This window comes from Castanea sativa, chromosome 3, assembly GCF_040712315.1.
Source record: "Castanea sativa cultivar Marrone di Chiusa Pesio chromosome 3, ASM4071231v1".
Classification (NCBI taxonomy): Eukaryota; Viridiplantae; Streptophyta; class Magnoliopsida; order Fagales; family Fagaceae; genus Castanea; species Castanea sativa.
In genome coordinates this window covers 20,700,355-20,767,414 of record NC_134015.1, presented here as the reverse complement: position 1 = coordinate 20,767,414, position 67,060 = coordinate 20,700,355, and the positions used below count along the sequence as shown (strand labels likewise).

Below are 67,060 nucleotides of genomic sequence, written 5' to 3'. Positions count from 1 at the left end.
TTAAAATAGTGTGGACAAACACCTTGTCTTGGCGTATATGCCTCACGATCCCAAAGGAGGGTGTTTTGTTTCATGGTACTACAAGTTTAAACACTATAAAATGGAGATGAAATGTGGCTACACATGACTCTAGATAATGGTATACACTAGACTAAGTGTAATGTTAACCTTCAAAATGAGCTATGTCATTATTACTTAGAGGCTAAAAGGTAATACAACATATTGTTAGTGTTTGATAAGAGTTATCATGATGACACTGATAATGAGAATAGTTCTCAACTAATTAATGTGTTTATAATAAATTTGCTACCAAGGAATTATAGACATGGATTGGGTTGTCGTTGCATATATTATTTTATGGTTTTATTAAAGTTCCATATTATATGCTTATATGCTAAATTGATAATGTCCAATTTACTTATTATATTCATGTTTATTATTTTCAAATTTAAATCATGGCATCATTTAGCCCACTTGTTGCTATTCATAATCAAAACAAACTGACTGGATCTAACTATGCTGATTGGAAAAGAAATTTTGACATTGTTCTTACAGCTGAAGAGCACAAATATGTGCTTACTCAACCATGTCCAAGTTTTTCTTCATTAGATGCTCCTCTTGAGGAAAAATAACGATATGATTGTTGGCAAAAATCTAATGAGATGGCTAAGTGCTATATCCTAGCATCTATTTCAAATGTTCTACAACATCAAATGTAGGATGTAAAACTTACTTCGGACATAATGCTAAGTCTGAAGGAGATGTTTGGTGAGCAAGGCCGTTCTGCAAGGCAAGAAACTATGAGGCAGATTTATAATACCAAAATGGCTGAAGGTACTTCAGTGAGGGAGCATTGTCTTAGGATGATCTCTAATCTGAACACATTGGAGGTTTTAGGTTCCGATATTGATGGAGAATCCCAAGTGGATATGATACTCCAGTCATTACCTGAATCATTCAAGGAATTCAGACTCAATTATAATATGAACAAAACGATTTATTCATTGTCTGAATTAATGAATGAGTTGGTAGCGGTGAAAGACATCCTTGGTACTTCTAGTGTTGCAGCCAATGTTGGTGAAGCTTCTACTTCTCAACTTAAGTCGAAAGGCAAGGGTAAGTAGAAGAAGAAGAAGAAGAAGAAGAAGAAGAAGAAGAAGAAGGGCTTCATTAAGCAAGATGATAAACAAATTGCCTTAGGAGTTGCCAACAAAGGGAAGAAAACTAAAGGAAAGTGTTTCCATTATGGTGAGAAAGGACATTAGAAGAGGAATTGTCCAATATTCAAGGCTGCCAAGAATAAGGGTATGAAAAGTTCATTTCTTCTTAAATTATGTTTGGTACAGAATCCCACAGATTCCTGGTGTGTGGATTCAGGTTGTACTAATCATATTTGTAATTATTTGCAGGGGTTCTAGGAGACCAGAAAGTTGAATGAGGGAGAACTATTTCTTACTTTGGTTGATGGGAGTAGGATTCCGGTTGTAGTCATTGGAGTGTTTAATTTATATTTTAAGTCTAGAGTTTTAATATTGGAAGACTATTTGTATGTACCTAATGTTCGTAGGAATTTAATTTCTACAACTTACTTAGGTAAACATGGATATTGTGTTATCCTTAAAGACAATGTTGTAATAAAAAAGGATAAAATGTTTATCTGTTCTGGCAATATTGTGGATGGTCTTTATATTTTAACTCCTGACAAGCATGGATTATACAATTCTAAATTAGATAGTAACTCTCATGTAAAATCATTAAAGAGAAAGTTTCCTTCTACTAGTGATGCATATCTATGACATTTGTGCATGGGTCATATTAATTCAAATAGGATTCAAAGACTAATCAAAGATGGACTTTTACAGCCCATGGACTTTGATGGATTTCCAGTTTGCGAATTTTGTTTGGAAGGTAAAATGACCAAACGACCTTTTAATGCAAAAGGTAGAAGAGCCCAAGAGTTGCTTGAATTAGTTCATACAGATGTATGTGGTCCTATGTCAACTTAAGCAAAAGGAGGTTATGAGTACTTCATCACTTTTACGGATAATTACTCAAGATATGGTTATGTGTACCTAATGAGACGGAAGTCTGAAGCCTTTGAAAAGTTCAAAGAGTTTAGGGCTGAAGTTGAAAATCAATTGGGTAAATGCATAAAGGCCATTCGATTTGATCAAGGTGACGAATACCTTCTTAGAGATTTTAAGGATTACCTAATTTAAAATGGGATTGTCTCTCAATTGACTGCACCTGGAACTCCCCAACAAAATGATGTAGCGGAAAGAAGGAATAAGACTCTTTTGGAAATGGTTAGGTCCATGATGAGTTATTCAACTTTACCAATTTCCTTTTGGGGATATGCACTAAAACTGCTATGCATATTTTGAATTTAGTTCCATCAAAATCTGCTTCCAACACACCTAAGAAATTGTGGAGTGGGCGTAAGCCTATTATGAAATATCTTAACATTTGGGGATGTCCAGCACGTGTTGAAAGGAAAGTTTGATAAGTTGGAAGCTAAAACAGAAGTATGCATGTTTTTAGGATATTCAAAAAAAACCAAGGGTTATTTATTCTATAATCATAAGGATAACAAAGTATTTGTTAACACCCATACCAAATTTTTAGAAGATGATTATGTGAATAATTTTAATCCTAGAAGTAAAGTTGTATTGGCTGAATTAGATGAACTTGTAATTGAAAAACCAATGGATGAAACTAGGAATGGTGTGGCTGTATTAGATACAACACAAGACATTACTCATGAGATGACTAGTACACAGGTGCCTCGTCATAGTGGGAGAATTGTTTGGTCTCCTATAAGATTTATAGGTTTGGGAGAAATTATGAAGTTATCTCAGAAGAGGCTGAATCGGATCCTTACACTTATGATGAAGTAATGAATGATATAGATGCACATCATTGGGTCCAAGCTATGAAATCTGAATTGGATTCTATGTATTCCAATCATGTATGGGATCTTGTAAAGGTGCTTAACGGCATTAAACTTGTTGGCTGCAAATGGGTTTGCAAGAGGAAGAGAGGGATAGATGGAAATGTTGAAACCTTTAAAGCAATACTAGTGGCGAAAGGGTATACACAAAAAGAAGGTATTGACTATGATGAAATCTTTTCGCCAGTAACCATACTTAAATCTATCAGAATTCTCTTATCCATTGCAACTCATTATGATTATGAGATTTGGAAAAAGGATATCAAGACTGCATTTCTTAATGGCAATCTTGAAGAAGAAATCTATATGATGCAACTGGAAGGTTTCATAGCAAAGAACCAAGAGCATATGGTATGCAAGTTGAAAATGTCCATTTATGGACTTAAGCAAGCATCTAAGTCATGGAACATCAGATTTGATCAAGTAATTAAATCATTTGGTTTTGAACAAAATCTTGATGAACCACGTGTGTACAAAAGACATCGAAACAAAGTAGTAATGTTCCTAGTGCTTTATGTTGATGATATTCTACTAATTGGAAATGATGTAGGGGTAATGTCATCGGTAAAGGTTTGGTTGTCAAGCCAATTTGAAACGAAAGACTTGGGTGAAGCTAATTTTATTCTAGGGATCAAGCTTTGGCGAGATTGCAAGAATAAGATGTTAGGTTTATCACAAGCTGGATATATAGATAAGGTTCTAGAACGGTTTAACATGCAAAACTCCAAGAAAAGATTACTTCCTTTTAGACATTGAGTTCCTCTGTCTGATGACCAAAGGCTTAAGACTTAAGAGGAAGAAAATACGATGAGACAAGTTTCTTATGCTTCTGCAGTAGGAAGTCTCATGTATGCCATGTTTTGTACTAGACCAGATATCTGTTATTCAGTTGGCATGGTCAGCTGATATCAATCAAATTCAGGACCAAAACATTGGCAAGTTGTAAAGCATATTCTCAAGTATCTACGGAGAACGAGAGATTATATGCTTGTTTTCCATAGTGAGGATTTGATTCCCATTGGTTATATAAATTCAGATTTTCAGTCAGATCTTGATTTCAGAAAGTCCACTTCAGGATATGTTTTCACCTTGGGAGGAGGAGCCATAAGTTGGAGGAGTGTTAAACAATCTTGTATTGCGGACTCCACCATGGAAGCTGAATATATTGCTGCTTGTGAGGCGACAAAGGAAATTGTTTGGCTCAAGTGATTCCTTTCTGATCTTGGTATTGTAAGAATGGAACAAGTTCCTATCTCATTGTTTTGCGACAATAGTGGAGCAGTTGCACAATCTAAAGATCCAAGAAATCACAAGAAAGGAAAGCACATTGAGAGAAAGTACCACATCATTCGAGACATTGTTGCTCATGGAGATGTTGTTGTAGCAAAGATTGAAAGTACAAATAATCTAGCAGATCCCTTTACCAAAGTCTTGCCTCAAAGGACTTTCGAGTCATATTTGGAGGGAATGAGAGTTAGATTAGTGCACAATAGTCTTTAGGGCAAGTGTGAGATTGTTAGGATATGTGCTCTTAAATCCTATTGTATGATGCTATGTATGACGCTATGTATGACATTATGTATGACTTAATGTTGTATTTAATAAAGTTGTTTTATTATTATCTAAAATAATAGTAACATGAATATTGAGACATTATCATATAGTCCATGAGATGCATAGTATATGATTTATGTGATTTAGTCACAGAAGATATAAGTCACAAGTTCTTTGTAAATTCAGATTTTATAGTTCGTAATCAGTGATAAAATTGGGCATTTTATCTGCGAAAACTATAATGTATCAACTAAGATGATTTGTCTTGATCATGGAAGTTGAGACTTTTAGTTGATATGTTTTAAGAGTTAAGACATATTGAACTGGACCGCTGTGAGATTTATTATTCTCTCAACGACTGTCAAATGAATAATAAATCTCACGACTTCTATTTGCATAAACTCTTAATCCTGAGAGAATAATGAATCTGATTATGAGGTGTATGTTGTTTTGATATATCAAGAGTGAGATCTAAAGTAACAGTTAAAACCTCAGTATGTTGGGCAACCATATTTAGTGTTGATGAAACATATATTCTCAAGATGAAATTCATAATCTCTTAATGGAGATATAAAATATTCCATTGAGATAAGTTTAATGGATTTGGTTATTCAGAGTGTTAGGCCTAACCACTTTAGTAAAGACTTACTAAAGAATATATTTATGAAATTGGATTTCATAAATATATGATAAATAACTTAAAGGATTAAACTGGGTACTCAAATATTAAGATGTAGTAATTTTCAAAGTGGCAATCTATATTCATGACTTTTTATTACTACAAATATTTTATGAAGGGGTTGTATGTATAATTAAGTCTTGAGATATAATTTATTAATAAGGCTTAGAGTGTAATTATATTTATATAGTGACATTAAATATAATTAATGGTAACTTTAGACTTGTCAAGAGTTGATAAAAAAGCCCAGGGCCCATTGGAGCTAGTGTCTTATTGGTCCCTTTTGGTCCCACTCCAAGCCACACACTAAAGCCCAATTGGAAAGGCCCAATAGGTCAGCCCAATTAAATAATCAGTTAGTTATAAAGGGAGAAACATACAAAATTTTTTATTAGAAAAATAATAAGAAAGAGACATCATTATGAAAAGGTGTGTATGTGTGAGTGAAGCCACTCGATTATTCTTTCTTGGAAACTGATTGAGAGACCACATTTCTTGGGCGTAAAGTGGAATTGGAGTGAAGATTAAAAGTATTCCCAAGTGCTTCTAATATTTTTTTTTTTGAATTTCTCCACACCAAGGTACGCTATCTTGTTCTTAAATTCTAAAATTTGCATAGTGCATGTTATCAATCATGAATAAAATAGATCCATGTTTGTTGCTTCCTCTGTGTGTTTTGTATAAGATACAAAGCCAGTTTTTTCAACAAAGTGTTGGTAACCAAAAAAAGAAAAAAAAAAAGTTTTTTACCAATATCCAAAAACATATCTGACGGATTTTGCTTGAGAGGTCGCACAGTAAGAATGAAGAGAAGCCAGCAACAAAATGGTCATAAGCAAGAGCTTGAGCACCACCACACACAAAGCCAAGCGTCGGTGACCCCCAAAAAATAGTTCTTAACATGATGAATGAATGTGTGTGGTTGGTCCTATTTTTCAAATTGTGAAAAGTTGTGAAAAGACGATATGGCATGCTATTGTTAGGGTGTAAAACTCTCATTCTTACTAGATTGGAACACTTTTTTTTAATGCAAAATTTTTACTACGCATAATTAACTCAAAAAGAAAGAAAAAAAAAATTGGAAGTAAATGAAATTCTATATGACTTGTCTAAATTGACTTTTCCCGAATAATTCTGAATCCTCAAAAAAGATTGGTATAAAGTGGAGATATCGCAAGTAAAGCGATATTTCCACTTTGAGGGTTAAAGCTGAAAACTTCTTAATGAGGTATCAACTTTTTCAAGTCATAAATTGTTATCATCAATCCAAATGATTTCATTAGAAAGTTGACTTCAAGGGCTCTACAACGACGCTAGAATCCCCCAAAATAGAGGCTGCAGGAAGAGCTTTTAACGAGTTATTCAAAGTTGAGGGAAAATTAGTCAAAAAGCTCAAAGCTGGCCTTTTGTGCAGGAAAAACACAATGTTGATCACACGCATCACTTTGCTTTTGTACTCAAGTTTAGGCATTACTAGGACTCTTTTCGTTTGGAGGTGGTGTTAAGAAAGCATTGTTTTGCACTTAATTAGTGTTAGCGGTTTGTGATTGCCCTTAATTAGAGTTTCGGTAGAGGCGATAAAAGAGTTTCATTCAAGCAATTGATCCAATTCAATCCAAGGTGGAAATTCATTAATGTGGTCTCAAATGGGTATATTTGAGGCATTAGTTTTGTGAAAGTTTCGACAGTGACACTTTTTCTCTGTTGTTGCTTATGGATATATCGCGTATGTTTAAGGTCACTCAAATCACGTGAGTCTTCTATCGCCCTTTGAGATTGTTTTATTCTAGTCTTTAAAATTTATGTCAAGCAAGAGATATCAATTATTCAAGAAGAATTTCTCCATTGATTACTTATAAAACAACATATTTGAAGTACATCAAACCCCACGTTCCATGACACACCTAAACAAACTTTTGCCAATTGATTAATGATAGTGAAGAAATAAATTATTTCCTATAGGAAAACAGTGACTCTCAGTTAATGGAGTCATTTTTTATCCAAGGCCATGATAGTGCTGAGGTTCATGGGGCTCATGTAGTCAGTAGAGCCGGTCAGGATCTGCTGAACAATAATTCTGTTCGCCTTTTCAGATGGATGGAATGGATCCCAAAATGCATACAAGTCTCGGTTGGGGCACAAGTTGGAGAGTGCTGTGCATAGTCCAATGCCATTGTAAGGTCCTTGTCCACAACAAGCCATCTTTGATGTACTAAACCCTGCCCAACCACAACATGCTCATGTTATGTCTTATTTTTTTACCAACAAATAATCCTACAATATCCATTGTATAGAAAATGTTCTTTGAGATAAGGAAAATATTCTATCATTTGTGTATGGTTGGGATTATTATTGATTTTATTGTTGTGAAATTTTATTGTGTCCCTAACATTATTGTTTGTGGTTATAATTAAGACATTGCAAATAAATAGTTAGACATTGAACCCAACATACCATATGCTTGAGGGTTAGTAATGAAGTCAGTGTGCGTTTGTTGTGTATTAGCAGCAATGAACACATCTCTGCCAATTTTGTTATTCAGATCTCTTATCATTTGAACGAGTTGTGGGTTGTACAAGGCAGCGGCTCTTTGGAGTTCAGCTGAGCATCCACCATTTGTATTTCGCATGGCCAACTCTGCTGGAACACAACCCAGTGGTCCGGTACCTGTCACAAGAACCCTTCGTGCTCCAAGCTCATAGAGCTTCTGCAATGAGATCAAAAACATTGAAGAAAGCATTAATCATTTGACAAGTGAATTTGCTTTTTTTTTTGGGGCGAATGAAAATGTATTTGGTATTTACTAGTAACCAGTGCATTTTTTTTTTCATACTTAGATTTTCTCTCAAAAATGTCATTCCAATTAAAGTTTATTGTAAAAAAATTTAAGAAATTTTCATTATTTATTTTAAATTATTTTAATAATTTATTATATATATTTTTGTTTTGAAAAGAACTCAATCTCTGGTCGTTTGCTACATATATAATGTAGAATAATTTTTGTTATTTCATACTTAGGGTCTGTTTGAGATCTGTTTATTCTGTTGAAATGAAAATTTTTTGTTGAAAATACTGTAAATAAAGGTAAAAGTTAACTGAAATAGTATAATGAGAGCCATAAATAGTACCAAAAAGTACAGTAAGACCCATAAATAGTACCAAAAATAAGCTGAATAGTAAAATAAATTAGCAAAATTTATCATGCCAAACGGACACTCACTATCTATTTTATTATTCAATTTTAATTAAAATGTTATTTGACATATGATTTTTTTTATTAATATACTAACTGCTAAGGTATGTCAACACTGATTTTCTCTCAAAAATGTATCACCCCAATGTCAAATTGATCATGCACGAAAGAGAAACAGAAAAACAAAAGCACACTGCTTTTGGCCTGAGCAACCAAACGTCTCTACTTGGAGATGTTTTTTGTCTATCTTTAATTTTATTGGTTAATTTTTCGTGACTAGCTAGCGGTGCATTGCATGTAGAGCCAAACAAAAGCACAGCAAAGTTAATGGTAAATTACCTGTAAAAGTTTTTTGTACTCTGAGATGAGATACTTGACATAATCCGGCAGTTGGTATTGGCGAGACCTTGCAGAATAGGGCACCAAGTAGTAGTTGTTTACAAAATCATTGCCACCAACAGTGATGAGGACAAGCGCTTCTTTCACTAGTCTCTTAGCTTGGTCACTTCCAATAAGATTACTTACTCTTTGCTGGTATTCTTGAAAGTATTGCAATTGTTTGTACATTCTTATTATGTTTAGCTGCAAAAAAATACAATTATATATAGGCCATTTCTTAGATTAGCCTTTGCATTTTGATAGTGCTTTCAAGTTTTTGAAAGAAAAAAACTAATTGTATGGGAGAGGCATATGATACAATTAATGTACGTATTAGAATTTCAGTATTTGTCATGAACCATGACATATGGAGTAGTTTTATAAAATAGTGAGAAATTAAAATAAAAGGCATTATCCAAACGAATTATTAAAAGATTAAATATGTGGTTGCAAACTAGAAAAATTAATGGTATTAAAGAAACTTCGCATAGTCTAGTATGGTTGACAATACTTTTATTGTATACTAATTATATCAAATTACGTTAGTGATCATAAAAAGGAAAAAAAAATGTGTTCCTAAACTTGTTGGTTAAACTTAAGATGGCCATTGATCACTTACAAACTGAACTCCAGTGTCATTGAGGATTCCAATGCCTGCTGAAGCAAAGTTGGCACCAACAAGGAGCTTTTGTCCTGTGAGCGCAGGACTCAAGTATGGCAATGTGGGCTCAGAACCGAGCTGCTCACCTAAAAGAGCAAACAATTCACTAAATACATATTTATATACATATTGATAGTCATGCACGTACAAAGTAGACTAGAGAGTAACTTCAAACAACGATTTGATAATTATTAAAGCAATAATGCAGATTGAAACCCAACTGATAAGGTCAGGGATGTTAAGGCCATTGGAGAAACGCCCTGTAGGACGATGAGTTGGATAATCAATGCCATAAGGTGGTGAATCGGCACGGGCAGTTGTAGCCAGGTAGTTGTTGTTGCCATTGTCAACAAGTGAATCGCCAAAGACGAAGAAAGCCCTGGCATCTGCTGTGTGAACAATGTTTCCTATTGCTAATGCAAGACCCAAAATCATCCAAGAAATGAAAGTGGATGAGGCTTCCATTGTTGGGTTTGAGTAACTGTTTAGAACTGCCTTTTGTTTTGGACTCAGAACTCCCTGTAGTTGGTGTAAGACTGGGGATGATCTAGGGTGTTTTATAGCTTGTGGAGTCTAGCAACATTGTATGGATTGGACCACCAAAGATAAAAGCAGGGAGGACAGTGATAATTGTGTTAGCTAGGGGAACAGTTTCTACCAGCTTTGAAATTAATCAATGCCATAAAATATAGATATGCTGAAGATAGCTTTTGGTTCAAAATCTTTAATTCTTGCATGATTTCACTTACAATCTAATCTAAAATAGCAATGTATGTTCGGTTGCTGAAAAATTCGAACCATGAGAGTTGTATATTCTTGAAAGTTTAAACTTACAATAATTATAATTCTCAAGAATTGACAATTGCGATGTTCATATATACTTAGAATTTGAATTTGTATTGTATTTTAAACAAAACTATATCTATAGAATATAAATTTTGGTGTTTAAGATAATCCTATACAATTTGGCCATAAGTAACTAAATAATTGATAACTTTGATAGTTATCGATAAATTTTATAATAACCAATACCTTGAAAATAATAAATATATTTTGTTTTTCTATCTAGCATTTCAAAAAAAAAAAAGATAAAAAAGAATTTAATTTTCTAAAATTAACTTATATAGTTATTTTAAGGGAAAGAAGTGAAAATTTTATTTTGAGTGTCGCATTAATAATTCTCACAAAAGTAAGATAGCTGAGAATTGATATTTCTTATCTAAAATGTGATAATTAAAGTCCCGTAATTTTTGAGAATTGAGATGTTTATAAGAATTTTAATTCTTAAAAAACTCAAAAACTCATGAATAAAAAACTACATTTTCTAGGACTTCTAAGAATTAACAATTGTTAGGGTCAATAGATTGATTTTTGGCAAAATATGAACAAATCCTTGAGTCTTGTTAAGCCTGTAATGTGTTTTATTTTTATTTTTTTTAAAGTCCAAGTCAAAGACCAATTAAAGACATCAAGCTCAACACGTCCTTGATCAATTGAGACAAGATCAACTGCATGCAAGCTCGATAGTAGTCGATTATTAAAGAATTGCAGATTAGTTTTTCTTATGATGCAATTTGTATTATGGTTTGTGTTATGTTAGTTGTAGAAGTGGGTTTTCTATCCCTAATTAAATAAAAGCACAACCATCATTAACGATGTTGTCGCTGCCATAGTGCAAATCAAATCTTAAGCCACAGAGATCTAGTAATTAAGTAACAATACTAGGATCGGGTATATTGTTCTATTGCATGTGTCTTTTATTTTTATGCCACTTACTCTTTGCAATATGGTTGTATGCATAATTAACTGAATTGGAACTCAACAGTATAATTGATTAATTAATCAATTTTGCATAATTTGAGTTAAAATCAATCAAATAGCGACTAAATTTCCTAGCACTAATTTTTGAATGGAAATTTAATTTAGAGTACACCAGCCATTAATTAGCCCTAAAACGAGAACGCCGAAATATCCTTTAGTCTTTCAACATCGATCAGAATGAACCAAAATCGATGCATGTGAGAAGGTTCAATAAGGACCGTTTCACATCAACGTATCAAATTCTAAACGTGAGCCGTGATCTTTAATGGGAAAAGAAAATTCCTGAACCAAAACTCAGTACGACTTAAGGTTACTGTGTCTTTCAAAAAACAAGAATCACCATTTCTTCTCTTTTTGTTGATTGTGATATTAATTATATTGTATAAATTAGTTGGGAATTTTGGTCTAATTTAAGAGAATTTCATTTCAAAACGATTTTTTTTTTCCGTGTAACATTGTGAAAGTAGGGTTTATAGTGTCAAGTCATTTTAAATATTAAATAATATAACACTAAATTCAGATATCTAGGTTTTATATTAATATTTAGTTTAAACCATTTTAGTCTAATTAAAGATTTTAATGAAATGTTGTCTACTGATAGTGACTAAATATTTCATTGATATGATGTAGGCCCCACAATTAATAGAAAGCCTTGAATCCTTTGATATCAACTAGAAACCCCATATGTCAACTTTTAGGTTAGCTTTCAATTAAAACATAGTCATGAAAGGAAGAAGGTACGAGGCCATTTTTCTTTTGTGCCATGTGATATACATAAATGGGATAGGCTTGTGGATGAAGCTGCACTCAATAGTTTACTCTCACCGCTCAAACCCATGACAATTTGGAACAATGAATTATTGGCCCTTTTAAAGAAATTTTTTTATTTTTTTTTTATTTTAAGAATTTGTATCAATTCATGCAAAAATTTTCATTTATTTTATTATAAAAATTTTTATTTTTACACAACCACATCAGGTTATCTATTTTACATTATATTCAATAGAATATTTATTTTTTATTTAATTTTTTACTATTGTTTATGTCCCTTTTTTTTTTCATTGGTTTTCCTTAATTTGTGTGAGAGAGAAAAAGATGAATGAAAAAAAAATATTGATATGCACATAAAACAGTAGTCATATATATTTATGTAATTGGTGTAGCTAGAGATAAAATGATATATTTTACAATTTTTTATAAACTAATGTGGGAAATTTTTAAAATTAAATGTGCAAAATTTACCTCTTAAATTATTATGTACTGGCTTCCAATTAGCTCAATTGGTAAAAAAATTTATGGTTGAATAAGAGATTTGGGGTTCAATCATCGTTTATACTAAAAACTGATTGGTGTTTGGACCCTTAGTCTAATTATAAAGAGCTATCATTAAGAACAGACGCCATAAGTTGAAAATTCTCTATATAAAAAAATTATTATGCACTGTTTCCCTACAAAAAAAAAAAATTATTATGCATTGACTGATTGATCGACTCTATAGGTAATTTGCTTGTTTGGCAGAATAAATGCTCAGTACTATTAGCCGGTGAGAAGGAATGAATGCTATATACCTAAGTTTGCGGTGTGACTTGAAGCAGTGCCAAAACTAATAGCATATATCTTTGCTAATTTCCTACTATATATTAGACTGTATTTATTAGGTTTCTATTTTTAGGTCGGCATTGGATTTGGTTTTATTTTTCTATTTTTAATTTGGAATTGGATTTGGATTTGGTTTTCTTTGTTCTATTTTACGTCGTTGTTTTTGGCCGTGTATAATATAAGTAGAGAAAAAGTTACGATGGATACCTATTCTGGTAAATGAAATTATGGAAAGAGAAAACAAATGTATTTATTGAATTTCCTACTTATCTTAAATGGGTGCCAGGTGGGTTAAGTCGACTTGTAAAATTTAAATAATACATAAAATTTTAAATTCATTTTACACATTCTAAAGTTTACTAATGATATTATCACCATAAAAGAACAAAAATACTAAATGTCGTGGACCACGTCAAATGTGTGATAGTAGCATGTAAAAATTGATATGAGATGATGAGATCCAAGAGTGAGATTGAGAAGCATACACAAAGATAATGACATCAGAAATGTTGAGGTGTAGTTTTAAGGTTTTTTTTTTTTCTTTCAAATTTAATAATGGTAAGGCATACTAAACTATTAGGTTATCGTATGAAAGAAACCACACTCTGTGAATGTGATGTGAATTGTCAATTGTGAATTGACGCATTTGGCCAATTTTCTTGATTTTATTTATATGAAAAACTCCCTTACCCAATTGACCCGTGGGTTGACTTGACCTAACCTAGAAATTAATCAGGTTAGGTTGGTTTGTTTTTACTCGAGTAAAAAAAATCTCGGGTGTGTTGGGTATTTTTCTTCAGGTTTGGGTCAGATAAACAAGTCTAAGTCCAATTTTGCCAAATCTAAGTATATTACTTACACTTAAATTTTTGGGTGTAATTTAGTGTACAATTGTTCTCTTTTCTTTTTTATTTGTTTTTGAACTCTACAACATCTTCGTTTTACATACATATTATGCATATGAGCAAATGATAAAGGCGTATTTTACATACATAATACATGCATATGAGCAAATAATATCTATAAAGGCATTGATTGCACACTCTTGTTAATGTACATAATCTGTACACATTACCTATTTCATATGTTAAATGTGGATATTGTTTGTTAAATTGAGGACGTTTGTATATACAGAGGGTACATTAATAACTAGTGGGGAAGAATATTTTCCCCATATACGTGAGATGTGAGATGGAGGTGTTACACATAAGATGACGAAATTATTGTCCAAAAGTAAGGACAAACGAAACTTGGTTCTTGATTTAACAAGTTGGTATGTTCAGAATCTTCAGATAGTTGTCAGTAACAGATTGTATAAATATGTAAAGCTTAACGTAGCAGGAGAAACGGTTCAGCAAGCAAATTAAACCCCCACTAAATAGATGAGTATTGTACTTTCTGGCAATCTTCTGGTTCCTTGTTTCTCTTTTTCACTGGTAGGTATCTTTTAAATGTAACAATATTATGCAAACTTGAATTTTCAGGCTCTTCAATTTACGACTGGGCTTGACAATAATGAATTTTACAACCCTATCTTAATTACTTATATCACAGAAAGTACAAGGGGTATGGGTTCTTTCTGGTTGGCAAGTAAATGCTCACATGAAACTTGCTAAGTAAAACTGGTTTGCCAATAAAATGTGTGGCTTAAAAGTGCAACAATTCATCATTTTCATTTTGTATAGGTTCTTCTAATGCTCATGGCTTGTACAGTTCCAACCGCATTTTGTAAAGAACATCAAATGCCATTAAATCTACTGCCACATGCACTGTCCAAATGTTTAAACACCTATACAAATGGGAAACTTAATTACCAGAGTTTATCAAGAATTTTGTTTGTGAAGGTGAAAAATGACTAATTTTCACAAATGTAGACCCAGCTGTGAGAAATTGTTGAATTAATAATTTATTCCAATACTTACCCATATCCGTGGGCTCCAGTGCTTCTTCTTTTTCCCCTCATGCGTCAGCCAAGCATGTATCTTCCTACTCCCAATATACCAATTTTCACAACTTGATTACCAAAGTGACAAGTTTTATGTAATCATTATTTTATTTTATGAAATAAAATTATTTTTACATGTAATCATTACTAACATTTTTATTTTTTATTTTTTATGTATCGTTACAATATATTATATCAACAGCTATGAAAAAAAGTTCACATTATTTTTTGAAAGTTTGAGGCGGTAAATTTATCTATCTTTAATAGTCTCTCCAAATCCTAAGTTACATAATGAATACAAACCTTTGACTAAAAAACAATATGAAAACAAAAACAAAAAAAAAATCACCTACGTACAGATTTTCAACTATCTCAAATGTAATGTTGTTAATGTGACATGAGAGAAGTTTGTTAATTTTATGTGTTTGTTATGTCACATAGGACCAGTTTGGATGGAATGGAAATAGCGTGATTTGGCCGTAAATTAACCCTCCATCCAAACTAGCCAATAGGTCATTACAGAAGTTGAAGCCTTGCAACCTTTACTTGGTTGGGAATACATCTTCTTACCACTTCTAATCATACATTGAGGTAACACGCACATGCACATTCTAATTTTTTTGATATATGGTATTTTTGGTAATTTATTTGTTAAATATGAGACAAAAAACACGGTTTTTGATAGCTTTTATGCTAAATATTTTACAAAAAGATAAAAATTAGCATTTTTTTAAAAAAAAAAATTTTATTTATATAGATACACATATTTTTTTGAAAAGCATATGCAAAGAAGAAAACATAAAAAAGCTTTTTGTGAAATGCAAATTTCATCATATCGTGGCTTCTCTAATTTTCTTCACTCCGTCCAATCTAGTAAAGCATCAAATCCAATTTCATAAACTTCATCAATTTGAATTCTAATTTTCCTCCAAATATAAGTACAAAAAATATAACCCAACATTTTTATCTAGCATGAGATTAGCACAACTTTGATTATTACTGGAACCCAATATTAAACTTTTCATTGGTTTTAATTACTGAACCACACTATGTTACACGAGAGATGGGCCTAAAATGAATTAATTATTTGGTCAATGGGTTAATTAAGATTTGTAATTGTGACGTTCTGTTTTTCTTTTCTTCTTTTGTAGAATTATTAAACTAGTGAACTATTGAATCAATTATTAGACATTAAACTTAAAAATAATGTATTATCCAAATATTTTTTTTTACCTGAAGTGTCTTTGTTGGTATTTGTATAGAAAGAATGATTATAAACATGTTATAAAATATGTTCATGTTTCTTTCTTTTTATTATGTGAGAATTAATGTGAATCATAAGGGATTGGCCTGACCTATATGAGTAAGATTCTTAAGAATAGTAATCCATTATAGACCTCCATACCCAATCCAGCTGAATCATACCCAATTTCTTACCTGACTTGTTCACCATGAAGAATTTGCAAGGGGTTTTCTTAAAGACATAAAAACATTAATTTTGTAACTTACGCAAATTAATTTTGAAAATTGGTATGTACTATCTCTCTCTCTACAACAAGAGTAGGCCTATTTGTGGTGGTAAAACAATGGCTTGGGGGTAGGTTCCACTTGATGAAACTTGCCATGAAAAAGACGTCAACATGAAGCGCAAGATGTTGTTTGTATCGATTGGGAATTAATTCCTGTTGCCAAAGCAGATGGAGAGGAATATTTTCTTATTATTCAATACATCACACGTACTCTTAGAACTTAGAAGTGGAAAGGGATTGACTTTTATGTTTTGTATTGTTTGTATCGACTGAAAACTAAATCTTATTTCAAAAGCAAATTAAATTACTTAACATACGATACATCACGTTCTTTCAAGTGGAAAGGGACTGGCTTTAATTATGTTTTAAAACAGAAAAGACACAATTATGAATTTTCAAAACAAGTTTTCATAGCATTAACCAGCCCTTAATCGATAATAATAGCAGCATTAATGATCCAAATGCTAGTTCTTATCTTTGTTTTCCAATGGGCCTCAGTGTTTGGTACATCCGACTCCTGTCTTCTCATCAAACTCATCATTAAAACTAAGTAAACTACCTTTCCTACCAATTTTAATACCTATCAACGTAGTGTCTCTTCATTATGATCGTGACCACTGATTTTAGAACAAGCGACAACATTTTTAATACCGACAGCTAATGTAGGTTCTAAAACTCTATCATTAAAAAAAAATTAAAAAGCTGTAACTACTTGTTTTCTTTTTTGACTTTCTTCTTCTTGTGACAACACATGTTTAGGCATTTAATCTTTTATAAGCAATAAAAGAAAGGAATATATTAAGTTATAAACTAAAATCTTTGTCTTTAAATAAACTTTGTTCAAAATTTTAGTTTTGTTCCTGAATTAAGTATTGTTTAGAACATTTTAATATTAATTAATTAAAATGAATTTATATTACTATATAAACTAAGACTTAGGTATAGTACTTAGGTGCTGTTCCTTAAGTTCCTCTCTTAAGATTCTGCCATGAGGCATTTTTCTCATGAATAGAAATGTATTTTTTAAGTTAACTAGTCATATGACAGAATCTTAAAAAGGGAACCTAAGGAACAGCACCTAAGATACTATATATAAGTTTTGTCATACTATATAAATGTAAAGATGTGAGAGTTAATATGAAAGATGAGAAGTTGGTGAAAATATTTAATCCCATATTAAAAATGAGAGAGCCTATTTTATTCTTTTTAATTGTAGCGATTAACTGGCTAATATGAATTGATTCAGATATTTAACTAGATATGTGTGTAAGGGAGAGGTGAAGGGAAGAAGTGTAAAAATAGAAATGAATCTTCCCCTTCGAATTAATAATATTCAGAAGTATTATTTAGTTTCACTTTGTGTTATTTCTATTATTATTTTTTAATACAAGATAGAATTCTACTCTAACCCAATTTAAGGGTATATGTGTGTGAAGCTCCCTTCTGGAGACTTGAACCCTGGCTCTTGCCTCCCACACCCTACAAACACTTATACTTGTGGAGTGACCATTATTATTGTATTTGCACCAACAAGTATTAATTATGTTAGTTTAAAGAGCATTGGGTATTTTTTTTCTATTCAAATTAATAATATTCAGAAATATTATTCAGTTTTGCTTTATATTATTTCCATTATTATTGTGTTTGCACCAACAAATATTAATTATATTAGTTTAAATTTTGTTCCTGAATAATTTAACCTCACTACTTCTCTTTTAAAAATGAACTGATTGTTGTAAAATTGAGTGATTTTTTTCTATAACTAACTTTAATCCTTACTGATATATATGAGTTCAAAAGTTCAAAAGAAAGCAGAAATTGCACAACATCTGTTTGGTTTAGCAATGATATCATTAATCATTGTTCATGGCAAGTTTCATCAATTGGAACCTACCCCCAAGCCATTGTTATACCACCTCCTACTCCATTATTAGCTAGCACATTACGAGCAAACCTAGGAGAGAGAGAGAGAGAGAGAGAGAGAGAGAGAGAGAGAGAGAGAGAGAGAGAGATTCTGAGTGAAAATTGATTTTGGAATCAATGTTGTTATTAAACAGATTGCAAATCTGGTTAATGCTTATTCATCAACCAATTATACAAACTAACTTTTGAAGATCACGCTACATTGGAATGAAATTCCATGACACGTACAACACAACTTGAATTGTAATACTACATCATAATAAATTACTAACTTATAAAACATATTTTGTATTCCAATGCAAGCAAGACAATTTATTAGGTCATGGTCATAGAGTCCAAGGCCAAGGCGGTGCTGAGATTCATGGGGTACATCATCTCGTTAGAGCCACTCAAGATTTGTTGAACTACTATCTTGCTCGCCTTTTCAGATGGATGGAATGGATCCCAAAATGCATATTGGTCTCTGTTTGGGCACAAGTTTGATGCTACTGTGCAAAGTCCCAGACCATTATTGGGTCCTTGCCCACAACATGCTATCTTGGATGTGATAAATCCTGTTCAGGAATAACAATGCTGGTTAATTTCATTTTCAACAAGGACAAGTCTTTTTCAGAAGTTTAAATCAATATTGTTGAAAATTTATACCAATAATAATAATAATAATAAAAGTTGAATAAAGAAAAAGTGAGGGACCAGACCAGGCTGTTTTCATATCTCTTTCTAAGACGAATTAAAACCATCCAAATCTAACACAAACTAAACTATTGAATGGGGTCTCACAGACATACCCATAAAGGGGTATACGTTGTTCCAAAATAAAATAATCGGGTAGGTTGTTCCATTAAGATACCAATTCAATAGGGTAGTTTCAATAAATTCAAATCAATCACTTTTTATTAAATTTTTGTTTTTGTGTGAATAATCCAACTACCACGTTGTGTATTAGATTCCACACTTGCATGTCACAAAAAAACACATTAGTGAATCAGTCAACTCACTAAAAGATTAGGCATGTTACCCCCAACTTTCTTTACCTTTCAAATTAATTGCTTTCCAAAAAAATAATCATAAAGATTGAAATAATGTAAAGTAATTTGACCGGTATTCTTAAGACATTTGTTAATTAATTATTTTAAAAAAATTTTAATACTATTCTCATAAAAATATAAAGAGTTGTCAAAAATGTCAATTGCAATCTTCATTTTTCATAAAAAATTTCTAAAAATATTTCCTAAACTGATGTTTTTAAGACACTCCGTTAACATTTCCTAAATGAAAAGACATACCATATGCTTGAGGATTACTGATAAAATCATTGTGCATCAACATAGTATTGGCAGCAATAAAAATATCGGAACCAATCTTGCTGTTGAGACCTCGAATCATCTGAACAAGTTGTGGGTTGTACAAGGCGGCAGCTCTTTGCAGATCAGCTGAGCATCCACCATTGGTGCTTCGCATGGCAAGCTCTGCTGGAACACAACCTAGTGGTCCAGTTCCTGTCACAAGGACCCTACGTGCTCCAAGATCATATAATTTCTGAAATCACATTAACTTGTGATATTAGCTTAAAAAAAAGTGACACAACTCATATGGCACGTGTAGTAGATAAATTCTGGACCACAAGGCAGGTTGCTTTTTGACTCAAAATTTAAGCCATTTAGCTTGATAAGAAATCTAATGATTAACATTAAGTCTAACGGTACAATAAATTTTGCATCTGTTGCGGTGATGTGAATGGTGATTTAAGTGAAAATAATGTTATACTAATCACAATTTACTGCCTTAATAATTTGTAATTTTTTTTTTATCTTTGTGACAGTTTAAAATAATTAATTGCATCGATTAGAAGCAAATAATTAGCAACTTTATCAAGATATGATAGGTTATTTCTCTCAACAAAAGATTAAGCATGTTACCCTTTTTAAGTACACATGTGGCCTATACATATATATTGGTATTGCACGTAGCACATTGTGTGCAATTGTGCATGTAAAACCAGAAAAGTTAGCTAGCCAAGGCAATAAATAGGATTTACCTGTAGAAGTTTTTCGAACTCAGAAATGAGGTACTTAACATAATCCGGGAGATTGTATTGGCGAGATCTGGCAGAGAAAGGCACCAAGTAGTAGTTGTTAACAAAGTCATTGCCACCAACAGTGATGAGGACGAGTGCTTCACTAACACGTCGCTTTGCCTGCTCAGCTCCAATTTGAGCAGCTAGTCGTTGCTGATATTGTTTAAAGTATTCAAATTGTTGGAACATTCTGATAATGTTCACCTGCAAGAGGTAACATATATTAATTTAAGCCTTGCATGATTCGGATTAAATTTAACAAATCTAAAACTGTATCCAAGGTCGTGGCATTTAAAATGTGGCAATTTGTAAAAAATAAAATTTTAACCGTGAAATGGGTCTCGCAAATATAAATTGAGACAGATGTTAGACTTACGAACTGGACTCCGGTGTCATTGAGAATTCCGATTCCAGCAGAAGCAAAGTTTGCACCAACAAGTAGTTTTTGTCCAGTGAGCTGTGGGCTCAAGTATGGTAACAATAGGTCCGTGCCAAGTTGCTGACCTGAATGTACATTTTTTTGTGTTAATCAATCGTACAAGACTCATAAACAGTTACAAATTAATGAATAGAAGGTTGGAATTTTAGCATGAAAAATAATGAGAAAAAGGAATGTAACCCAACAGATAATATCTGGAATGTTGTAGCCATTAGAGAATCGGCCAGTAGGTCGATGGGTGGGAGGGAAATCAATGCCATAAGGAGGAGAGTCTGCTCGGGCAGTGGTTGCCAAGTAGTTGTTGTTGCCATTATCAACCAGTGAATCTCCAAAAACGAAGAAAGCCCGAGCAGCCTCGGTTTGAGTACTAAGAGTTCCCAATGCCATGACCATGAAAATGATCCATGAACAAAAAACCAATGAGCTAGCCATGGAATTGAAAGTAGAAGAGGAAAAACAAAGGAAATGATATATGAGAAAGACTAAAGTAGCTCTATTTGTGTCCACTGCACAGTACACAATCAACTGTGGGGTTGGTATGTGAAATCAAGAATAGGGATAAGCTTTATATAGGTAGGGGTTCTTGTTGTTTGGAGAAAATTAAGGCCCAATAATCACAAAAGCAAGGTAGTACAGGTAGTTGTGCATGGCAATGCAGTGAGGTCATCCCTGATCACAGTTGTCAAATCCAAAAATATGTCCTTAATAATCTTGTCGGTTTTTATTATTATGATTTTTTAATCCAAGCTTAATTTATACCTGCCTTTCCAAATCAATCATTGCGTAACTGAGTAAGAATAGCATTGAACATTGCTAGTGTATATTGTGTGTAACGACATTGCTTCATAGCTAGAGATAGCATGGTTGTGTTTATACGTTGAGCACTTTCGATAGGTCAAATTCAGTCAAAGACTCAAAGCTACGTATCCAACACGAAATGAACCTAAATTGTGTTATTATTTCGGATACCAATAATATGCATGATAGGTCTAGGAAATGGTGACTCAACCAAACATTGATCATAACAAGAGTAATTAACACCGGATTAAGACGGTCCTAATCAGTGCACCTTAAAACTTTCTAGGTGTTCATAACTCATCCCTAGTAACACCTTAAAAGAGTAATGGAGCCAAGATTTCAATACAGGGGGAAAAGATCAAAAGACAATAATAATAATAATTAAAAAATAATAATCAATATTACTAATAAAATTATAAATAATGATAATTGTAAGAGCGCAAATTGGATCCTAAGCCCAAAAGGTAATACAATTATGGCACAACGAGCCCAACACAATGAATTTGTAGAGAGTGGGTTGGAAACTAGACTTTAATAATTTGGAAAACAACTATAATGGATCTAGAGGACAAGATAAACCAAGATAAACAGGTTTAATGCTAAATAACTTTTCCTTGGCAAAGTCCGAGAAAGAGTAGCTCTTGTATATATCTTTCTTAAACTTGGTTACAATTTCAATTCTTGTTGCAACAGTGTTTCCTCCATAAATTCTTAGATGAACCTGCCCCTTTCTCTGGAGGATTTCTTACATTATATAGCCCCTTTTGGCTGATTTTGGCCCTCCATTTGTTGATCATATAGGCCACTACTCTAGTGCTTGTCCCATTAGACACCTTCCTAAATATTCTACGAGTGCTTGTCCCATCAGACACCTTCCTAAATCTTCTGTGAGTTGTAGCAACCAAGACAACACTGTTCAAGGGTCTTCTCCACATAAATGCGGCCAGAGGGTATGGTGGGGTGCAATAAATGTAGTGGCAGCTACCATCCCTTCAGATACGCCAGGTTTACCTCCCTCTCTGAAGCTCTTCCTTTACAGTGCGACCTCCTTTGGCAATGTGCCATCAACGTGGCCAAGGCTCGCCTCCCTGGCCTTACCGTCTGAGGGTATGGTCTTCTCGGAACTACATCGGCCTCCTCGGCATCGGGTATGACACGTGACATTATTACATTATTAAATTTATATATTTCATAATAGCCCCTCAAAACTCCACTTTTTCTCTCTTGTCTGAGGAGAAAAGTGGGGTTTTGATCCTGAGTGATTGACTCCACAAGCTTCTTTGATTTTCCCACGTGAGAGCATCATCTCGCATGTCCTGTAACCATTCCTGACGTTTCGAAGTTCGAAACGTCTCATTAAATGCTCCATGCCGCGCCTTGTCCCCCACGTCCTACGGTGAGATGGAGATCTTACGGCTAGTATTTTTCCTCAAAATTTGGGTGGAGTAACTCCTGCCCAATTCTACTTCCTATATAAGGTGCTTGGGGGACTCATTTCTCCTATTTTTCAAATCTTCAATCTTTCAAGAAGCTCTTGAGGTGACTCCAATCATTATTTTCGTAAGTTCCTTGTTTATCCTAACCTTACTCTTAAGTTCTTTTCTCCTCGACCTTCTTTTTTCTATTTCTTCCTTCAAAAAAGTTCTTTCTCTTTACCTTAGCCTATTTAGATGGGTAGGTTTGCTCACTTGGTAGATATCCCCGCAGGTATGGAGGGGTTTAGGGCCTTGTATCATATCCCTCGGGGTGTTTCTTTGAGGTATTGCCCTTTAGGTGGGTGGCAAACCCTCAGAAGAGAGGGGGATGTCGTTATTCCCGTGATCGTCTTCATGGAAGGGGGAATAAGGCTTCCTATGGGTAGAGTGACCAAGGACTATTTGACCGCCTATAGGATTTTCCCTCATCATTGCGCACCCAACTTGTTTAGGGTCTTAGGTAGCGTAAACGCTCTTAACGAGCTGTTGGAGTTGGGCCTCACCTGGCATGACGTTGTTTGGATGTACGAGTGCTATCTGCTAGCAGACTCGGGCTATTATCTTAAGTTTAGGTCTTTTGACGTTAGACTCATCTCGTGTCTCCCTAAGTCCAACAAAGGCATGAAAGATGACTTTCTAATCGTCTCGGGTGAAGGGCATGACAGTTTTCACTGCCTAACCTAGGAGGGACACTAGGTTGGGTATCCTAGGTTTAGGTCTTTTAACACGGGAATTAGTTTTGTAGTTTGCTTCTTTCTTCATTCCTTTAGTAGTTTGTTTCCCTCTGACTGATGACTCACCTTTCTAACTATGGTTTTGCTTCTCAATTTTTTTTTTTTTTTTGTAGATGAAAGATACGCGGCTCCCAATCTCAACTTTTTTAACGTTCCAGATTTCAACAGGGTGTTGAGATCCGAGGTGTTTGTGAGCAAGGATAGAGAACTGAGAGCTGTCCATCTCATCCTTGACTTCAAGCCCCTGTCCAATAAGTTTCAGGATGTAGGCAACACGATCAGAGCGGGTGATCCTCAGCTGGCTTGGATTGACGTCTCGGTGCCTAGATATCTAGCTCGAGAAGTTACCGTGCAGGTCTAGCTGCCTTCCCATCGTTCTCCGCGTGAAGAAGTGGTTTTGAGAGAAGAAACAGCTTCCTTGTGCCTATCAGTCGAGGAGGAGATAGACCAGTTTTGACTTGAGGAAGAAGAGAGGGAGGAGCAGGGAGAGCCTGTGATTCAGGTCTCAGACTCGGAAGACGAAGGCGTTCAATCCTCTGATTCGTCGTTGCGTGCATAACCAGCAGTTTGGAAGAAGAAGAAGAAGAAGAAGAAGAAAAAGAAGAAGAAATGCCATTGGAGAGGAAGAAGGGGTCAGGCCTCCGTTAACTCCTCGCGGGAAGGTCCAAGGGGTCGGCGCCTAAGGATGTCTCGGGCTCTGCGCTTCCTCCTCCTCTTTTTTCTCTTTCAGTCAACCCCTTCGTGCTTGCCAATCTGAAGAAGAGGAAGAAGGACAAGGAGGTGGCCGAGGAGGGGGAGTTGGTCCCCTACAATGAGGGAGTTCCTCCAAAGATACCCAAGATGGCCAAGGGCAAGGGAAGGGCTTTCTTAGTCGAGGGTAAGAAGGCTGAGCACATAGCTGAGGTGCTCCCTCTGAACCCAATGTGGAACCCTTGGCTGGAGCTGGACGGGGCAGCGATACCATGAAGCTCCACCATCAGGGAGTTCTAGAGAGGGAACGCCCATTACCTTGCCAATGCCCTAGAGCATCCCCTTTTATTGCCGAAGGATATGGCTGCTTTGAAAAATGTGAAGCAACAAGATCTGTTTCTATCCCTGAAGAGGGACTTAGCCGTGGTAAGTTTTTCGACCCGCCTTACTAACTTCATGAGAGGGTATCTTTTTCTTCTTTGATAGGGTATTCCTTTGTCATTTTTATGCAGGCAATCCAGGACGTTTTCATGGACTAAGAGTGGGTGGAAGACGCCCGATCCAAGGCTAGGCTCGCGGACAATCTTCGCGCAAAGACCAGCAAGGCTCTGGCCATTGCCGAGCAAACGAATAAGGAACTTGCACAAAGGTAGCCGTTGAGGACAAGGGGAGGAAGAGAGCTGAGGCTGGCCTTAACAACGCTCAGACGTAGGTTGAGGAGTAGCGTAAGAAGCTCCACTACACTGAGATAAAGCTGGCCACGGCCAACCAGCAGGTCGCAGATTTGTAAGCAGTGCTGGAGAAGGCTAAGGAGGTGGCTCGGGCGGCTCAAGTAGTTGCAAATACTTTGGAGCAGAAGTTCTATGATCTTGGAGTGCAAGAGACCGAGGCCTGCCTGATTGATGAGTTGGCTGGAGTTTGTAGGGACTACTGCCTTGAGGTGTGGACCGAGGCATTGAACTTGGCTGGAGTTCCTGCTACCTCGGAGTGGAGAAGGGCTGAAAATGTGTATTGTCCACAAGACCGTCGAGAAGCTCCTAAAGCGGCCTCAAGCCATAAGATGGATACTGCCCCTACTACAACAGCACTAGTGCAGCCTCCCAGCACCCAGGCCCTTCTTCTCCGCCGCCCCTGAGACCTCCAAAGGGCTTGTCAAGGCTGGTGACCTAGGCCAAAGGGTGGAGGTGGCTAAGGGTAAGGAGACTACCCAAGGTAGAACTCAACTAGAGGACAAGGACAAAGGTAAGGAAGCTAAAACTCTTTCAGAGACCAAGGGCCCGAAGAAGAAGGCCACCTCAGGCAAGGCTGCTGATCCTCCTATCTCTCAGCCAGCCAGCAAACAAGATCCTCTTCCTCCAACCCAGATTTAGCTTAGGATTTTTTTTTCTTCCTTTGTATCTTTCTTTTTGTTGCAGCAGTTTGCCATGTTTTATGATGTACCTTTCCTTTTGATTAATGAAAAGACATTAAATTTTGCTTTATGACAAGTGAACTTTCATTTTCCCTGCAATATTTATCTCTGATTGGATGTAATAACAGTTCTATCTATTGTTGAGAGGTTAGATTGATGATGCTTCTAAGGGTGGAAACCCATACTTTAACATAAATTTAACAGTGATGAATTGTTGTTAATTCAAGTAAATCAAGCCCATGTAAATAGTGAGAAAAATAACAATGTGTTGATACTAAAAATTGTTTAATCAATAGGATTGTTTAAGTCCTTAAAGACAAACGAAACACTTAGTAGAAAAGGGGTGTTTAAGGTCTCTCATTTTAAGAGTACTTATGAATGTACCTTCAGAATCCTTTAATCAAAACCCAAGGTGAGTCATTGTTTTCTCATAATGGTGTATATGTCGAGGTCTCATCCTTGGTGAAATTGTGAGGTGTTATTTTACTTAAGGCATGTGGTCTAAGGGACCAAGCATGGCCAAGGTTTTGCTTAACTCTTAGAAAATTTATTAAGGCGTTAATTTACCCAAGGTATGTGGTCTGAGGAACCAGGTATGACTAAGATTCTGTTTAACATCAAACCAGTAATCAAGAATATTAATTTACCCAAGGTATGTGGTTCGAAGAACTAGACATGAACAAAGTTCTGTTTAATATTCAACAAAGTAACCAAGAATATTAATTTACCCAATGTATGTGGTCCAAGGAACCAGGCATGACCAAAGTTCTGTTTAATATTCAAACAAGTAATCAAGAAAATTAATTTACCCAATGTATATGGTCCGAGGAACCAGCCATAACCAATGTTCTGTTTAATATTCAAACAAGTAATCAAGAATATTAATTTACCCAAGGTACGTGGTCTAAGGAACCAAGCATGACCAAGGTTCTGTTTAATATTCAAACAAGTAATCAAGAATAGTAATTTACCCAAGGTACGTGGTCCAATAAACCAGACATGACTAAGGTTCTGTGTAATATTCAAATATGTGGTCCGAGGAATCAGGCATGACCAAGGTTCTATGTAATATTCAAATATGTGGTCCGAGGAACCAGGCATGACCAAGGTTCTATTTAATATTCAAACAAGTAACCAAGAATATTAATTTACCCAAGGTATATGGTTCGAGGGACCAGACATGACCAAGGTTTTGTTTAATATTCAAACAAGTAACCTAAATATTAATTTACCCAAGGTATGTGGTCTGAGGGACCAGGTATGACCAAGATTCTGTTTAATATTCAAACAAGTAACTAAGAATATTAATTTACCCAAGGTATGTGGTCCAAGGGACTAGACATGACCAATGTTTGTGGTCCGAGGGACCAGACATGATCAATGTTCTGTTTAATATTCAAACAAATAATCAAGAATATTAATTTACCCAAGGTATGTGGTCTGAGAGACCAAACATGATCAAGATTCTGTTTAATATTCAAAAAAGTAATAAAGATAATACATAACGTCACATGTAAAAACATGACAGAATTGCCTTTCATTAATAATAATACCTTTGCTGGTTATTTATATTCCAGGGGCGTGGCACAACATTTTCGTCTAGATCTTCTAGGAAGTATGCACCTATACTAGCTACCGAGATGATACGGTATGACCCTTCCCAATTGGACCCTAACTTTCCCTATGCCCGGTTTTTTGCAGTTCTCATAACCTTCCTTAACACCAAGTCCCTAGGGGCTAACGATCTTAACTTCACGCTTAAGTCATACCCCTGTTTGAGTTTCTGTTGATAATATGTCAATTGAACCATGACATTTTCTCTTCATTCTTCAATCAAATCCAGGCTCTTTTCTAGTAGGTTTTCATTGCTGTTTGGAGCGAATAAGCTTGTCCTCAGCGTTGGAAATCCAGTCTCTAGAGGAATCACAGTATCGGCCTCATAAGTCATTGAAAATGAAATTTCCCCGATAGACATACGAAGGGTAGTCCGATATGTCCAAAGAACATGTGGCAACTCGCCCACCCATTTACCCTTTGCATCATCCAACCTCTTTTTGAGTCCATTTACTATAACTTTATTGACAGCTTTTGCCTATCCATTCCCTTGTGGATAAGCCGGAGTTGAGTACCTATTCTTGATACCTAATTCACAACAGTACCTTTTGAAAGCTTTGCTATCAAACTGAAGTTCATTGTCAAAGATGAGGGAATAAGGAATCCCAAATCAAGTGACAATATTCTTCCACACAAACCACTTGGCATCCATGTCCCTAATATTTGTCAGTGGCTCTGCTTCAACCCATTTGGTGAAGTAGTCAGTGTCGACCAAAAGCCATCTCCTATTTCCTGCTGCTTTAGGGAAGGGCCTTACAATATCCAAGCCCCATTGAGCAAAAGGCCAAGGGCTAAATAGAGGGTTAAGCACACCTTTATCTAATGAATGTTTGGAGCAAATCTCTGGCATTGGTCACACTTCTTCATGTTTGGCCACTAATATCCCTGAGTGAGGACCTTATGAGACAATGATTTGCCTTCCATATGACTTCCACAAATCCCCTTATGTAGCTCTTCTAGGAGTGGTTCTACTCCTTTAGGATGGATGCATAGCAAATATGGTCCAGAGAAAGAGTGCTTGTACAACTTTTGATCCTCGAACAACCAAAACCAAGGAGCTTTTCTCCGCATTTTATAAGCCTCCCTTTTCTCCTCGGGCAAGATGTCATCCTTAAGGAATAGCACAATAGGATCAATCCAACTAGGCCCTGCCCTAACTTGATGAATATAAGCCTTCTCCCTCTTCATCTTAGTGGGCTTACACAAATTCTCGACCAAGATAACCCAAGGTAAGCTCTGCACCGAGGAGGTTGCGAGAGTGGAAAAAGAATCTTTATGCGTGATTCTGCTTCTAGTCATTTTCTGTAAGGTGAAAGACTTGAACCTTGATTGTAGGTGCCTAACTTGACTAAAATATCCTTGCATCCTCAAATCTCTAGCTTCCAATTCTCCATTTACCTGGCCAACAACCAACCTTGAATCTAAAAATACCTCTACTGTTCTTCCTCCCATTTTTTGAACTATATCCATCACAACCAGCAAAGCCTCATACTTGGCCTCATTGTTCGAGGCTGAGAAGCCCAATCTCAAGGATTTCTCAATAGTGATCTTCTCAGGAGATACCACAACTAGCCCCACTCTAGATCCTCTTTGATTAGCTATTCCATCAACGTATACCCTCTAGGTTAGAGGTTCTTGCAAGGACACCATCCCAATTGATTTTCCATTCATGTTATGCTTTTCTCCCTCTTCTTCCAATGGAGATTCAGCAAGGACCTGGCTTTTAATAAAGGTACGAGGCATATACTTGATATCAAAAGCCCCTAGGATTGTACCCCATTTGGTAATCCTTCCGTGTAATTAGCTCTCCGAAATAGGAATTGAAGAAGAAGTTGGGTTAAAATCACAACTGTGTGAGCTTGGAAGTAATGAGGGAACTTACATGTAGCATGCACCACTACCAAAATGACATTCTCTAGTGGTAGATAACGAACCTCTACTTCATGCAATAACTTGCTCACATAATAAACTGGTCTCTACACTCTATTGTCAACTCGTATCAGTACTAAGCTCACTGTATGGGAGGCTACAACAACGCAAGCAAACATAACTTCCTCTTCTTCGGGCCTGGACATGATAGGTGGGCCGAGAAAGGTATTCCTTTAGCTATTGGAAGGCCAAGGCACACTCCTTGGTCCACTTAAATCCCTTCCACTTATGCAACAACTAGAAGAAAGGCCTACACCAATCTGCTGACCGAGAGATAAGTCGGTTTAAAGCAGTAGTCATCCCTGTCAACTTCTGGACCTCTTTGGGATTCCAAGGAGGTTGCGAATTGTTAATTGCCTTAATCTGATTAGGGTTGACTTTAATTCCACGATGAGTGACCATGTAACCCAGAAATTTACCCAAGCCAACGCCAAAAGAACACTTGGAAGCATTGAGGCGCAGTTTGTGCTTCCTTAGTATTTCAAACGTGTTCCCGAGGTCACCCACGTGCTCAGATACTACCTTACTTTTTACCACCATATCATCTATATAAACCTCAAAGCTAACAGTATTTAATGGTACCCTTGAAAGGCATCTAAAAAGCTCATTCGAGGATGGTTTACAGTTGCATCCACTAACTGGTCTATTTGAGGCATGGGGAAGGGGTCCTTTGGGTAGGCCTTATTTAAATCCGTGAAGTCCACACATACTCGCCACTTCTCATTTTTCTTCTTCGCCACCACTGTATTGGCCAACCACTCAGGGTAAAACACCTCTTTAATGTCCCCGACCTGCTTAAGCTTGATCACTTTCTCCCTGACAACAACAGAATTCTCCTTAGATGAATGTCGAGGTGGTTGCTTTTTGGGGATGGCAGATGAATTGACATTTAAGTGATGGCTATCCACCCCAGGAGCTTTATAAGCACTCCACGCAAACACATCAATGTTTCTCTTAAGAAATACTACTAGCTCCTCAGAAATACTACTAGCTCCTCCTTCTCTTGAGGAGGCAACTAAACTCCAACCTAGAAGAACTTACCCTTATCATCACCAATAACAACTTTTTCTAACTCCTCACACCTTGCCTCTCCTACCACCACATCTGCAGACTACACTGGTACCATTGATTGATATAAACCCTGCTCAACAGTAGCCGACGACTCACCTCTAGCCTGATGTCTGATTACAGCCGCTAAGCATTGTTTGGCCATAGACTGGCTTCCTACCAGATCCTCGACCCGATCCCCTGACAAATACTTCACCTTCAAATGCAGGGTAGGAGACACGACCCCCATGGCGTGGAGCCAAGGTCTTGCCACAATAGCAATATAGGGGGAGTATGCATCTATGCATCTACCAAGATAAAGTTTACTTCCACGACTTTTGACCCTATCTGAACATGTAGCCTAATTTGTCCCTTTGGAAAGACAACCTTCCCATCGAACCCTATCAAAGGGGAGTCATTGAAAAATCTCAAAGCTAGTCAGGCCTCTAATCTACCCCTCTTCAAATCAGGGAGCAAGTCCTCTATAGATGGCCAAGCTATAGACATCACCTTGGATGGCTGAGAACCAGTCCTTCCTAGAGCAGTAAGAATGACACTAATCGTACCTAAATGTGGTCTTGTAGAAGCATCTCTTTATGCTTTAGACCCTGCTTGACTACCTTGCCGACTGGGTTGATACATGAATTGCTTTAACTTTCCACTTCGGATCAGTTGCTCTAGGTGACTCCACAAAGTCCTACAATCTTCTATGGTGTGTCCTCACTCCTAGTGGCATTGGCAATGTAGGCTTTAGTTGCGCTTCGTGGGGTCTCCTCCCATCTTATTTGGCCATTTAAAGTATGACTCATTCTTAATTTTTTCTAGGATTTGATGTACTAGCTCTTGGAACACCGTGTTAACCACTTGAGTAGCATTAGATCCAGATTGCCCAGCAAGATCTCTCTGAGGATGGTTATTGTTGTATCTGTCCTAAAAGTGGTCTTGTAGAAGCATCTCTCTGTGCTCCTGACCCTGCCTAACTACCCTGCCCGCTAGGTTGATCCAAGAATTGCTTTAACTTTCCACTTTAGACCAGTTGGTCCAGGTTACTCCACAAAGTCTTGCAATCTTCAGTGGTGTGTCCTCGCTCCCGGTGGTATTGGCAATGAAGGCTCTGGTTGTGCTTCGTAGGGTCTCCTCCCATCTTATTTGGCCATTTAAAGTAAGGCCTATTCTTAATTTTTTCCAGGATTTGATGTACTGGCTCTTGGAACGCCGTCTTAACCACTTGAGTACCATTATATCCTGATTGCCCAACAAGATCTCTCCGAGGACGGTTATTGTTGTATTTGTCCTAAAGGTGGTCTTGTAGAAGCATCTCTTTGTGCTCTCGACCTTGCTTGACTACCTTGCCCGCTGGGTTGATACATGAATTGCTTTAACTTTCTACTTCGGACCAGATGCTCCAGATGACTCCATAAAGTCCTGCAATCTTTTGCGGTGGGTCCTCGCTCCCGGTGGTATTGGTAATGAAGGCTCTGGTTGCGCTTCGTGGGGTCTCCTCCCATTTTATTTGGTCATTTAAACTATTGTTCATTCTTAATTTTTCTAGGATTTGATGTACTGGCTCTCAGAACACCGTGTTAACCACTTGAGTAGCATTAGATCTATATTACCCAACAAGATCTCTCCAAGGACAGTTATTATTGTATATGTCCGACCTAAAATCCCTTCCATCCTGAGGGACCACCTTAGCCTTCCCTTTCCCTTGTTGTTGGCCCTTCTCGACCCACTTATACTCGTCAATACAGTCCATGAGCTGACGCACACTCCTAACAGGTAACCCGGTTAATGACTTTCTTAAATCATGCTCGACAAGTAGGCCGACCTTGAAAGTCCTTATAGTCACATCATCAAAGTTCCCATCTATCACATTAAACATTTCCCAGTATCTCTCAAAATGCATCTTTAGGGTTTCCCCTTCTCGCATAGTTATAGACAATAGGGAGTCTAAAGGTCGATGAACTTTACTACAAGTTACAAGACGAGAACCAAAGGCCCTTGTAAGCTCCTTAAAGGAGTTAATAGGACCTTCCTTCAGACCATCGAACCATCTCATTGCCATAGGCCCCAAACTGGATGGGAACACCTTGCACATCAAGGTCTCATTCTTCGAGTGAACAGTCATTCTCTGGCTGAAGTGGCTAACATGCTCCACAGGGTCCGTTCTGCCATTATACATGGTGAATGTTGGTTGAGTAAATCGCCGAGGAAGTCTTCCTCCCTCAATCCTACGGGTAAAAGGTAACTTAGAAATCTGATTCAAAGCCATACTCATAGCATCGTTGCCCAGGCCTTTGTGAGACGGACTCTTCTCTCTCCGCCTATCGTGGCACTCCTCATCACATCAAAAAGACTCATTGGGAGGAGTCCTTGACCTAGGCTGGTAGTTATGTTCACTATCGTCACTAGAAGAATGGTCAGAACTCGAAGGAGTTCCTCTACGTCGCTCGCGGCGTAACCTCCTTCGCAAACGATCTATCTCCAGTTGCAAGCTTCTAGTATTTTCCTCATGAGAGATGTGACTCCCACTTTGAGATTGGCTCTTACTAGTGTGTGTGGTATTCACACTAACCTTTCAGTCCCTTCTTCGTTTAAGATTGAGAAAATATTCTTAACGCTGGGAACCAACAGACTCTTCTCGGTTAGGCACTGAACCTACCATAGCTGAACGTTGATCTCACTAAAGCTCAAGTATCCCCACAGATGGCGTCAATTGTAAGAGCACAAATTGGATCCTAAGCCTAAAAGGTAATAGGATTAAGGCCCAACACAATGAATTTTTAAAGAGTGGGTTGGAAACTAGGCTTTAATGAGATGGACAACAACTATTGTGGATCTAGAGGACAAGAAAAACCAAGATAAACAGGTTTAATGCTAAATAACTCTTCCTCGGCAAAGTCGGAGGAAGAGTAGCTCTTGTATATATCTTACTTAAACTTGGTTACAATTTTAGTTCTTGTTACTATAGTGTTTTCTCAATAGATTCTCAGATGAACCTCCCCATTTCTCTAGAGGATTTCTTACATTATATAGCCCCTTTTGGCTGATCTTAGCCTTTCATTTATTGATCATGTAGGCCACTACTTGAGTGCTTATCCCATCAAACGTCTTCTCCAATCTTTTGTGAGTTGCGGCAACCAAGACAGCACTGTTCAGGGGTCTTTTTCACATAAATGTGGCTAGAGGGTTTGGTGGGGTGCAATAAATGTGATGGCAATTACCAACTCTTCAGATACACTAGGGCTACCCCCCTCTCTAAAGCTCTTCCTCTACAGTGTGACCTCCTCTGGAAATATTCCATCGACGTGGCCAAGGCTCGCCTCCCTAGCCTTACCGTTCGAGGGTACGGTCTTCTCGGAACTGCATTGGCCTCCTTGGCATCGAGTATGACACATGACATTGTTACATTATTAAATTTCTGTATTCCACAATAATTGTTATAAAAATTATATTAAACTTTAAACAATCGTAAAATAAATAAACAATTGTAAAACAACTAATTCATAGTTATTAACAATTAAAGTAAGAGATTAATCTATATACACAAATTTTAGACATCTAATTTGATTCCATGTAACAATTTGAGAAAATAAATTTCCAACTTTCATTCTCTATTTTTCTAATTATTTAAATTTTAGATTTATGGTAAAAACTCAAAATTTGAAACTATGAAAAAAAAAGAGATAGAGGTGAAAAAAATAATGGATGCTTTACTGTTTTAGTACTGCACAAGACATTATATTATTATTATTTTGTGTAAAATTTGAGTTCCCCAAGCTGTACCTGAAGTGAAAGAAAGGAATTTGGATAAGTGAAAAAAAAAAAAAAAAAACCTTGAATATTGGTCAAAGTGCACACAAACTTTAACTTAAAAAATAAAGGTGATAGTTGGTGACCATTTATTTCAATGTCAAACTAATTGATAAAAGTGAAGGTAGTTCTTTTAGTAACACTACAAAATTTCATAATATTTTTATAATAAATTAAAGTGTTAGTATATTGTAGGTCAAAACAAAACAAAATAAATTATTCTAAAATCCATCCTAACTAAAAACACAAGTATTGTAACAATATTCTGAAATTTTGTTGTGTTTCTAGACTTTCTCAGATAAAAAATGTGTTTATTTATTTATTTTTTCATGTTATGGTACTATCTAAATATAGAGAAAATATTTCTTTGTTTACTATTTTAGCGTCAGAAGGGCAAAAAATCACTCTAATAGAACAATATAACTTTTTTTTTTTTTTAAATCAACTATATATTTGGGTGGGGGTCAGGGGGCAGGTGCCCCCCTCTGTCTCCGCCCCTGCTTAAAAATCATTGTATTTATTCCTACCAGGTCCTGCTGAGGGCTGCATGGACGACAGCTGATTAATTACACACATGTTGCAGGTTTTGGTACACATTTGAGATGAGTGTGTAACAAGGCCCAAGATTATGCGGCATCCTCCTCTTATTTGTAACATTAATATAACATCCACTTATTATATTTGTTAACTTTAGTGCAAAAATAATAACCGGGATGATATATATAGGAACAAGACATGTAATAAACGCACCAAGCCAAAAAAAAAATATTCACGTGATAAAAGAACATCCAAAATATCCCGCCAAGCTTGGCCCAAGCCCATTGTTTGGTGAGTCTTGAGTTGCTAAGCAACTTTCAGTCCTCTTTTTTTTTTATGTTTATTTTTAAAATTCGATGATTACAATTAAATTTACTTTTTTTTTTTGGTAGAAGAAATTAAATTTACATATGGATATAATCTGAGTCTTGAAGAGATTTTCGTCATGGCTTTAATTCTTTGTGACAGACAGTCACCAACTTTAGTATTTTCAATCACTATTTTAGTCGGTAGCAATTATTCTTTATTTAACACCGTTTTTTAGTTATTTAACACCGTTGGAAGCTGTGATTATAGGCATAAACATGTTTAATCTTCACAAGTGTGAGAAGCATCAATGGATATGAGATTTTAATAAACCTAACTGTGTACAGCCAAAAGAAAAAGTGGAGGCAAGTTCATCAAGTTGAACAATTTTAGACATTAACTATTAACATAGATTTGGCCGATTTCGTAATTTAAAAGCTGGTATACAATTATGTTTTTCTTATCCAAAAAGCTGGTATAAATTATTCGCTCCTTTTTAAAAAGTAGAAAATAAATATGCTTGTAGAGAGGGAAAATTCCCGACCTATCACAAGCTGACACATCATACTACCAAAGTCCACAAAATACAACCAATTACAAAGCGCCACGTACTGCTGCTAGGTTTTGCCATCGCTATTCAGAAACCAATAGAAATTTGCCAAGTGTCATTGAAATAAAGGCATGAAACTGCATCAGCAGGTGTAAGCAATGACACAAGCAGCTCCGCACATGTAAGCGATGACACAGGCAGCCTCGCACGTGTAAGCAGTGACACAAGCACTCAGCACATGTAAGCGATCACACAGGCAGCCTCGCACGTGTAAGCAGTGACACAAGCACTCAGCACGTGTAAGCGATGACATAAGCGGACCAATCAAACTCCGCCACGTGTCGCTCACCTACCCCTAAACTCCTATAAATAGAAGCCTTCCTAAAACATTTCAGAAAAGACAGAACAGAGAGAAGGAAGAAGATATCTTGAGTTCAGAAACCCAGAAGCTCTGCCAGGATCAAACCTCAAAGCCTCCAAGCAATTCAAGAACTTCAACCTCGAATACAAACAATATTCGAAGCAAAATCATCCAAACTACTCGTCCAGATCTCAAAGTTCACTGGAATCAAGCTCAAAAGCCTCCAGAAACCTCAACAAACTATAAATCAACAAAGCTCTACGGAATCAAGCCTCTAAAGCACCGAAGAACTTCCACCACAAACCCTCAAACACGAAGAACACGAAGAACACGAAGAACACACGAAGAATACGAAGAACACGAAGAACAAAGAATTTCTAACAAGCTCATAGCCAGAGATTCATTGTAATTCCGTTTCAAAGATCTTCGATCCATTCCTCAGCCAAATTGAAGAATATCTTATGTTCAAATCAAAATCACATTACCACAATTCCAATCAATAAATCTTTCAAGGAGATCGAATCAGAGGATCACTCTTTTGTAATTACAGAGAATTGTACCACACATTTATCAATACAAATTCATATTTGTGAAACTATTTTACTTGTTTGATTTATTTCGAACTAAGAAATTTAGTCGTCTACAAATTCTGGCACGCCCGGTGGGACCTCTCTGCCTCTCATCTCTTTCTCCTTCAAAAGAAAAGAAATTCGATCTGCTACTAGCTTCGATGGCTTCTAACAAGAATGCTCAAAAATCGGTGATGGATGCTTCCATTGCGGATGATTATATCGGCCCAATCACTCGTAGTCGATCCAAAGCTCTTGATCAACCGCAACCCCAATCAACCAAAGAAAGCAAGCTTCATAACATCATCTCTCTGGACTTTCTTGCAAAAAGGAAAGCCACGGCTAAGGATTCATCTGTCTCGAAGGATCTTGAGATCAATGATGAATCATCCTCGACAGAGACCTTTTCTATCAACTCTTCACCTGTGATGAGAAGCCTAAGGAACAAAATGCCTTTGACTCATCCTGTCTCATCGTTTTCTCCATCATATCTAGAGGTCATGCCAGTAATGATGACCAACACCTCTACTGTGGAAGAAAAGATGGCTGAAATGGAACAAAGGGTCACCCTTCTCACAAAAGCACTTGAAGATAAGGACGTCTAAATTGCAACTCTGATGAACAAACTAGAAGTCCAAAATTCGGGTGAATCAAATCCAGACCTTGAGCACCCTCCTGGCTTTACCTTGAAGGGAGAAAACGCTAAGGGTGATAAGGGAAAAGGAGGTGAAGGCACTTCTCAACAAGGACATTCCACCTCAATGGCCTCGATATCTGTCCAACAACTGCAGGACATGATAACAAACACCATACGAGCACAATATGGAGGTTCTTCCACACATTCTCTCATGTATTCAAAACCATATACGAAGCGCATTGACAATATGAGAATGCCAAATGGGTATCAACCCCCCAAGTTCTTGCAATTCGATGGCAAGGGAAACCCTAAGCAACACATTGCTCACTTTGTAGAAACATGTGAGAACGCAGGAACTCAAGGAGGCCTCTTTGTAAAGCAGTTTGTTCGTTCACTGAAAGGGAATGCCTTTGATTGGTATACAGACTTGGAACCTGAGTCAATTGATAGTTGGGATCAGTTGGAAAGGGAGTTCCTTAACCGGTTTTACAGCACGCGCCGCACGGTAAGCATGATGGAGCTTACCAATACTAAGCAGTGGAAAGACGAACCCGTTGTTGACTACATCAGTCGGTGGCGTTCTTTGAGTTTAGATTGTAAGGATAGACTGTCTGAAATATCCGTCGTAGAAATGTGCATCCAAGGCATGCATCGGGGACTTCGTACATCCTACAAGGGTTAAAACCCCGAACATTCGAAGATTTGGCAACTCGTGCGCACGACATGGAATTGAGTATCTCTTGCCATGAAAATGTGAAACCTCCCGTACCTGAAGAAAAGAAAGAAAGGCGAGAAATAAGGAGGAATGACAGAATACAAAAAGTAATGTCAAACACTCTATGAATGTTAACCCCGCCCTACCAAAATTTCGACAGAAATGAAAAGGCTAACGAGAAGAGACCCGAGGGGGTCAACGGCGTGAGACGCGTCGCTCATCACTCAAGGAATGGGAACAAAAGGTGTATCCTTTCCTTGACGCCGATATACCCGAAATGCTAGAACAACTCGCTCAACTTGAAATTAATTGAATTGCCGAATGCAAACGACCGGAAGAAGCAGGAAAGGTTGATGACCCGAACTATTGTAAGTATCATCGCATCATAAGTCATCCGATCCAAAAATGCTTTGTTCTTAAAGAACTCATCATGAAGCTAGCCAAGGAAAGGAAAATCGACTTAGATGTTGGTGATGTTGCTCGTCAAACCTTGTAACATTTGCTTGCGAGTCGCCTAGTTGCATGTCTCTAACTACTAAGCAGAGGGTGAATACCACGTTCATCCGATTTGGTTCTTTGGAACCCGTTCAAGTTCAACTCTCACAAAAAGCATCTGATTATAATTCAAATGATGACAAAAAGTCAACAATGGATGAGGAAGAGGGTTGGACGTTGGTTACTCGTAAGAGATGGAAGAAGAGACGAGTATTCCCTCTTCATTTGATCACCCAAGAGTCCAGAAAAACACAAAACCAAATTCAGCCGCAGTCAAGAAGAAAGAATGATAAAAGGAAAGAAAGACTAAGAACGGAAATGTGCGATGATTCGGCCCAAACCCAAAAATTTCGAAGTCTTGTCACATTGGAAGAATTTTTCCCCATAAAATTCTTTCAAAACAAGTCAGCGGAGGCTGTTCACACGGTCTCTCGTTGTGAGATTGATGAAAAACAGGAAGGTGTTGACCATGGTAGTTCAAATGAGACTTTGTCGCCTTTAGAACAACTCAAAACTCAGGTTGATAAAGTGGAACCCTCACAATCCTCCACCTCACCGAAAGAAGGGATCACCCAAGCTCTTGAAAAGCCAAAGATTTACACTCCTTGTGCCAATACACTTCAACAAACACAGGAATGTTTCGCGTGCTCCCCAGACTTGACTTTCACTGACGAAGATCTATTGTTAGGCCCTAAGCCTCACAATCGTCCACTTTATGTCTCCGGTTATGTTCGTGAACAAAAAATTGATCGCATTCTCATTGATGGAGGCTCGCTATTAATATACCGCCGAAAATGACAATGAGACGACTTGGTCTTGCTATGGAGGAATTATCACACGCCGCTTGGTCATACAAGGTTTTAACCAAGGAGGACAACGCGCCATCGGCATGATACACTTGGAGTTAATCATTGGAGAATTGACAAGTAATATTTTGTTCCATGTCATTGATGCCAAGACAACCTACAACATGTTGTTAGGACGTCCATGGATTCATGGGAACGGAATAGTGCCGTCAACTTTGCATCAATGTTTCAAGTATCTTCAAGGTGGAATAAAGAAAGTAGATGCCGACTTGAAGCCTTTTTCTGAAACTGAAGCTCACTTTGCTGACGCGAAGTTTTATGTAGAAGATGATATCCCTAAAGAAGTTCTCCCAGTTGAAGTCCCGTCCATGAAAAGCAAGCAGGGTGAAAAGAAGCATGTTAAATTCATCACTAGAAAGGATGTTCCTTCCTCAAAGGAAGATCCACGACATGGGAATAACCAGTCTAGTGAGTCTACCAGCAATTCAGAGAAAGCAGATGAAAGCTCTACGCCTTCCAATAACCCTCCATTCCTCCGTTATGTACCACTGTCACGCCGCAAAAACGGACAATCACCATTCACGGAATGCCTTCAATCTACAATAGATATGCGAAGACCTCCTACAAAGCTCACGATGAAGGATGATTTTCCGTTGCCTATCACTGAGATCATGGTTGACGCCACTACTGGTCATGAAGCCTTATCTTTCATGGATGGCTCTTCTGGTTACAACCAAATTCGAATGAATCCTAAGGATGAAGAGTTCACAGCTTTTCGTACCCCTAAAGGTATTTACTGTTACAAAGTGATGCCTTTTGGATTAAAGAACGCTGGTGCTACTTATCAACGAGCCGTGCAAAAGATCTTTGATAATGTACTTCATAAGTACGTGGAGTGTTATGTCGATGATCTGGTGGTTAAATCAAAAAGGAGGGAAGACCATCTGGTAGATTTGCGATCCGTGTTCAACCGCTTAAGAAAGTATCAGCTTAAAATGAACCCTCGCAAATGCGCTTTCGGTGTAACATCCGGGAAATTTCTTGGTTTCGTTGTTAGGCACCGCGGTATTGAAATTGACCAGTCCAAAATTGAAGCCATCCAAAAAATGCCAGAGCCTAAGAACCTGCGAGAACTTAGAGGCTTGCAAGGAAAACTAGCTTACATACGACGATTCATTTCAAACTTGGCAGGTCGATGTTAACCTTTCAATAGATTAATGAAAAAGGATGCACACTTTCAATGGGATGAGGCTTGCAGCAATGCTTTTGCGCGCATCAAAAGATACTTGCTTAATCCTCCAGTTTTAGGTGCTCCTATCCCCGGAAAGCCTTTGGTGTTGTACATCGCGGCACAAGAAAGGTCTCTAGGTGCTCTTATGGCACAAGAAAATAAAGAAGGGAAAGAAAGAGCCCTTTATTATTTGAGTCGGACTCTCAATGGAGCTGAATTAAATTATTCTCCTATTGAAAAGATGTGCCTCGCTCTTTTCTTTGCCGTAGACAACCGGAACATTACATGCAAGCACATACGGTCCGTTTGATAGCAAAAGTGGATCCGGTTAAATATGTCCTCTCCGTGCCGGTGGTTTCGGGTCGCATAGCTCGATGGGCCCCCGCCGCAACAATACGACCTTACATATGTTCCGCAAAAAGCCATCAAAGGACAAGTATTGGCAGATTTCTTAGCTGATCACCCAGTTCCATCTGATTGGGAGTTCTCTGATGATTTTCCAGACGAGGATGTGTTTTACATTGAAGTAATGCCACCATGGATGATGTTTTTCGATGGGGCTGCACGTCAAGAAGGAGCGGGGGCAGGTGTAGTGTTTGTTTCTCCACAACGACAAATACTTCTATATTCGTTCTCATTAAGTGAACTTTGCTCCAACAATGTAGCCGAATATCAAGCATTGATCATTGGTCTACAAATGGCCATTGAAATTGGCATATCGCATCTCGAAGTCTTTGGGGATTCCAAATTAATTATCAACCAAACCTTGGAGCAGTATGATGTCAAGAAAGAGAACCTTGTCCCTTATTGCAAATATGCGAAGAAGTTGCTCGCAAATTTCGAGGCAATTACATTGGAGCATATACCGAGGAAGGAGAATAGACAGGCCGATGCTTTAGCCAATTTGGCTACCACCTTAGCATTATCTCAAGAAGAGACAGCCAAAGTTGCTGTTTCCCAAAGGTGGGTGGTGCCTTCCGTGATTGAAGAAGAAAAAGAAGAAAAGCAAGCCAACGTCATCTCTGTATGCCTCGTCGAAAATGAAGATTGGCGACAAACAATCATTGAGTACCTTCAACATGGAAGACTCCCAGATGATGTACGCCACAAGACTGAAGTTCGGCGAAGGGCTGCTCGATTTATTTACTATAAAGAAACTCTCTTCCGCCGTTCATTCGATGGTTTGTTTCTCCGTTGCTTAGGAGAGGAAGAGGCTAAACAAGCCTTAGAAGAAGCTCATTCTGGAATATGTGGTGCACACCAATCAGGTCCTAAGTTACACTACAGGATCAAGCGAATGGGTTACTATTGGCCTACGATGGTGCAAGATTCCATGGAGTATGCTAAGAAGTGCGAAGCTTGTCAATATCATGCAAACTTCATCCATCAACCACCAGAACCTCTACACCCAACTGTAGCTTCTTGGCCTTTTGATGCATGGGGACTTGACGCAATAGGACCATTACCAAAATCATCTGGCGGCCATTTGTACATCTTGGCTGCAACTGATTACTTCTCGAAATGGGCAGAAGCTGTGCCTCTTAGGGAAGTAAAGAAAGAGACGGTGGTCAATTTTATCCGAACTCACTTGATCTATCGGTATGGTGTCCCTCGATATATCATAACCGATAATGGCAAACCGTTTCGAATAGGTTGATTACATAGTTGTGCGAGAAATTTGCATTCAAACAAGACAATTCTTCTATGTACAATGCCCCAAAGAAATGGATTAGCCGAAGCCTTTAACAAAACTCTTGGCAGTTTGTTAAAGAAAGTGGTATCCAAAACTAAGCGAGACTCGGCATGAAAGAATTGGAGAAGCATTATGGGCATATCGAACAACATTTCGAACGCCTACTCAAGCAACCCCGTATTCTCTCGTTTATGGAGTAGAAGCTATCCTTCCCTTAGAACGCCGATCCCATCACTACGGATCGCCATTCAAGAAGGATTAACTGAAGAGGAAAATGCCAAGCTTAGGTTGCAAGAGTTGGAGGCACTGGATGAGAAAAGGCTCGAGGCCCAACAACGCCTTGAGTGCTATCAAGCTCGTTTGTCAAGCGCATTCAATAAAAAAGTTAAACCACGATCATTCCAAGTTGGTGACTTAGTCCTCGCTGTTCGAAGACCTATCATCATGACTCATCGTAGGGCGGTAAGTTCACCTCGAAATGGGATGGACCTTATGTTGTACAAGAAGTCTACACTAATGGAGCTTACAAGTTGATTGACCAAGAGGGTGTAAGGATCGGCCCCATCAATGGGAAGTTCCTCAAACGCTTCTATGCTTGAAAATCAAGAATTGCTCCTCGGTAAGAGCTTAAACTACCCACTGCAGCACTACAAGAGTACATGATGTTTTTCCATTACCTTTGAAAGTGCACCAATAAGGAGAAATTAATCCCACTTTATGTCACCATTTGTGAGTGTGGCGTAGTGGTTGGATGTCCATGTCACCCTTGAGGCCAAGGTCTCGGGTTCGATTAGAGATGATACCCACTATTGCACAATTGGTACCCATGAAATGCCGTGGGGTGTAGGGCAAGGATTACACACGTGAGCCCTCCCTTTTTGTAAAAAAAAAACAAAAAAGAAACAAAAAAAAAAAAAAAAAAAAAAAAAAAAGCAAAAGAAAAAAAAAAAAGCAAAAGAAAAAAAACAAAGCAAAAGAAAAAAAAACAAAACAAAAAAAAAAATCATCAAAAAACAAAACAAAAGAAAAAAAAATCATCATCAAAAACAAAGCAAAAGAAAAATTAAAAAAAATTTTGGTTGAACTACGTAAATGACTTGATCCCTCTCCAGGGTACGTAGGCAGCTTAGTACTTTTCACTAAGTTCAGTCACATAAAAAGAAGAAGGATTGTCAGTCTAGCTTGAAGAGTTTGTCCAAAGGTCGTCAACATGCTTTCAAGAACCCTTTGATTGGCAAGGCGTCGCTTGAGATCAATCAATTGCTCACTATATGATGTTCAAAGATCATTGTGGTAGAAAGTGATAGCTGCAAAGAATTGGTGTTACGTAGCTTTCCTTGAAATAATGATAACTTGATTCTCGGTTGTGGAGTAAAATAAAATCTTCAACCTCTGTTGCAAGGACTGGAGTCTGCATGGCATTGCTCATCTTTTGTGGACATATTCTCACGTCTCCGAAGTATACTTTGCATCACTTATCTCCCGGGGGCATCTTTTTTGTACCTTTCAAGTCTAGGCTATATTGTCTCTCTTCTAGGATGTGTCACTTCACAACTCGAAATTCGAACCACATCATCTCCCTTCGAGTGGTGTTGTTTCACATCAAGTCTCTAAAATCTCGGACAACGTCACCTTCCTCCAACATCTGAAGTTGGTGTTACATCATCTCTCCTCTAAGGGCATGTTTGTGCAATGTCAAAATCATGGCGGCATTCTTCTCACATTTTCAAGGTTTTATTGGCATCTCTTTGCATCCTCAAAGTCTTGATGGGAGTTTCTTGAAACTTCAAGCTTCATTATAAAGGCCAATATTAGTGCAGCTTCTGTGCAAATGAAGTGTTGACGTAGCTTCATGGCAAAGATGAATGTTGGCATAGCTTCTGTGCAAATGGAGTGTTGACACGACTTCATAGCAAAGATGAATGTTGGCATAGCTTCTGTGCAAATGGAGTGTTGACGTAGCTTCATGGCAAAGATGAATGTTGGCATAGCTTCTGTGCAAATGGAGTGTTGACACGACTTCACGCCAAAGATAAATGTTGGCATAGCTTCTGTGCAAATGGAGTGTTGACACGACTGCATGACAAAAATGGATGTCGGCACGACTTCAATATAGAACTATTGGCCCAGCTTCGATGCAAATGAAGTGTTGACGTAGCTTCATGGCAAAGATGAATGTTGGCATGGCTTTTGTGCAAATGAAGTGTTGACGTAGCTTCATAGCAAAGATGAATGTTGGCATGGCTTTTGTGCAAATGAAGTGTTGACGTAGCTTCATAGCAAAGATGAATGTTGGCATGGCTTCTGTGCAAATAAAGTGTTGACGTAGCTTCATGGCAAAGATGAATGTTGGCATAGCTTTTGTGCAAATGAAGTGTTGACGTAGCTTTATGGGCGATAGCATTATTGTCTAGCTGAATATCCTTATGGAAACGTCGTTGCAAAGACGAATATCACTAAAAGATTGTTGATGCAAGAAAAGAATGTAACAACATGAAGGCATACGTCCTTGCAACGTTGCTATCAATGAAATACAAAGTCACCAAATGAAGGCAAACACTTCTATGAGAACGTCAGCGTGAAGTTTGATATCAAAACCCAAAGATCAAGGAAACTGAGCTGCAAAACAAAAACAAGCAACAACAAAAAAAGCGAAGTCAGAAGAAAATCTCATTGCATGGCTAAACAAAGGATAAAAGAAAAAGAAAAAAAAAAAAAAAAAAATCTTAAAAGCTGGAGAAGAAGACTGAAGGCTGGTTCTTGCCCGATCTTCGAATCCTTGAAATAAAGCATCATGATTCCCTGAAAAAAAAAAAAAAAAAAAAAAAAAAAAAAAAAAAAAAAAAAAAAAAAGTGAAAATTTTAATAATAATAACAAATAAATAAATGAATTAAAAAAAAAAATAATAATAATAATAATAAAATAAAATCTCTACACTTTTATTCAGAAGATTACACTTTGAATAAATGTATGCATGCCCGTAGGGCTTTATATAGAAAATTTCTGGGATAAACAGACAAGAAAAAAAGGAGGAGAAGTAACAAAGTTCAACAATCAAAGCTTCCCTTCCAGAATTTTCAAATCTCCTGTCAGAGCAGCCACCATAATGTCTTCATCCTGTCAGGGCAGCCACCATAATGTCCTCATCCTGTCAGGGAGGCCACCAGAATTCCTGCATCCTGTCAGGGCGGCCACCACAAAATAAGACCAGAGAAGAAGAAAGCTGTAAGTCCAACAAAGACCCACGACTTTCTCGTCCAAGTTGGTGAAAATCCAGACCTTATTTCACAAATCTGACACCACAGGAGTCTTCTACAGCCTTCGATCCGCCAAACCTGAAAGTTACAGACCCAGATACCCGGCCACGCACCACCACGCGCCGCCACAAATTCTCAGTGACCCGCGGGTTTCTCATTCAAAACTGAGCAAATCTATGCACAATTTCACAAAACTGACCATATAGCAGTCTTCTACGGCCTTGTAACTGCAACATTTGAAAATTTCAAGCCCAAACGATGAGCCACGCGCCTCCACGCGCCGCCAGAAGGTCCGGCAAGCCCAGCGTCAGTTGCACGCGCTCCCACGCGCCGCTAGATGAGTCCACGCGATCCCACGCGCCGGCAGACTCTCACGCGCTTGCACGCGCCACGCGTGACACGCGCCCCAGGTCGCTGACGTCATGGATGACATCATCATACCGACCCGGTTCAACCCGAAAACCCGGACCGGACCGGACCGGACCGCCTAAAAAAAAAAAAAAAAAAAAAAAAAAAAAAAAAAAAAAAAAATTTGACAAATTAAGACTTTAACCCAAAAAAAAAAAAAAAAAAAAAAGTCAAAATTTTCAAAATGGACCTGTCCCACTCAATTTTTCACGTACTTTCCAATTTTGGGGTCCGTTTCTTCAACCGAGACTCGAAAATTGCACAACAGTCCAGTTTCTAAAAAAATTGACTTTTGCATAAATTTTGACCAAAAGTCAAAATTTTTAAGATTGACCTGTCTTGTTCAATTTTTCATGTACTTTCCAATTTTTGGGTCTATTTATTCATTTGAGAATCCAAAATTGCTCAAATACTGTGATTCTACAGCTATTGGCTTTGATGTAAACTTTGACCAAAGATCAAGATGTTCAAGCAAAACTTGTCCTATCAGGTTTTCGCAAAGATTTTGATTTTGAAATCTAGGTATTTGTTTTGGACTCAAAAACTACATCCGCTTCTCCAAAGTACTAGCGGTGTCCAAAATTTAAGCTCTCAAGATCATAATTTGAGACCCATCCATTTGGTCTGAATTCCCTCAAAATTATCCTCCAGACTTGATCAAGGCTCCCCTTTCAAAAGCAGACGAACTCTCACAAGTATGTCTCAAAATTGAAATTACATTGGGTCACTACTTCAGCCTATTATTTTCGTCGGTGCCTACCGGTCTTCAACCTAACGTTCCCATTCGGCGCCTACCATTCTCATCCGCCGTTCCCATTCGGCGTCTACCATTCTCATCCACCGTTCCCACCGAAAAGTCTCGTCCGCCACCCAGCTACCATTCTTCATCTCTTCACTATAAATAGGAGGGCCGGATCCGTTAAATCCATCAAGGAAAAAAAAAAAAAAAAACACATACACTGAGTCATGAAATGAAGATTTGCTTCTTTCAAATTTTCAAATCCTCCTTCTCACAGCCAGTTCTCACTATGGTCTCGTCATTCTCAATACCGAGCAACCAAGTAGACTTCATGATCAGAATTAAATCAACCCCTTCATGGTTCACAGTAACCCTTCTCACAACATCATCACTGTTTTAGGATTCAAACAAATTTTGTTTCCTCACATAATGACCACGTTTGTTCATAGAGTTACTCATAACAAGGTCGGCATCGTTGTTCCATGCTTTCCTGGATTTGGTTCACCAGGAAATCCAAGTCCAGCAGAGACACCCGTTCCTAAGACCAGGGCTTCCGTAGTCTCTCTTCAACTGTTTGGTCTCCCATCAGAAGCAGTGGTTCGGAACAAACAGCAACTTGGCTGGTTTCTAAAACCAGGATCACAAGTTAGCTCCATCTTTCATTTGTTATGCTTTCCCAATAAAGTTGCATCAAGTGAAGATGGTAAGAAGTGTTGGGGTATCCTACAAATTGTCTCCCATCCAACACTTGTGATGACCTCCAAGGTACCAGCTCATCAGAAATTAGCCTTTGGTGTCGGTGAAGGGTCCCCAAAGCCTCATTCCATGTTTCCACCAAAGATGGGGTCCAAAGGTCATCATTGCCGGTACCACAAAACACACTTTCTGGAATTACTCCAACTTAAGATCAGCTTGAAGAATTTCAGAAAATATACTTCGAAATTACTTCAACTTAATGTCCGTCAAGCATGGTCCAGCTTACACGTGCACATTCAACGACTTGCCGACGGACCTCATTCAAGATGCAGGCCCCCACATCCGAAGGTGTACTTCCCGCAGGCATCTACGCCGAGAGTCCCCAACATGCATGGTCGTGGCCATGGTGTCGTATGTCTCACCCATCCACTTTGCTTCATCACTATCTTCTTCACCATCAACATCAACAAACCCAAAACACTTTTCTGAAATTACCTCAACTTAACCTGAGTGATGCGATAACGCAAGCACATTCAACCACACTCCCACATGTTCTCTCTGTGACCCGAAGTATACCTTTCAGATATAACTTACCAGAAGTCCTTAAAAATAAGAGGCTAGCTCCGCAGCTCGCATGCCGTATGCCAACATTCTCACCTCTTCTCCATCTTCAACACCCCGTGATCGCCACCAACAATCCAAAATACTCTTCCGAAAATACCTCACTTAACATCTACCGAAATGTTTCAATCTTGCAAGTACATCCAACTTCTTGCAAATAACTTTCAGCCCCACCAACCCACTCCAAGTACCATTGAATACTCTTCCGAAATTACTTTGACTTAATCTTTGCTCGTAAAGCTCGGTCACACGAGTACATTCAAATACGGGCGTACCCCTTCTCGGCCTCATCAAAACCTTTCATATGGGTGGATCTACTCTTCCGCAATTACTTCATCCTCGCTAAAAGCTCCCCCCCCTTCCGCTATTTCACTAGCAGAGTCAAGTATAAAAAGGACTCCACTTTCTTTCAAGACTCATTCATTCACCACACTCTAAAAACTGTGTGCATGAACGAGTCTCGAGGGGGCATTTGTAGAGAGGGAAAATTCCCGACCTATCACAAGCCGACACATCATACTACCAAAGTCCACAAAATACAACCAATTACAAAGCGCCACGTACTGCTGCTAGGTTTTGCCATCGCTATTCAGAAACCAATAGAAATTTGCCAAGTGTCATTGAAATAAAGGCATGAAACTGCATCAGCAGGTGTAAGCAATGACACAAGCAGCCTCCGCACATGTAAGCGATGACACAGTGCAGCCTCGCACGTGTAAGCAAAGTGACACAAGCACTCAAAGACATGTAAGCGATCACACAGCAGCCTCGCACGTGTAAGCAAGTGACACAAGCACTCAAAGACGTGTAAGCGATGACATAAGCGGACCAATCAAACTCCGCCACGTGTCGCTCACCTACCCCTAAACTCCTATAAATAGAAGCCTTCCTAAAACATTTCGAAAAGACAACAGAGAAGGAAGAAGATATCTTGAGTTCAGAAACCCAGAAGCTCTGCCAGGATCAAACCTCAAAGCCTCCAAGCAATTCAAGAACTTCAACCTCGAATACAAACAATATTCGAAGCAAAATCATCCAAACTACTCGTCCAGATCTCAAAGTTCACTGGAATCAAGCTCAAAAGCCTCCAGAAACCTCAACAAACTATAAATCAACAAAGCTCTACGGAATCAAGCCTCTAAAGCACCGAAGAACTTCCACCACAAACCCTCAAACACGAAGAACACGAAGAACACGAAGAACACACGAAGAATACGAAGAACACGAAGAACAAAGAATTTCTAACAAGCTCATAGCCAGAGATTCATTGTAATTCCGTTTCAAAGATCTTCGATCCATTCCTCAGCCAAATTGAAGAATATCTTATGTTCAAATCAAAATCACATTACCACAATTCCAATCAATAAATCTTTCAAGGAGATCGAATCAGAGGATCACTCTTTTGTAATTACAGAGAATTGTACCACACATTTATCAATACAAATTCATATTTGTGAAACTATTTTACTTGTTTGATTTATTTCGAACTAAGAAATTTAGTCGTCTACAATGCTAAAAAGGTATGTGATAACAAATTTGATGAAGCAAATTTTAGGGAGTCCTTAATTATTTTGTTGCTTCTGAAAAAGGGCAGTCCTGACTCCCGAGAGAAACAAGTCGGCAGGAAAGAATCAATGTCGAAAATGAATATGTTCCAAAAAAAATTGTGTCATCCAATAAATCAATAATTGTTAAAGTATTCATGAATCAGAAACCATTGTGGTTACGTTTACTAAGATTGTATGACTTGTCCACTAGTCTAATTAATTGATCAATTAAATTTCGGTTTTTAATATATCAGTATATCACATTCACAAGTTGGTTCGTCAAGAAAATAAAGTCATCTAGAACATGAAATATATGAATAAATAAAAATAAAAAAAGATAAAGAAAGAAGAAGAGCAACATAATAAGATTTATATAAAGAAGGAAAAAAAATAAAAAGCATTATTGAAAGAAAATGACACCATAAACTCTTTTTCTAGAATAAAGTTTGGGTCTATTAAAGAAAATGACACCTTCAATCATTTTTCTAGAATAAAATTTGGGTCAAATTCTTTCAATACATTGTACCTGTTGCAATAATAACATGTGTTTTGATAACACATTTTCATCGCAACTCGTGTATTGGATCCAAACCAAATCTGTCCTTTAATGAGGACTTATCCCACGGGGCAATTAAAGAAAAACTTAAATACAGATCAGTAGCACTACCATGTGATCAACATAAATGGACATGCATGCAGAAATGAGAAATCCCAATATCCCATCCATGGTTAAAATCAAAATTAATGTGCTTTAAAACTGAATTGTAAGTTGCAAGATTATTAATAGGCCAACGACCTTTATGGTTTGTTTGAATTGAGTGGGAATAGAGTAGAGTAGAGTAGAGTAGAATAAATTTAGTATAAAATTAGTTTATTTTTAGTTAATTCTACTCTACTCCCCTCCTTCTCCCTTTATCCAAACAGGCTATTACAGAATTAGTAAATTGCCGATTCTGCGAGCAAATGGGTAGCATTATAAGTCAGTCAGAATTTTCCTGGTACCTGCTTGACAGTAAAAATTATGATATTATAAAGGCAGAATACATTTTGAACATTAAACCAAGACTTGAATTGGGGCCCATAAAAGCAATCCTAAGAACTTGTGGACCACTAGATGAAGTAGTTTGCGATTGAAATAAAGCATGAATGAGCTGTATGAGGTTTTATAATACCAACTACTCTGCACCAATATCCTTGATATAGCATAATTTTGCTGGAGAAATCGGTTCAACTAACAAGTTTCTCCATGGATATTGAAATTCATACAACTCTCATTTCTCAACCTACTTTGCAGGCTCTTTAATTCCCTAGCTAGCGTAGGCATAGACTTTATAGTCGTGACCCATTAATCTCTGTCGTGTGTGATATGCAAAAATGAAACTGTCTGAATTGACAGTGCATCTGTAATGGTTTGCTCTGGTATAGTTAGTATTCATAGTTCACCTCCAATGAAGTTGAATTGCAGCTACATTGCTGAGAAGAATGGGTACAGTGACACTTATAGAACGATTATGTTGAAGTTCTGCACATCATTTTTTTTTTTTGTGGGAATAAGAATTACTTAAATAGATGGTCAAAGCTGTAGTAACATATTTATGTAAATCTAATATGGAGTAGGACCCTTATCGTTTGGCTGGAAATAGAAAGAGTTTTACTTCATTGTGGAGCCAAATATAAAGAGAGGATCTTTTTCCTACAAGCTACAATAGCATCTCCAAACAGTAGGTTAATTGGTTGAATTTTCAGTTGAGAGTCGAGAGCAATTTTAGGAGAGAAAGGATGGGGTGTTGAAATTCACAGATTATATTTATTGTTACGTAAAGTTATAAAATTAATGTAATATCATATATAGGATCACTTTTTTCCTGAAAAGTTACACCTCAATGTTCTGGTTTGATGTCATGTAAGTGGTTTGCAGGGGATTGCATCTGTACCCTAGGGATTAATTTCAAAACTAATAGGTCAAAGCATTGTGTTACCTTAAAAGAAAAAACAAAAAAACATGTTTAACAAATGATCATCTGATCAAGTTGAACAATTTTTTTTTTTTTTTGAGAAAGTTTCAACCTAGACGCCCGCTCCTGATAAATTATCTTCCACTATATATTCTTACGTCTTTTTTTAATATTAAAAAGGGTAAATTACAAAATTAGTCTTTATCCTTTACACCATATTTCAAATTGGTCTTTAACTTTTCAATTGAGTCAATTTGGTCCCTAACATTTTTAATGTTATGTCAATTTAGTCTCTCCCGTTATTCTTTATATGGAAAAAGCTAATGTGTCAAATAAAATAATAATAGAATATTTTTTATGTCATATCAGCTACCAATTGTATCGCCACATCAAATTTATTAAAAAAAAAAAAAACTGAGATACGTGAAATCCCACCGCCAACTAAACTCATCTCCATCTCCTCTCCCTCATCCCCAAGATCTCTTCTCCAACGGCACTAAGTCTCTCTCTCCTATCCTTACTAACTTCATGTTTGGCTCCCTAGAAATTCAATGAAATTATTGTGATTTATTTTTGTTTTTCTAGAAGAGTGATTTGGCTATGGAAGTTGAGACCGCTTCTCGCTCAAACTCCTCTAGGCTCCAGGTGGGTATATATGTATAAGCACGTATCAAAATCTCTTCTTTCTCTCTTTTTAATTTTTTTTTATGTTTTTCTATTCATTTTCATAGGCTCTTTAGACGGGACATTGAGAATCAAAACTTCGACCCAAATACCATTCCATTTCGTACAAGTTATGTGCTTTGGCAAAGATTGTCTGCAACGAAAATGGCAAAAGAGATTTGGACATTGCTAATAGGATGTCCAATTCTTTGGATCCCAATTCACGTCCTTTGTTTGAGAGGGGTCGACATAAACAACAAAAATAAAGAACATAAAATTAAACACCAGCCTAAAATTGTCTTCAAAACCACACTATCAAAACAAAAGAAAATACCTTTCATCTCTAATGTTTTCTTAGCTTAGCAGGCAATGGAATAATAGAACAAATAAAAAATAAAAAGCCCAGACTAAACCAAAGAAACAAAAAAATCATCAAAACCCAGAAACACAATAATTAATGGATGTTTGAGCTTGGTCACTTGCCATTGGATGGGTGGGTCGCCTCACCGTCAGATGGGTGGGTAGCTATTGCCATTGGCTGGGCATCTCAAGTTCTTCAGTCATTCTCTTATGTTAGGTTCTAAGACATTTATGTTTAAATGTATTAAAACACTAATTTGTAATGTTGGCAAGTCATGATCAAAATGTTTTATTCTTGTTTAGACTGCTTAAAGTATGTGTCTTATATATAAAGTTGGAATTGAGTTGCTGCAGAATTTACTGTGCAATTCTGTCTGGCTCAATCGATCGAGAATTAGACTCGACCGATTGAAGCTTGTGCAGATTATTTTTTTTTCAGATTTTTCCAACTCAGCTCAAGTCTATTAAGGATTAGGGTTTCAGATCTACTTCTCCTACTATATAAAAAAGCCCTAAGCACGTTTTTAAAGGCTTCTAAGAGAGAGAAGAGTGTGCCTCTTTTTGGATCTAGGGTTTGTACCCAAAAACTCTCTAGAGTCTATTTGTTGTTGATGCTGTGTGTGTGAATCTTCTGTGAGATCTAGAAGTGTTTTCCTTCACACATACTTAGGGTTATCAAGGATCAAGATTATGTCAAGAACTTGATGATCATTCAGTTACTACATTAAGAGCTTAAAGATATACAAACAGAAATGCTTGTGCTTGCTGAGAATTCAAGAAAGAAGTAGTCCATGGATTCGGAGCTGTCACGTGGTTATGGTAGTAAGTTTCCTACTCGAGGTAGCAATAGGATGTTAATGGTCTAAGTCGCTATTGTGTAAATTTCAATTCTTTCATAGTGAATTCGGTTTTACCTTGAGGATAGTTAGGTTAAATCCTCCCCAAGTTTTTTACCGGTTTGGTTTTCCTGGGTCATCATATTATTGTGTTCTTTACATTTCTGCTGCTTTGCATGATATGATATATTTGTGTTAACCTAGATCTGCATAATTTACCTAAGTTAATAACTTGGCTAAATAATTAGGTTAATTTGGTTGTTTTAGGGGTCTAAAAATGTACATCTTACCCTCCCCTTCTTCGTTTTTGTCTCACAGTTGGGACTAGGGATTCAAATCCCATTTCTTAGTCATAGCTCTTAGGTGCATTTTTGTGATTTAGTTGGCTGAATTTTTATTTTTAATCAAAGAACACATGGCAATCTAGTTGGCAAAAAAATTAATATTTTAAATATGTTTGTTAATCACGTCAGTTTTTTTCATCCATCATTTAACGACAGAGACCATAATGACACAATCCTAAAAGGTTAGGGACTAAATTGACACATTTAAAATGTTAAGAACTAAATTGAAATATAATGTAAAGGATATGGACCAACTTTGTAATTTACCCTATTAAAAATTTTTGGAGTAACTTGAACTGTTGCATAGTCTAACACATTTCTAGAAATCATGCTGCACAAAAGATTTGTAAATATCACAATCATGTTATTATAATTATTTCGAATGAGGGATTTCAAAAATAGGAAAGGTAATATGAATACTTGACATCATCTGAACAAGACAAAAATATTAATAAACCTATATTTCAAAAGATAATAGCAATTATGCATACTAGTCACTAACTTATGCGATGCACTAGATAGTTAACAAATGTTAAATATCTTCACTTTTTTCATTATTAAAATGAGTTAAAAACAAATGAAAATCAATAATTCTAGATCAAAATAAAGGTTGAAAATAAATACAAAAAAAATTGGTTTTATATATAGCGATCATCTCAAATGTAGTTTGAGAATAAACTTTTTTATAAAACGAAAAAAAGGCACACTACTTATGTTTCTACTATGTTATTTATTTCCACGCAATAAAAATTGATAAACATTTACAACATAAGGGAAGACCTGACAAGCAAAATTATCACCTGCTAGACATCAAATTTCAAAAAGGAAATATACATGATACACATTTACATATGCATATTTTCTACTAAGTTTGAGCGTATCTAGTATATGTGTCTCAAAAGCTTATATATATCAAGATACTTTAGTGTCAAACATAAGAATAAAAATATCAAGATATTTTGATGGTATCCGCTGCCTCTAACTTTCTTTTAGCATTTAGTCCAATTGTAATTTGCAAAGAAATTTCAACCATGTTGCCACAATCCATTATTATTATTATTATATATATATATATATATATATATATATATATATATATATATATATATTATAAAATTTCAGTCAAGTCCATATGTTAACTTGCATAGAGGTGCATAATAGTTGCATATCTACATTCGTAGGATCTATACATTGCTATGTATTCTGCAATCTTAAACACAATGCATATCAGTAGGAAATTGTCTATTAACTCACGACAATCAAGATATATAAAATAAAGATAGGTTAGCATCAAAAGAATAATCCAATTGAAGTATGTCAAACAACTTAGATATTAAAAAAAATAACAAAAAAAAAATCAAAATTTAAAACTTCCAAAAGGCCAAAAAAAAAAATAGAGAAGATTTGGAGCTTAGAAATTATTGAAACAAAACAATAAATATATGATTACACAATATGCTACTAATTTGATAAACAAAATATTTACAAATAGTGAAAGGAAACTACACAAAGATTACCTTCTTCAACTGCACAATTTTTTTTTTTCATTATATTGTCCAGACTATCCTGTTATTTTCTAAATAAACTAAAACCTAACAACAATAAAAAAAAATTATGACATATTATAATATGATTCTTCCCTAAATCAGGTCAACAACAAACACCATTCACTATGAACATTTAATGCCGTAAATAAAATGATAAAAAATATGTTGGTGCAAACACAATAATAATGCAAATAACACAATAAAAAACTGAATAATACTTCTGAATATTATTAATTTAAAGAGAAAAATTACACAACACTATTTGGTGTCAAGTAGGAGGATCCAAAAGGCTGATTCATTTCCATTTTTGATACCTCCACCTTTTACCTCCCCTTTGCCCATGTATCTAGCTTAATATCTGAGACAATTCATACTAGCCCATTAATCACCACAATTAAAAGGAATAAAATAGTCTCTCTCCTTTTTAATGTGGGATTAAACATTTTCACTAACTTCTTATATTTTATATTCACTCTCACATCTTTACATTTATGTCATAATATTTATTCATTTTAATTAATTAATATTGAAATGCTCCAACAAAATACTTACAGGAACACATATAATTTAGTTAATAATAGGACCATAGGGGTACAAACCTCTAGTAGAAGATCTATAACATGCTTGATTGACTCCTCCTCTAGTGTAGTTGTCATGTGGTAACTTTTCTATCATCAAAGATGAAGCAAGACTTGTGAATACCTTTTTATATAATATATATATATATATATATATATATATATATTTTTTTTTTTTTTTTGGATTCTCCATTGATTTCTTTTTTTTTTTCAGTTATGAACATCTAAATTAAAATAGATGAATTTGTAATTCATGAATGACTTTGTAAAAGCAAATTCATGAATGACATCCCCTTGTTTATGAGAATGGTGTCAAACAAAGCCCTAGAACAGTAAAGATCAACGACTATTTTTCTATTTTCAACTACTTGAATTTCCTTAATAAATATACTTAGGAGGGTCTTACGGATTTTTTTAATGATGGGGTCATCATCCGCAATGAATAGAACTTCTTTCATCCTGCATTTTTTAAAGAATGCTTTAGCAAGGTCCTAAGACTTGTAGAAAGATCACTTGTCACTTGCCTTTAGGTTTGATTACTTAGCTAGAAAGCCAAAGGGATGTCATATGTGTAATCTAATTATTTGGATTGTTTCTAGCTTTAATATTTTGATATTCAAGAAAATTTGAAGAACTCTACTTTTTAAAATGCAATCAACATGTTTTTAAATCCACAATTAGATCGAATGTAAAAATAATAATTTCATATATCTTTATCAATATGCAATAAATTTTTGATTCCAGTATCCTTTTCTAAAATTTAAATATCTTAAAAGTGGCTTACTTATTTGAACTTTTTCTCAAAATTTTGGTGGTATCTTTCGAATTTATGAGCATTTTATATCCATAGACTTTGGCTTGACTTGAGTTAGCAAGCATTTTGAACAAGGAACACTTAGATTGCTGATTGGAGGCTTCCAAGTTCTGTTTAGTCAAAAAAATCAAAATTTACAACTTCCATCTTCTTCAACTAAGTGAACTATTTTTCACCATAATCATATTGTCTAGACTATCATGTTATTTTCTAAATAAACTAAAACCTGACAACAATAAATAAATAAAAAATATTACTTATTATAGTATGATTCTTCCCTAAATCAGGTCAACAACAAACACCATTCACTAAGAACATTTAATATTGTAAATGAAATGATAAAAAAAATACTTGTAGGAACACATATAAATTAGTCAATAATAGGAACATAGGGGTACAAACCCCTAGTAGAAGATCTATAACATGCTTGATTCACTCCTCCTCTGGGGGAGTTGTCATGCTGTAACTTTTCTATCATCAAAGATTAAGCAAGATTTGTAAATACCTTTATATATATATATATATATATATTGGATTCTTCATTAATTTCATTTTTTTTTCAATTATGAACGTCTAAATTACAGTAGATGAATATGTAAAATCAAAATTATATAAAAAGTTAAAACTATCCAAGAGGAATGTATATAGACAATATTTTTGTTTTGATTTTTCATTGATTTATTATTTAAATATAACATCAAAATTAAAGTAAATTAATATTTAAAGTTAAAAAACCACCTAAAATGAATTTGTAAAGGCAATATATTTCATATTTCCAAAAAAAAAATTAAAGATAGATGAGGATCGATGTTGTACCATATTGCAATTTGCAATCCTTGAGCCGGGTTTGTCTTATCTCTTGTACTTAATTTACTCATGTACTCTTATTAAAAAATGATGCCCTATTAAAATAAAAAGTGACAAAAAAAAAAAAAGCAATCACCCAAATTTATTAGGAAATAAAAATCATATCTAGAAAAAAAAATCACGTCTAAAAAAAAGAAAAAAAGCAAAATCACAAAACAAAGCAAAAGAGAGAAAAAAAAAAAGAAAATAAAAAGAGCAATTGGACGAAGCTTGCCCAGGAAATCAAAAAGGAAAAAAAAAAAAAAAAAGGAATAGGCATCGTACAAAGTCTACATACCAGACAAAAAAAAAAAATAGCAACGGATTGGACAAGCCCATGTGCAAGTGTACATGGGCATTTTCGTCATTTGCCTATCAAATTCCTCCCCCTCAGTTTTCTCTCTATTTTGAAGAGAAAACATTTTAGTGGGTCTAGGGAGAAAAACACCCGGGCCCCACCAATTTTTTCCCTTCCCATCCCTCCAACTAGACATCCACCAAAAAAGTTTTCCTTTCCATTTTCTCTCCAAAGTGTTCTATTCACTTTATTTCACCTTCAAATAAACACACTCTAAGGGTTTTTTTGGTTGGAAGAGTGGAAAAGTGGGAGGATAGAAATTTTTTTAATTTATCTCATTTTTATTTGGTTGGGAGTGGAAAAGTGGAGGGATGGACAAAGTGAGTTTGTATAAATTTACTCATACACCCCTTGTTTTAAAAAATGATGACCAATTAAAACAAAAAAGTGACAAACAACCAAAAAAAAAAAACAATCACCCAATTTATTAAAAAATAAAAATCATATAAAAAAAAAGCCATGTCTCGTTAAACAAAATAAAACAAAAAAAAACAAAACTACTATCACACCCACACCTCAAAAAAAAAAAAAAACCAATGTGCCCACTAGCCAGTAAAGCACAAAACAAAAAAGGGGGGAAGGGGGGAGAAGAAAGGAATTGGATGAATTATCCATGTGCAAGTGCACATGGGCATTTTTGTCCATTAAATAGCCTCATTTTCTCATTTCAGTTTTCTCTGCATTTTGAAGAGAAAACTTTTTAGTAGGCCTGGAGAGAAAACACCCAGGTCCCACCATTTATTTTCCTTCCTCTCCATCTAACCAAATGCACTCCAAAAAAGTTTTCCTTCCTATTTTCTCTCTAAAGTTTTCCATCCATCCTATTTTACCTCCAAATAAACACACACCCTAAAACTTACTGTCACTTGCCGTTGTATATTTCAAACAACATGAAATATCTAGTTAAAAAAGTATTAGAGGTATGCCAAACCTCCTTAAACATTGAATCAATGCATTGACTTTCCTTTATCGTGAATCGGTGATATATTTCAAAATGACTGAGGTTATTTAATTTATTGGCCTAAAATTAAATGTATCATCATAATTCATTAAAATATGAAAAGACGTTACTTACATAAAATCCATTTAACTTAAAAAAATTTAGACTTCCAAAAGTCCCCATTATTAAAAAAACACTTATTTGGACGTGGATACATAAAAAATAAATTCATAGGTTAGAATATAAAGTATTATGAAAACTTGTGATTGTAGCCAAAGGACATTACTTACATAGAATCCATTTAACTTTAAAATGTTCATACTTCCAAAAGTTACAATTATTAAAAAATAAAAAATAAAACACTTATTTGATGGACATGAATATTTAAAAATAAATTCATAGGTTAATTTATAAATTATTTCAAATGTGTTAAAACATTCAATCGTATATAAGGCATGAGATTTAAGTTCTAATTATTGTTTTGGAGTTAAGATATTTTTTTTTAAATCTAAAGTGAGAAAAAACAATCCCATGGCTAAGAAACCTTTTGGAAAATTTATGGTGGTAATTATCTTTATTTTCATTAAAGTGCAAGCTAATGACCTTACCACTACAACTTACTATTCCTCTCCACTCCCAATATCGCTTTCTCATCCCTCAAAACTTGATAACTCTCGTGGTACATTTTTAACTTGCCTTGATGCAAAATTCAAAGACTGCGAAGAAAAACTAAAAGCATTGAACGTTGAACGTTTTGCCAAATGTATTTTGGGGGGTTATCAAGAATGTACTAGATCAGTGGCACTAGTACACGATCCAGAAGCTATAGAGGGTAAACGTGAATGGTTGAAATGCTTAAAGAAACATACATTGATTGAGATGGCTGAATGTATGATCAAATGGCTCGAAACTACACAAAAATAATTGAGATATCGTTATACATAGAGTATAAGAACTAGCTCCAATTTTGGATTTGGTAAATAGTTTCCAACATCTCTCTCTCTCTCTCTCTCTCTCTCTCTCTCTATATATATATATATATATATATATATATATATATATATATATATTTATATCTATTTTGTATGAGAAAATATTATTAAGTACTCTGTATATATGAAAATACATATTACCGTTACCTTTGAAGATTTATTGTAATGTGAGTAATTTACTTTAATGTCATATATTCTTATTTAAAATGTGAGTTTTTACTTTGAAAAATATTCCTCAAGCGCCTTCGTGAATGACATCCCCTTGTTTATGAGAATGGTGTCAAACAAAGCCCTAGAACGGTAAAGATCAACGACTATTTTTCTATTTTCAACTACTTGAATTTCCTTAATAAATATACTTAGGAGGCTCGTACGGATTTTTTTAATGATGGGGTCATCATCCGCAACGAATAGAACTTCTCTCATCCTGCATTTTGTAAAGAATGCTTTTTAAGACTTGTAGAAAGATCACTTGTCACTTGCCTTTAGGTTTGATTACTTAGCTAGAAAGCCAAAGGGATGTCATATGTGTAATCTAATTATTTGGATTGTTTCTAGCTTTAATATTTTGATATTCAAGAAAATTTGAAGAACTCTACTTTTTAAAATGCATTCAACATGTTTTTAAATCCACAATTAGATCGAATGTAAAAATAATAATTTCATATATCTTTATCAATATGCAATAAATTTTTGATTCCAGTATCCTTTTCTAAAATTTAAATATCTTAAAAGTGGCTTACTTATTTGAACTTTTTCTCAAAATTTTGGTGGTATCTATCGAAACTATGAGCATTTTATATCCATAGACTTTGGCTTGACTTGAGTTAGCAAGCATTTTGAACAAGGAACACTTAGATTGCTGATTGGAGGCTTCCAAGTTCTGTTTAGTCAAAAAAATCAAAATTTACAACTTCCATCTTCTTCAACTGCGTGAACTATTTTTCACCATAATCATATTGTCTAGACTATCATGTTATTTTCTAAATAAACTAAAACTTGACAACAATAAAAAAAAAAAAAAAAAAAGGCTTATTATAATATGATTCTTCCCTAAATCAGGTCAACAACAAACACCATTCATTGAAAACATTTAATATTGTAAATAAAATGATAAAAAAATACTCGTAGGAACACATATAAATTAGTCAATAATAGGAACATAGGGGTTCAAACCTCTAGTAGAAGATCTATAACATGCTTGATTCACTCCTCCTCTAGGGGAGTTGTCATGCTGTAACTTTTCTATCATCAAAGATTAAGCAAGATTTGTGAATACCTTTATATATATATTGGATTCTTCATTAATTTCATTTTTTTTCAATTATGAACATCTAAATTACAGTAGATGAATATGTAAAAGCAAAATTATATAAACAGTTAAAACTATCCAAGAGGAATATATATAGACAATATTTTTGTTTTGATTTTTCATTGATTTATTATTTAAATATAACATCAAAATTAAAGTAAATTAATATTTAAAGTTAAAACCACCTAAAATGAATTTGTAAAGCCAATATATTTAATATTTCCAAAAAAAATTAAAGATAGATGAGGATCGATGTTGTACCATATTGCAATTTGCAATCCTTAAGCCGGGTTTGTCTTATCTTCGGTACTTAATTTATTCATATACTCTTATTAAAAAATGATGCCCTATTAAAACAAAAAAACAAAAAGTGACAAAAAAAAAAAGCAATCACCCAAATTTATTAGAAAAAAAAATCATATCTAGAAAAAAAAAATCACGACTAAAAAAAAAAGAAAAAACGAAAAATCACAAAAGAAAGTAAATGAGAAAAAAAAAAGAAAAAAAAAAGAGCAATTGGACGAAGCCTGCCTAGGAAATCAAAAAGGAAAAAAAAAAAAAAATAAGGAATAGGCATCGTACAAAGTCCACAGACCAAAAAAAAAAAAAAAAAAGCAACGGATTGGACAAGCCCATGTGCAAGTGTACATGGGCATTTTCGTCATTTGCCTATCAAATTCCTCCCACTCAGTTTTCTCTCTATTTTGAAGATAAAACATTTTGGTGGGTCCAGGGAGAAAAACACCCGGGCCCCACCAATTTTTTTTCCTTCCCATCCCTCCAACCAAACATCCACCAAAAAAGTTTTTCTTTCCATTTTCTCTCTAAAGTTTTCCATCTACCCTATTTTACCTCCAAATAAACACACCCTAAAACTTACTGTCACTTGCCGTTGTATATTTCAAACAACATGAAATATCTAGTTAAAAAAGTATTAGAGGTATGCCAAACCTCCTTAAACATTGAATCAATGCATTGACTTTCCTTTATCGTGAATCGGTGATATATTTCAAAATGACTGAGGTTATTTAATTTATTGGCCTAAAATTAAATGTATAATCATAATTCATTTAAATATGAAAAGACGTTACATAAAATCCATTTAACTTAAAAAATTTTAGACTTCCAAAAGTCCCCATTATTAAAAAAAAACACTTATTTGGACGTGGATACATAAAAAATAAATTCATAGGTTAGAATATAAAGTATTATGAAAACTTGTGATTGTAGCCAAAGGACATTACTTACATAGAATCCATTTAACTTTAAAATGTTCATACTTCCAAAAGTTACAATTATTCAAAAATAAAAAATAAAACACTTATTTGATGAATATGAATATTTAAAAATAAATTCATAGGTTAATTTATAAATTATTTCAAATGTGTTAAAACATTCAATTGTATATAAGGCATGAGATTTAAGTTCTAATTATTGTTTTGGAGTTAAGATATTTTTTTTTTAAATCTAAAGTGAGAAAAAACAATCCCATGGCTAAGAAACCTTTTGGAAAATTTATGGTGGTAATTATCTTTATTTTCATTAAAGTGCAAGCTAATGACCTTCCCACTACAACTTTCTATTCCTCTCCACTCCCAATATCGCTTTCTCATCCCTCAAAACTTGATAACTCTCGTGGTACATTTTTAACTTGCCTTGATGCAAAATTCAAAGACTGCGAAGAAAAACTAAAAGCATTGAACGTTGAACGTTTTGCCAAATGTATTTTGGGGGGTTATCAAGAATGTACTAGATCAGTGGCACTAGTACACGATCCAGAAGCTATAGAGGGTAAACGTGAATGGTTGAAATGCTTAAAGAAACATACATTGATTGAGATGGCTGAATGTATGATCAAATGGCTCGTAACTACACAAAAATAATGGAGATATCGTTATACATAAGAGTATTAGAACTAGCTCCAATTTTGGATTTGGTAAATAGTTTCCAACATCTCTCTCTCTCTCTCTCTCTCTCTCTCTCTCTCTCTCTCTCTCTATATATATATATATATATATATATATATATATATATATATATATATATATATATATATATATATTTTGTATGAGAAAATATTCTTAAGTACTCTGTATATATGAAAATACATATTACCGTTACCTTTGAAGATTTATTGTAATGTGAATAATTTACTTTAATGTCATATATTCTTATTTAAAATGTGAGTTTTTACTTTGAAAAACATACCCCAAGCCCCTTCATGAATGACATGCCCGTCTATGACAGGGGTGGAGCCAGGGGGCTTGGGGTATGTTTTTCAAAACCCTCCTGATATAAAATTTTTTATAATTACAATTTTAAAATAATTTTTTATTTAAATAATCCCCTAATAGATAAATAATATAATGAATATATTATTTTATTTTGAATTTTTTTTCATTCAAATATTGCTTAATATACGCATGAATGAATTGTTATTTTGCAAATTGATCTCAAATACTATATATATATATTCGCTTGCACGTGTATAAATGTGATGTCAAATGTAATTTTTGCTCTCCTCAAGTTAGATCCTGGCTCCGCCACTGGTTTATAAGAATAGTATCAAACAAAGCCCTAGAATGGTAAAGATCAACGACTTCTTTTCTATTTTCAACTACTTGAATTTCCTTAATAAATATACTTAGGAGGGTCTTAGGGATTTTTTTTAATGATGGGGTCATCATCCGCAAGAGCACAGAAAACATCCTTTCAGTTTCAATGATTTTCATACACCTTAAGCTTGATTCTCCATTTTCGAACTTCATCTTTCCTCGTTACAGAGTGGGGATTAAACTTTTATTTCTCTTAACAGTATTACTAAGAAGTTACAATTATATATATATATATATATATATATATATATATATATATATATATATATATATATATAAAGTAGGGAACAAGTAATTACAAGTTTAATTTCCTATTTCCCAATGACTGTGAGAGCAAAATAGTTTTATGAAAACAATACATCATTCCATCTCTATATAGTATACATGTAAAGAAAGTGTACAATGTAAATAAAGGCATAACTAACTAAAACTATTGTTCTACCCTTAAATAATTCGTATTTTTATACTTAACGAACTATAAGAGGATATACAGTGGTTTGTAATTTAAAAACCTTTACTGTGGACTGATAAAAGCAAAGGACCTCCAATTCTATCATGATGATTACACCTACAGCTTAGGTTGCTTATATAAGCAATGAATAGAACTTCTGTCATCCTGCATTTTTTAAAGAATGCTTTAGCAAGGTCCTAAGACTTGTAGAAAGATCACTTGTCACTTGCCTTTAGGTTTGATTACTTAGCTAGAAAAGTAAAAGGGATGTCAAATGTGTAATCTAATTATTTGGATTGTTTCTAGGTTTAATATATTGATATTCAAGAAAATTTGAAGAATTCTACTTTTTAAAATGCATTCAACATGTTTTTAAATCCACAATTAGATAGAATGTAAAAATAATAATTTCATATATCTTTATCAATATGCAATAAATTTTGGATTCCAGCATCCTTTTTTAAAATTTAAATATCTTAAACGTGGCTTACTTATTTGAACTTTCTTTCAAAATTTTGGTGGTATCTATCAAAACTATGACCATTTTATGTTCATAGACTTTGGCTTGACTTGAGTTAGCAAGCATTTTGAACAAGGAACACTTAGATTGCTGATTGGAGGCTTCCAAGTTCTGTTTAGATCTGTATTGGAGAAAATTGTGGTAATTATGAAATCTATACCAATAATTTCCTTAATGATTTTAGTTATAAGGACAAGCTGATCCATCTCATCTTGAATGCATAGTTTTAGAATGGTGTTCCAATATATATTGATTTGATATATAATAATTTTATTAATTTTTGGGTATAGTGAAAAGCTTATTAATACACATAATTACTTGATTACTTTGTCTATACAATATAGGCATTCTTTTTTCTATTTTGCGCATGAAAAACATATTTTTCTTATGCAGTACCAATTTTCTTTTATGGACAAAATTTAGCTACAAAACTTTAGTCGTTGGATCATATGTTCTTTAGGCTCTTAATACACATGTCAAATTTTGTACCAATTGGATATTATTTACGATATGATCTATAAGATTATATTTTATGCATACTTTTAAACTACAAAAACTTGCAATTTAAACTACAGAAACTTGCAATTTAATCAATTTATTGATGACATAGCTATTGATCTTTAATTTTCTAGAGATTTTGAAAGTATAAATGATAGAAGAAAAAATGTAATTCAATGGTAGATTTGTTAAAATTTACCTCCAATAAAAAGATATTGAGTAAAGTTATAGTTTTAAGCTACAACCAATTTTATAGTTAAACTTTGTCATTCTTTTACATAACGTCCTACTTTTTTTTCTTAATAACTTTGCCTGCTTGGTGGCACCATAAACTAAACAATCTTTTACAATTTATTAGTTCATTTTTTTGTATTAAACCTCTTTTTTTATGATTTATCTCCTACTTTTTTTAATAGAGGAATTGAATGTTCTTCTTTATCTACACTAAATATTAATTTGTGTATTACATTTTGGTGTTATATACTTTCAGGTTCGATTGGAGGAATCTTAGGGTTGGTGCAGTTTGTGCAGATGATTCTCAAAGTGTCTTTTGTTTTCTAATATGTCGATTTGAGTCTTGTAATAATATTCTTAAAAAAAAAAGGCGAAACTACAATGTTGGTCTCTCAAGTTTACCATGTGTGCGCAATTGGTCTTTCAAGTTTAAAGCGAGCACAATTGGTCCTTCAAGTTTTGTTTTGTTTTTTTTTTAATTTTTTTTAAGATAAAAATTCTACTCTAATATAATCTAAGTGTATATATGTGTGAACGCACCCTTTTAGAAACTTGAACCCCGGTCTTTACCCCTCACACCCCATAAACACTTATATTTGTGGAGTGACCATCGCACCAAGGGTGTGCGGTGATCCTCAAGTTTTAAAACTGAGTTGTATTAGTCCTTTTACTAACTGTCGTTAATGATATTACGGATTCAGATCCTCTAGAGTTCCTAGGGTACTCTACCAAGTAGAGTTCATTAAATCCTAACCACTCTTTAATGATTTAATGGTCTAGATTTTGCCATGCCAGCATTTCATTAACAATTATCTTAATTGTTTTGTTTACAACATTATTTTATTATTTCAAGAATATTATTAATGAAATGCTGACATGGCAGAATCTAAACCATTAAATCATTAAAGAGTGGTTAGGATTTAATGAACTCTACTGGTAGAGTACCCTAAGAACTCTAGAGGATCTGAATCCTGATATTACTTACGTGACTAACGGAATAATGACTTGACATTTTTTTAATGATATGGCATTTTTTTAATTTAAAAAAAAACACAAAATAAAGTTACGCGTAAGAAACAATCTCCCCATAAAAAAACGAAATAAGCAATTTGATTCACAACCCAATACCGAGAGAGAGAGAGAGAGAGAGAGAGAGAGAGAGAGAGAGAGAGAGAGAGAGAGAGAGAGAGAGAGAGAGAGAGAAGAACCCAAGCCCTAGCCGCATCATTAAAAAAATTGCAAATTTTTTTAATCTGCACATTTTGGGTTTTGGTTAACACAGACGTAATGATTATTTTGCAAAATTTTGGCGATACATCTCCAGGCCAGATAGCAAACTAATTACATTGTTCTTTCAGTACCAAGTAAGTACCAAAATATAGAATTGTGTTTTACACCAAAATCTAGAGCCTTCCGTCAATATATTGCCCTTTTAGATCCTGCAATGCTTCTCGAATTGAATCCTCATCTTGGCTGGAGTACTTCAAAAATATAAGCTATTGAGCAACACGGTAGGCCATCTGGATTGGATGATATTGCAGGTAGTTTACTTCCATCCTCTTCACTTCCTGGACAATGGAAATTTGTGTAAGATGTCAAATTACCGCAGTTCATGAAGAGGGGTCATTCCATATACATCAACAAGAAAAATTCATTAAGGAAATCAAATCAAGTCAAAGGAAGACACAAACGCTACATGATTTGGATTTCAACAAACATTTAAAAATAAAAAATAAATAAACTAGTATATATTTTTTAAAAGCCACAGG

The 67,060-nt window shown here is 35.6% G+C and overlaps 5 protein-coding genes across 5 annotated transcripts; all 5 read right to left on the bottom strand.

The window, feature by feature from the left end:
- Window positions 1–7,006: 7,006 nt before the first annotated feature.
- Window positions 7,007–9,947, bottom strand: LOC142627253 (GDSL esterase/lipase At5g33370-like). The gene is made up of 5 exons (XM_075801070.1): window positions 9,637–9,947; window positions 9,374–9,501; window positions 8,716–8,958; window positions 7,638–7,890; window positions 7,007–7,402 (listed from the first exon to the last, which is right to left on the bottom strand). The coding sequence occupies exons 1-5, from the start codon at window positions 9,878–9,880 to the stop codon at window positions 7,173–7,175; spliced, it is 1,098 nt and encodes a 365-aa protein (XP_075657185.1). The 5' UTR covers window positions 9,881–9,947; the 3' UTR covers window positions 7,007–7,172.
- Window positions 9,948–18,328: 8,381 nt separating this feature from the next.
- Window positions 18,329–21,300, bottom strand: LOC142627714 (GDSL esterase/lipase At5g33370-like). The gene is made up of 5 exons (XM_075801578.1): window positions 20,934–21,300; window positions 20,686–20,813; window positions 20,271–20,513; window positions 19,519–19,771; window positions 18,329–18,786 (listed from the first exon to the last, which is right to left on the bottom strand). Exons 1-5 carry the CDS (start codon window positions 21,178–21,180, stop codon window positions 18,548–18,550), a joined length of 1,110 nt encoding a protein of 369 aa, XP_075657693.1. The 5' UTR covers window positions 21,181–21,300; the 3' UTR covers window positions 18,329–18,547.
- A 6,378-nt stretch (window positions 21,301–27,678) lies between these two features.
- LOC142628652 (uncharacterized) lies at window positions 27,679–28,320 on the bottom strand. Its single transcript, XM_075802703.1, has 2 exons — window positions 28,090–28,320; window positions 27,679–27,948 (listed from the first exon to the last, which is right to left on the bottom strand). Exons 1-2 carry the CDS (start codon window positions 28,318–28,320, stop codon window positions 27,679–27,681), a joined length of 501 nt encoding a protein of 166 aa, XP_075658818.1.
- A 26-nt stretch (window positions 28,321–28,346) lies between these two features.
- Window positions 28,347–30,696, bottom strand: LOC142628651 (uncharacterized). Its single transcript, XM_075802701.1, has 4 exons — window positions 30,567–30,696; window positions 30,114–30,426; window positions 29,718–29,961; window positions 28,347–29,090 (listed from the first exon to the last, which is right to left on the bottom strand). Exons 1-4 carry the CDS (start codon window positions 30,694–30,696, stop codon window positions 28,347–28,349), a joined length of 1,431 nt encoding a protein of 476 aa, XP_075658816.1.
- A 1,362-nt stretch (window positions 30,697–32,058) lies between these two features.
- On the bottom strand, window positions 32,059–32,718 carry LOC142628650 (uncharacterized). The gene has a single exon (XM_075802700.1). The coding sequence runs from the start codon at window positions 32,716–32,718 to the stop codon at window positions 32,059–32,061; it is 660 nt and encodes a 219-aa protein (XP_075658815.1).
- Window positions 32,719–67,060: the final 34,342 nt, after the last annotated feature.

Coding starts and splice junctions, on each gene's coding strand:
- LOC142628650 (XM_075802700.1), bottom strand. CDS start 32,718: ATGGCTTTGAATCAGATTTCTAAGTTACCTTTTACCCGTAGGATTGAG.
- LOC142628652 (XM_075802703.1), bottom strand. CDS start 28,320: ATGCCAGAGATTTGCTCCAAACATTCATTAGATAAAGGTGTGCTTAAC. Junction 27,949..28,089: donor GGTTTGTGTGGAAGAATATT/GTCACTTGATTT, acceptor GGGAATGGATAG/GCAAAAGCTGTCAATAAAGT.
- LOC142627253 (XM_075801070.1), bottom strand. CDS start 9,880: ATGGAAGCCTCATCCACTTTCATTTCTTGGATGATTTTGGGTCTTGCA. Junction 9,502..9,636: donor TAACATCCCTGACCTTATCA/GTTGGGTTTCAA, acceptor TTGCTCTTTTAG/GTGAGCAGCTCGGTTCTGAG. Junction 8,959..9,373: donor ATGACACTGGAGTTCAGTTT/GTAAGTGATCAA, acceptor ATTTTTTTGCAG/CTAAACATAATAAGAATGTA.
- LOC142628651 (XM_075802701.1), bottom strand. CDS start 30,696: ATGGGGGTCGTGTCTCCTACCCTGCATTTGAAGGTGAAGTATTTGTCA. Junction 30,427..30,566: donor AATCAGACATCAGGCTAGAG/GTGAGTCGTCGG, acceptor AAGTTCTTCTAG/GTTGGAGTTTAGTTGCCTCC. Junction 29,962..30,113: donor AAGAAGAAAAATGAGAAGTG/GCGAGTATGTGT, acceptor AAATACTGTTAG/CTTTGAGGTTTATATAGATG.
- LOC142627714 (XM_075801578.1), bottom strand. CDS start 21,180: ATGGCTAGCTCATTGGTTTTTTGTTCATGGATCATTTTCATGGTCATG. Junction 20,514..20,685: donor ATGACACCGGAGTCCAGTTC/GTAAGTCTAACA, acceptor TACCTCTTGCAG/GTGAACATTATCAGAATGTT. Junction 19,772..20,270: donor AGTTCGAAAAACTTCTACAG/GTAAATCCTATT, acceptor ATGTGATTTCAG/AAATTATATGATCTTGGAGC.